This window comes from Pezoporus occidentalis, unplaced genomic scaffold (assembly GCF_034315485.1).
Source record: "Pezoporus occidentalis ecotype Australia unplaced genomic scaffold, CSIRO_AGI_Poc_V1 ctg79, whole genome shotgun sequence".
Classification (NCBI taxonomy): Eukaryota; Metazoa; Chordata; class Aves; order Psittaciformes; family Psittacidae; genus Pezoporus; species Pezoporus occidentalis.
In genome coordinates, this window is record NW_026916147.1 from 667,887 (window position 1) to 736,265 (window position 68,379).

Genomic DNA, 68,379 nt, shown 5'->3' on the forward strand with positions numbered 1-68,379 from the left:
CTGACGATCACATCTCCACCGTGTATGTTTGGACATGCTCCTTAAAGCAGAGCAGAGCAACCTCGGGCTTTCTGGGGGGAGACAGGGAAAAAAGTAACGGGAGCCCCAGCTGCCCAACCTCACAAATGAAAAAAAAAAAAAGAAAAGGGATTAAAATGGACCAAGTGCTGCATTTATGCTGTACCGGTGTAAAGCCAGAGGACCTCCTGTAACTCGATTTGTGGAACTGACAGCAAGATTTCTTCCCTGATATATACCCTATATCCTTATCATAAAGGGAGCAGTTAAGAGGTATATAAAAAAAACCTGTCCGTCCTCATTAGAGTAAAGTTGAGTATAGTCTATTCTTGCTTTAATGCAGTGATCTAATTAACCTTTAGCCAGAATTAAAATGACCTTGAATTGGCCTTGTGACCTCCAACGCTTAATATTGTTAACTTTAAACAAGCTTTTTTTGGGGTGGCAGAGAGCAGCATCTGTTAAAATGGGCAAAAGGTCGAATCCATTTACTTAAATACACCTACTGCATGCAGTGCTGGTGGATGTGCTGGCTACGTTTTTAAAAAGGATAAAAGGTGTAGCTTTGAAGGTAAAGGGCAGGCTGTATTTTAAGAAACCGGCTGAGGAGGATGGAAACCCGCTCTTAAGATGTGTTTTCACCATCTCGTTATACTTTGTCCGCAATAAGCCTCCTGGGGTTTTCATTTCAATTTCTGCTGTGTGTAACATACCGCAGTGTGCAGCATCAAGCCGCTCGGTGGACTTTGTGCCTGGTGGTGTCCTTCCCAGAGGAAGGCGTGGGGCCGGGCGCTGCTCTCCTAGGGGCAGGAGGTGTCCCTCATAGCGGCACCGTCACGATTTGGGCTGAGCTTTATGTTCCACCGGGGTGAGGGGAATGCATTCTCATGTGTAAAAAGCAGCGGATGCCCAGTTGAATTCCTGGATCGCAAGGTCACTGATGGAAATTGCTTAAAAATATACACTGTCAGAACAAAGAATTTCAAAGGCAACATATAAGAGTTTAGACGAAAACAATCTGTTCAGACGTCTCCTCTGATTGATACTAAGGCGCCCGCTTGTTCCGTGCAGAAGTCGTTTTCCCTCTCAACGCCGGGCTGCCGCCTGCGGGTGTCACGCGTGGACGCACCGGCCCCTCTCCTGGGGGGGTTCCGGTCCCTGCGGTGTCCGCGGCCCCTCTGCACCCCTGCACAAGCCGCTCTGGCTGGCTTCCGCCTCTGCCAGCCTGCCCGTGGGTGCCCCGCGGCCCCCGGGCACCGGGCGTGTTACCATCACCGCTACAGCGATGCTGTTGTGGTTAACGGTGCGGGTAGTGCTGTTGTCGCCCCGGTTCCCAAAGCGTTTGTCGAGGCTGCTCCGTCCTTCTTCAGCGCAAAGTCAGACCTTAAATGCCGGCTATTTGCAGTACATTAACATAGTACATTAACATTTGTAACGTGGAGATTATTTTACATAATCGATACCATCAAGTTCCTTTTCTTTGGGACCCTCGTGTTTATTTACACTTGTTCCGCACACGTCAGTTTCCATCAGGAGCAAGCCCAATTTTTCTTGTCCTACACCTGCTCTCGGGACAAAATTCACCGCCCCGGCCACTGTGATCCCGGTGTGCTGATTCCGGTGTGCTGATTCCGGCGTGCTGATGCCGCCCGGACTCCTCCGCCGCCACACTGGCCTTGAGCACAGCGAGATGGGGAGAGGACAGGGCGGCTGAGATATTAATTGTTATTTATTAGTATTTCTTTTTGCGGCAGTTTCTGTTTATGGCGTGATGCATTTGAGCCCAAACACATTAGGTGCATTATTCATTGGGTACATTTGTCAGAACATGCATGTGTATAAAGAACTAATGATCCATATTATATTAATGACGCTATAAAAAAGAAAAATACCCCATACATGCGGTTTATGACGGCAACTCCAGACTTTGATAAACCATAGAAAAGACCTAATCAGATGAAGCATTGAACTGTTCCGTCTCAGAAATTACATTTCTCGAAATGTGCTTGTACACAATGTTGGTTTTATTAAAACAAATTAATTCAGTCATTAAGGAATCATACGGCAAGTGTCTCATAAGTCAGGACCTCCAGTGTAACAAATTGATTAAATGACTGTGTAATAGTCTCTTTAAACAAATCTAGTGTAACAAGTTAATAGATCTGCTCAATTACCATGCTGGGGTGATGAGGATGTGGGCAACTCTCTCATTAAATCCGGGATAGAGGGGGGGTGGGCTGGTAGCGCGGAGGTGCCTGTCGGTGGGGCAGGGCTGCACTCCCGCAGCCCCCGCTGGGAAGGGACCGGGACCAGCTGGAGATGGCTCAAGGCTCAGGCCAGGCCGCCCCACTATCTAACCGACGGGCTCCTCCTGACACCCCAGAGCCGGGGGCGAGGGAGGAAAATCTATTACGCCGCTACCATTTTGTTAAGTGTTTGCTCCCCGTTGTGACCCTGCCACTTTATCTGTTGATTTTTATTTTCTGAGTGCATGTTGCCCATATGTTACTCTAATAGTTGCTATAATTCTTGAGCAATAGGGCTCGTATTTTACCGAGCTGAATTAAAAAGAATGCACTTTAATAAAAAACCCGAGCAATACACTAATGGCTTGACATTGATGTATTTGCATAAAGATGAATTATATGGGCTCGCTTGACACGACTTTTAATAAATGATCGAGGACGTTATTGCAGGGATGCACTTGGGTGTGCGACAGTGGGCTATGGCCGCCGGGCAAGCGCCGGGGGCTTCCCGCAGCCCTCCGCCCCGCAGGGCACCCACCGCCTCCGCTACAGCCGGGCCGATGGGCAGGGGTTAAACCCCCGGGGGCGCGGAGCGGTGCGGTGCTGCCTGCCCGTGTCGTTGGCATAAAAATAACTTTTTTCTCATAAATCATGTCTGCTGGAAAGCGGAGACGCGGGTGCGGTGTTGGTGCGGTGCGGGATGCCCGCAGCTACCTGCGGCATCCCCGCCGCCTGCCTCCCGCTCCCTGGCAGATGTTTGGTCTCTCCCGGAGACTTGTAACCGCTGTTCGAGACAGCTGGTACACGCTGCCAGAAACATGTATCTGGAAAATACCTATCGGCGCAGAAGGTAAAGACGGAGCTGCAATTAGGAGGGAGCAGTTCATCTTATTTTTGAATCTGCGAGCAGCCACGCTGGCTCCGAGCGCGGGATCGCTTTGCAGATGCCTATCCCTTCCCCAGTGGCCTCGATGCGGGAAGGGGAGCTCTGGGAGGGCGGGCCGGGGGTGAGAGCCCACAACCCGCGTTTTAACCCCTGGTTTCTCCGGGGTGCGGGATGACTCGTGTCCCGAGGGAGAGGGTGCCTAAAGCAAAGCCCCGGGGCTGCTGGCACGGGTATAACGAAAGTCTTGCACGCAACGACATCACGGCTTCAGAGAGCGGCAGAGTGTGTGCTTGCTATGGAAAGAGTTACAAATTAGTATCAGTGAGAGAGAAGTGATGAACGATAACGGGATTTCAGGAGTTCATGAAAGGCGAATACGCGTGAGGGGAAGGGTAGGAGACGTCATCCGTTGAAGTGGTCTGGCTGTCCCGAGTGGCTGTCAGTCTGGACATCTCTCTGGCAGGGGCACAGGCATTATTGCTTCCCCTGCTGCATACGCTGCGGGCTCTGGGTGGGAGTGCTGCCGCGATGAAAGAGCCCAAAGGCCTCAGGGTTGTGACAGCGCTGTTGTAGGGCCTGTCGGGGTCTGGGTGACAGCGGCGTAGGGACCGGGACACCCCCCGACACTCCGCACATGCCCTGAAGCGAGTGACCGCTTCTTTTCCCCGCGAGGACGGAGCTTTTCCTTCCTCCCCTGCCGCCGCTCCTGCTAGCCGGTCCCTTCCCGTTGTCCCTCACGTCTCCCTGGGCGAAGCCCGGGCTGCTGCGTCGGGCACCTGCGGCACTGCGGTGTGAATCCTGCCCGCGCCCATATGTCCCGCATCCATATGCTTGTCTCCCGCGGGAAGAAGCTGCCGTCCGGGAGCGGTAAACGGGCAGCGAGGCTGGCCTTCGGCCCCGTTTTCCTTCCCGTGCCTCCCTTCCTTCTCTCTCTTCCCTATGCCTCCAAGCGCCGACGGCTGTTGCAGGGCGTTGGAGCGGGACCTACCCCCCCCCCCCCCCTCCGACCCCGGGCCCTGCCTGAGGGCAAAAGAAGCTTCCTCCTCCCGGAGTGCTGCTCCTTGGGCTGGAGAGGGACCGCGAAGTTGCTCGGCAAAGCAGCGGCATTTGGAAAAGCAGGGAGGATGCTTTCGGTACCCTGTGGTTGAACAGCCAGGAATTTCTCCCGCACTATCTCCTGCGCCCCAAGGAAAGCACATGGCAGGGACTGAGGCAGAGCAAACCCAGAAACAGTCCTTTTATTTCCTCTGAGCGGGGAAATCCCGCATATGTATGCGGTTTAAAACCAAGGGCTCTCTTACAGAGAGAAAGGAAAACCAAGAGCTGTTTGCTAAGGGAGATGTGGGGACCAGCCTGCTGTGGTCTCTCGCCACTCAGCCAAGGACCACTTGAGCCGCTGCTTACTCCCCTCGGAGCTTTCGACCCGGCCCACGGTGCGGGGTGCTCCGGGAGAGGCTCTGCTGGCCCGCCTGCCGCTAGAGATGGGGTCGTGCCGCACTTTTTTAATGTCGTTATCCCTGAGTTTATATCATCACACAGCAAACTCCTGAGTGTTTGAAAGAATGAGCTGAAACTGCGGCTGATCTCTGCCAGGCCCCACGCACGGGGGGGCTTCACTCCCCGTGAAGCCCGCTGACATTTTGTCTCCTAATTGTTCACCGCGATGTCCATGGCAGCGATCCCGAGGCTAGTTATTGGATCGCCTCCTGGAAAGTCCTCTCCCGGATGAGAGGGAGGCTGCGCCTCTCCGCCAAACCCGTTTTGACTTCCAAAACCTGCCCCGAAGGGGGAAAGAGGGGGTGAGCTCGTGTGAATAACCTGCTCTTTTCTCCAGCGCCCCAGACAAAAAACAGCCCAACCAAGCGAGCAGAGCTGGGCTTCCCCCTCCCCCCTCGATTCCACTTTGCCGGTACCAATTCAACTGGTGGCCAGCTGGGTCTCCGTGCAGAAGTAAATTAACTGGAAAGCCTCAGTCCCTGCTCCAGTCAGCTGGAAGGGGACGGTGCTCACGGCAGCCCGGGACACGCGGGAGGGCGCTGGTACCGGAGGGAAACCGGTGCTCGCCCAGCAGGGAGCCGGGAGTGGTGGAGCGGCCGCCGGGGAAAGTCGCTGCGGGAGCACTGATGGCCCCAGCCCGGCGGAAACCCAAGGCCGCAGAGGCTTCGGGCTGGGCTCCGCTAGAACACGGGCAGGAATCAAGCCGTCAGCGGCCGGACCCCGCCCCGGCGGAGCGGGCCCCGCTGTATTTTCATTTCTTTCCCATAGCTCCGCAAAACTGGCGTGGAAATCGCAACGGCGAGAGCCGGCAGGATCCAGTCGGCATTCTGGACACCGCCTGGCCTTTCCCTTCCTGCCTTTACTACGCATCGGGAAAGACTTGGAGGGGTCGGTGTGCGATTGGCATCCCCCGGCATCCAGGCCCGGCAGAGCCCGAGCAGCCGCGCCTAGGCGCCCGCACCGGGCAGGGCCTCGGTCCTCCCTCCCGGTTCCTGCACTACGCCGAAAGCGGAATAAAACTCCGCTCCGCTTTTTTTTATATTTTTTATGTATTGTCATTCCCCCCCCCCTTTTTTTTTCTTTTGCCCATGTATAAAACGATTCACAATTTTAAGGAACAATACAAATTTATTTTTTTCCTTCAGAAGAGCTGTCCCTTTTCTCTCTCATGTCAGCGCTTCTGTTTGCTCTGCTGCTGCCGTGGATAAAGGCGATTGTTTGTGGTCTGCTTAGATATGGAAATGATCGCTTCGAGATAATGAGTTTCAGTTTAAACCAGCCCCTTAGCCAGGCTCTTACTTTATTCACCGTTTTCTTCTCGGAAAGCAGTTTCTTTCCCATAATAACGGTAGCGCTTCTGCCCTAATACTTTGCGTCGCCCGCCTCTTAAAAAGTTAATCCAGCCTAATTTGGGTTGAGACCAACCCTCCGGGCGCTGGATGGAAGCTCTGCCTGGACGCTCAGGGAGGGAATAGACCGGGCAGCCAGCACCGGCCCCAGACAATCCGCTGTTTATTTTTATTTGCATCCTTCTTCAACTCCCACAACAAAGTGGACAACTTCCATCGCTAGAAAAAAACAAAACAACAACCCCCCCCAACACACAAAAACCCCAACTCCAAAACCCTACTACCGAGATTGAACAAGAGAGCCTGAAAATTCTCTCTTCCTTTTTTTTCTCCTTCAGTACCGTGGTCTCATTTAATCTCTGATGAGATCAGATTATCTGTATCCTTTAGTGAAGGCAGCAGAAGTCTTTAAACTGGTTTAATTGATTTATCGGTTTGTTTTGTTTTTTTTTTTTTTCTTTTTAACAGAAAGTGCATTACATTTGACTGGTCTTGCAAAGGGCTTTTCTTCTCTTTACAAACCGAATTATTTTTAATATAAATTAATAAATGTTAAGATGCTATATCACGATATACCATCGTTATTAGCTTAAAAAGGGGGGGGAGAAACCAATTTACATTCTATAGTATTCAGTATGATACAAAAGAAAACACACTTTAAATTCAATTACAGCAACTAAACGAATTTTATATTTTGACTGAAAGTGGTTGTGATAATTCCCACCAGCTACTTTTTCAACACGCGGTTGATTGGAAACGGTGAAAGCAAAACTCTGTCCCCTCCTGTCACTTACTTTCTGCAAGTGAAAGCAAACTGTCCCCTCGCCCTCTCCCCGCCCTCACCCCCCGCCCCTGCACGACGACCGCAACAGAAAGTGTTTAAAAAATACTAATAAATAGCGCTCAGGGCCGCTGCAGTTCCGGCTCGAAGGAGGGGCCCGCTGCAGCCACAGCGCGGTTTTGCTCGGCGGCCCCACTGCCGCCCTTATCGGGGCTCCGGGGGTTGCCCCCTGTGCCGCCCGGCGGCGGGGAGCGCAGGACGGGCAATGCTGGGGGGGACGGGGGGGACGGGGGGGAAGGGAGGAGAGGAGGCGCCCCGGGCCTCCGCTGTACAAAAAAAAAGAAGGTATTTTACATTTTAAATATTCACAGTAAGGAACGCCTATGGTCGCGGGGACTCACAGTTTATTTACAAAGAGCCGCAACAGGCGGCCGCCGCACTGCCATCACCGGGAGCGGGAGTGGGACTGGGAGCGGGGCAACCCCGCAGCTCCCCGAGACCCTACAACACGCGGTGCCGGGGTCCTGCTCCGCCGCAGTCCTCTCTGCTGCCCCTCCGGCTTCTCTTCCTCCTCCTCCTCCTCCCGGGCGCGTTGAGTCTATAAAAATAGATCTGTACATTTCCGAAAGCGGCGGCGGGAGGAGCGGGCTAGGCGGAGGCCTCCCCTTCGGGGGGGTGCAGCAGCAGCCCGCCGCCCCCCGGCTTGTGTTTCTTCAGCAGCTGCGTGATCTTCTCGTCGTCCGAGTTGGGGTCCAGGGGCTTGTTGTAGTCGTCGTCCTCCTCCTCGTTCTCCGAGGCTCCTTTCAGCCTCTCCGTCTCCGAGTCCTGCTTCTTCTTCGCTGTCGCCATCTCCGCCGCGTGCTTCTTCCGCCACTTGGTCCGCCGGTTCTGGAACCAGACCTGACCCAGCCGCCACCATCACCATCAGCGGCTGCATCACCGACCCCTCCGACCCGCGCTTTCCCGGCCCCAGCCTGCTGTTGTGACTCCCGCTTCGCCAGCGATCGCACCATTTCCCCCTCAACGAAAAGCAGTCCCGTCGCACAGCGCTTCCCGCAGCCGGGGACACCCGGTCCGTGTCCCTCCCAGGGCGGACGAATCGCAGCCCCCAGAACCCCCCTAGTTTGCGGCAGGCTTGGGGCCCTCACTGCCCTCCTGCCCCGAGGGCAGGGGTATTGTAGTAACATGTAGTAAGACACATTTCGGGCTGAATCCTTCTCCAGCCGCCCCTGCTCCTCCAGATGTATTTATCCTCCGTCAGGGCGCTTCCAGCGGAGGAGATCTTTTCACTGTAGAGGCTGCAGTAATTTATTCGCAGCCATCGGGACGTATTTGCAGTGACAAAGGAGGGTCTCTACATCAGTCTGAAAGCGTGAGCACCGCCGAGAGGCCGTCTCCGTCGGAGCCCGCCTCGTGTCCCTCGGAGGGCTCAGTGCAGTCCCACAACTCATGGCACCTCCACTTTGCCACAACTTCGGTTTTCACTAAACCGGAGAGTTTTGGGCGGGACAGTGCGAGCGGGGTGAGAAGTCCCTGTCCGACAGCCGGGGCAGCTGTGAGGGGCCCAGGCGGTTTTGTGTGGGATATGGGCCAGAACTCCTGCTCCCTTACATCCCAACCCCAACTCGCGCATTCCCAGCAGGGCGGCCAGCCCCATGGCGTTCAGGCTGAACGCACCAGTCTTGCTTGGGGTTTGTTCTTTTTCTAGATAAGATACGCTTTAAAATACCCTTCTCAGTCCCGCCAGTAAGGTAACGAAGCCCTTCAGCCTGCAGCAGCTCCTGCCGCCCGGGGAGACCCTGTTCCGCGGTCGGGCCTGTCTGTTCCCCTGGTTACCGCGCCCCCAGCCCTGCTCCGCTGCGAGCCCTCACCTTGACTTGACTCTCCGTCATCCCCAGTGAATAGGCCAACCGGGCTCGCTCCGGGCCCGCCAGGTATTTCGTCTGCTCAAAAGTCTTTTCCAGGGCGAAAATCTGCTGGCCAGAAAAAGTGGGTCTGGTATGTTTTCTCTTCCCGTCCTTATCCAGCAAAATTGAGCCTTGATCTGGCGGTGGGGGGAGAGAAAGGGAAGGCACGGACAGACACATTAATCTGCGGGTTTGGGAATGCGTTTCGTTATCGAGCGGCCCCGGGGGACAGGGGTTCCTCTCCCCGGGGGGGGGGGGGGTGGGGGTGGGGTGGGGGGGACGACGACGGTGACAAAGCTCCGGTTTCCCTGCTCCCCCTATTTTTCCTTCAAGGATCGAAACTCTGAGCGGACAAACGATATTGTTTTCTAGGAAAGCTGCAGCCAGTGCAAACCGGCTGTAACGGGAAGTCCTGCTTGGGAAAGTTTGTGCGTGCCCCTGAAATCAGCCCCCGGATCCCCACGAGTCCCCGGCGGGAAAGGTGAAAGCGGCGGCAGAGCGGCCGCCCTCCCCTGAAGAGGGCTTCTCTGTTGGCCGCGATAACAGACGTTTTACGGGGCTTCGTGCTGACCGAGAGGGAGGGAGAAAGGAAAGCAAACTTCAGAAACAAAAGCAAAAGAGTGAGGCAAAGCCAGCCTCTCCAGACACGGCCGGGCCCGGGGATGTGGGACAAGGGATGGTCTAGCCGTGATGCAGGAGCGTCCGGGCTCCCCAGTACCGGCAGTGAACTCCCGGCGGTACTACCCGTGGCCGCTCCCCTCACTACCCCGCGGCGCTGGGTACTCACGGGGAGCGCAGGCGAGGCGGGCGTCCCTCCAGGGCGGGCTCTGCATCACCCCCGGCCAGAAGATGGGCGTCCGGCCGGGCAGCTCGGCCAGCGGTTTGGGGTAGCGCCCGGCGGCCACGGCGGCGGCTGCGGCAGCGGCCCCGGGGCTAAAGTAGAGTGCGGGCGGCGGAGGCGGCGGGGGACTGAGGCTGCCGAAGCGGGGCAGCCCGGCCAGAAGCCCGGCGGGCGCCGCCGAGGAGGCGGAGGGTGAGGCGGAGGCGAGCGCGGAAGCCGGCAGGGGCATGGAGGGCCTGCTGAGGATGTCGTTGATGCCGTGCGGAGTGGCGGCCGAGAGCTGCGGCGGGGCCGAGCCCAGCGCCGAGAGTCCGCCCGCGGCGGCGGAGGCGGCCGGCGCCTTGAGGCCGGGGGAGCCGAGCGGCGGCGAGGGCGAGGCAGAGGCGGGCGAGGCGGAGGCAGAGGAGGAGGAGGCGGGCCCGGCGGGCAGGGGGTACGCGGGGTACAGCGGCGCCTTCATCTCGGCCATGCTATGCAGGGCGGCCAGCGGCGGGCTGCCTAGCAGGAAGGCGCCCTGCCGGGGCGCGCCGTCCATCTGCCCCAGCGCCAGCATCCCCGCGCCGCCGGGCCGGGCCGGGGGGCCCCGGGGGCCCCTAGAGCCGCGGGGCCCCGGCGGCGGGCCCGGGGGTGCCTCCCGCACCGGCGCCTCGCATTCGGCCCGCGGGGGCCGCCGCCTTTAGCGGGGAGCTGCGCGCCCGAGCGGCGGCCCCGCCGACCCGCCGGGCATCGGGGCGGCCGCTCCCGAATTGAAGAAGAGCGGAGCTGCTGCCGGCGGGTGTGTGTATGCGTGTATGTGCGCAGCGCCCGCGCTTACACACGTACACACCGCCTCTCTGCGCGCCCGCGAGGAACCGGGGCTCACAGCGGCGCGGGGCCCGCACTCGCAGCTCTTGCCGCCGCCCCGGCGCTCTGCATCCCTCCCGGCGTGTCCCCGCTGGCTGGCTGCCGGCGCGGCTCTCGGGGCTGCGGGCGAGGCTCGGGGCGCACTGCCGCGCCGCCCCGCTCCCTGCCTCCTTTAGCGGGGGCACGGCCGGCAGCGGGCGCGGCGGCGGCAGCGGCGGGCGGGGGCGGGGCGGCGGCCGGCCCTGCCCACCCGCACCGCGCCCGCCTCGTCGCCAACTTAGGGTTCCCGGCCCGCTCCCCTCTTCTCTCCATGGCACTTCTTCTATTTACCCCTCTGCTCCGCTGCTTTTTTCCGTTTCCTTTCCTTTTCCTCTCCCTTTTCCTCTAATTTTCCCTCTCCTTTTCCCCTTAACTTCCCTTTTTCCTTTCTCTTTTTTTTCCTCCTGTTTCTTTCTCTTTTTTTCTCTCCCTTTTCCTTTCCCTTTTTCTTCTCCCTTTTCCTCTCCTTTTTCTTTTCATTTTTTTCCCCGTTACACCCCCTTTTTCCTTCTTTTGCCTTTTCCCTTGCTATTGGATTTTCCTTTCCCTTTCCCCCTTGTTTTCAGGTGCTCTTTTTCGTTTTCTTTTTTTTTTTTTTTTAATATTTCTTAATTTTATTTTCTTTTTCTCTCTAGTTTCCTTTTTATTTTCCCTTTCCCATTCGCTATCTCTTATATTATTTTTCACTCTCCTTTCCTCTTTTTTTCCTGTTACTCCCCCTTCTTTCTCTCACTGTCTATTCACATCATTCCCTCCATTTATTCTTTCTCTCTTTCCCTCCTCCTCTCTTTCTTTCTTTCTCTCTTTACCTTTTTCTTTCTTTTTTATTATTTTTTTCTCTCTTTTTTGCTTTCTCCCTCTCCCTCCCTCTGTCTCTGTGCCCGGGAAAAATGACTCCAAGAAGCAAAGCTACTCCAGTCCCGGCCTGGCCGACCCTCCCGCACGCCCCTGGACCTCCGTGGGTGCTTGCTGCACCCGCTTCACGTTAGAAGAGCGTGTTCGTCCCAGCAGGTCCCTGCTCCCTCCTGCCCTGTCCCGGCCGGTGCTACACACCCGAGGCAGCCCCTCGACCCTTGTCCCCAGCACCCGCGGCTGCTCGGGGTTCTTCCTGTTGCCCGGTGTTGGAAGAGACAAAATCCCGTGTGGTCCCTACAGACTGTCCCACGGGGAGACGAGCGGTGCAGAATCACTCTGAGCACTTTTCCCCCTGTGCTGTCTGTGCCCAAGAGTGTGTGCCTATGAGGAACTCTATTTCCTCGAGCGTGGAAAAGGGGCTGATGTGGAATTTCAATTTTTTTTTAATTACAGGTCTCATTTAAAGCGGAAACATGTTGATCCTCAGCCTGCGGCGGTGTTCCCTTCCATTCCATCTATTTCTAAATGCAGCTTGTTGCTCGGAATTGTTTTAGTTTAATTTACAACGCCGCGTAAAAACTCTCGGAGTAAGGGCGCACAGAGCAGGACCTTTCCTCGCCTGAACTTCTGCACAGCCACGCAAACTGCCTCTCGCGTACAATTCTTGAGTTTATGATTATTTTCTTTTTCGTCCTTAGGTCACTTTTCAGCTATTCGGAAAACGAAACAACAAAAAGAAAGTCCTTTCCAGGTCGGTGTCAGCGGAGCCAGCGGGCGCTCGCCCCCGCAGCTCCGGGGCTCGGCTGGGTCTCAGGCATCCAGAGTGTGGACCTTGCCTCTCAGGGAGACCGATTTGCATTTTAATTGAGGGGAGAAAAATTAAACCGGGTTTGGCAGCCTAGAGGCAGGCGCGGGACGGCCCCGCTGTATGGCCCGCAACGGGGGGAGCTGCTTTGCCCCGCCTGCAGAGGACACGGTGCGGTGCCCGGGATGGACAAAGGCTCCCCAGCTCCGCCGCCTCCCTGCTCCTCGGAGCGCCCCGGGGGAGCTTTCCCAGGGCCGGCCACAGCCAGAGGCTGTAGCTTCTGGTCCGCGGGGGAAGCAGAGGCCTTAGCCTGCAGGGACTGCTTCTGCAGGGCGGCCCTGCGTGGCCAGCGCAGGGCTCGGGCCGCCCCGCCGGCCGGTGACAGGCGACCGCACCGTGTACTCGTTGGCCCCGCGCCTCCCTCCCGGCCTAAGAAGGCATGAAGCACCCAATGCCTACGGGCTTCCTTACAAAGCAAAACCCAGCCATCCCTCTCGCGCGAACCGCTTCTCCTTCCCTCCCCCTGCAATGAACCTGTGGCACCCTGAAAACGAGCGTTTCTTTGGGGGCCGCCTCGAGCGACTTCTTTCCTAAAAACAGCATCACAGGTGACACGGCGCCAAAAGGGCCGACCCGTGCTTGAGAAACAGTTCGGATTCAAAAGCAGGCGTCAACATTACCCCATTTCTGCATCTTTAATACCTATCACACAGAAATACTTGACGATATTGATACTCAGTTCTCTTTCCAGTCTCTGTTTTTGTTTCCCTGAAACACAGCCGCAGGCGGGAGCAGACGGAGCTGCGCGGTGCCACTCAGCAGCGGATGGGGGGGCACCGTGAGCACGCCTCGCCTCGGTACTGCGGGGGTAACTGCAGTGAACGAACCGCAACCCGAAAACGCCGCAGCCAAACTACTTCTTGAGGGGAGTGGATGGGTCCGCAGCTGGTTTCCCCAGCTAGGGAAACCCAACCGTCTGCGTTTCCCCAACTTCCCGAGGTCTCGTCACAAACGCTTCACCGCCCTGGCGCGGATAAGTCAACGACCACGTTAAATAAGAGAAGCCGCGGAACGGGGTGGTGGGGCGGAAAGAGTGGAGCGGAGGGAGAGCAGCGGGCTGCGGGGAGGGGGAAGACGACAACGAAGGACGGGGGCGAGCAGTTACCCGGAGGAGGCAAAGCCGCCCCACAAGCTCCAGCGGAAACCTCGCAGGGCCCCGGAAGGAGCTCGAGAAGTCCTCGAAGGCGCTGGGGCAGCCGGTGCGGGGGGGGGGGAAGAGCGCAGTGAGAATTGGGGGGTGGGCAGCGGGGCACAAAGGCTGAAGGAGGTGCTACGGAGACCCCGGTCACACAGACCGAAGATGAAGGAGAGATTGAAATTAAGAGGCACACAGAAGGAGTGTTGTCAGAAAATGCTGTAGTTTGCTCGTTCGAGGGGGTAAGAAGTACGAGCGCTGGAGCAGCTGTACCTCCGAAATTCGTGTTTCAGCTGGAATGGTCCCAGCACATCTGAAAGGAAAAAAAAAACTAAAACAAAACCCAGACACATAAGAACAACTAAAATTAGAAGGCCCAAAGTGCTTTGACATAGCAGAGTCAGATATTCTTCAAGCTGACGAGGTGGGGACCCGAACTGCAGCTTGCTTCACCGCGCCAGCTGCGGTGTCCAGCTGTGTCCAGGCTGCTGCTCCCAAGGGAGCTTTGGCCGGGCCCTGCCCAGAGCTTCGCCTGCCCCCAGCAGAGGGGACAGGCGCCAGGGACCCCAGCTTTTGCGCCGGGAAGGCATTGTGACCGGGAGAGGGGTCTGTCTGAACTAGATCGAGTGATCGCTTTATTTAGCAAATGAACTGCTTTGCCATCACCGTATGTTCTTCATTGCAAACAAGCAGTCGGTTACTTTCCTAAAGTGATGGATAGGTATTTAGACACCTTTTCGTTGTAACAGCAATGTAAAGCCACTGAATCATTTGTTGCCTGCCCTACATGGTGGAAAGGAACTGAGCCAGGAAAGCCTAATGTTCTTCTGGGTGCTAATTCCAACTCTTAATCAAGATCTGATTACCAAAAAGGAAGACAGAGCATAAAAATGCTATAAAGATTTACATTTTGTCTATCTTGCCCATAATTCACGCCGCGAATGTGTCCATTATGGAATTCACTCCAGTAGGAAAATTGTGATGTTGCTGCAAGATTCCCTGCAGCAGAGCTCCTGCCAATGATGATGAATAATCTCGGTCCATATGCTAGCTCTATACAGCTCTATAGTACCAGTGTGCTCTCATTCTCTTTCTGCTTCCTCAAAAAAAGTGGAATATCTGAAGAACAGTAAAAGCTAATTAAAAATAGTTAATAGGTTAATCACACCCGGTCTTATATTTATCTAATGCAGAGCACTGATTCTTTAGTGATGTAGCTTTGAGGCATTACCACGAGCCAAGAAAATGAATCAGACATTTAATGGAGATGTGGAAACGGAAATTTCTTGTAAGACTACAAAATAGCAAGCCAATAATGCACTAAAATATAATAAATTTATTATTAAAATTCCACGCATGGAATCCCGTCCTCTGTGTCCTCTCACTAGGCGACAAATCGAGGCCAAGCCGGAGAGAGAATTTCTCAGGAGCCAGGCCTTTGGGTGCACCTCACCTGCTTTTTAGCATTCTTGTCCCAGAGCGTCTGCCTGCAGATCTCGGCTGACAACCAAAGGCAAGAGGCATCACTTCGTAGGGCACCCCACTGCTGAGCCCCTGGTTTGCTCCTCAGAGTGCCAAGGGCTATGAAACGCTGCCAGATCTAGCTGGAGATGTCAACTTCGGATATTGCTGTGTAGTACTTATCTGGGCTGACAACAGCATGGTTTCTGTAACAGGTTCACTTCCCGGGCAGCAGTTGATGCTGGGAGCTATGCCTTCCCCGGGGGCTGCCAGCCACTTGTGAGGACAAACTCATGTCACTTTGCTGCTCTAACTCTGTGGTCCCCACATCCTGGCCAGATTTCTGCTTCTGTTTACACCGAAGTGTATCTGGAATAACCGGGAATGGAGGCTGAGACTGTATGGAAACAGGACCTGTTTATTGCCTTTTTAAAACAGCTGCAAGGAAAACGAGGGTGTTGCAGGCTGCTTACAGTTAACTCCCTTGCCATTTCAGCATTTCTCTTGCTTGTCTTAAATGAGATGATCAAGTATTTTCTGTATCTTCAAGTAAGGCAAAATGTTTTTCGCCTTTCTGGAGTATCGAAAACATTTGATGCTGGAGCTGAGTAATTGCTTTTAGTTTTGATTTGTGATCGTTGGTCCAGCCTGACCCCTGCTGGGGAAAAGCCAGAGGAGAGGATTACAAGCGCAGAGGGGGTGTCCGTCTGTCCGGGATCCAGAGGTTCATCAGGGAGCATTCCTGGCTCAGTCCTGCTCCCAACTCTTCCCCGGCCCTGCTCTTGCTACACGCTCCCCTCTCACAGTACAAGCTTTACCTGAAGTTTGCCCAGCTTCCATTTCCAAAGGCTCCCACCACTCTGCTACACTGCAGTGTGAAAGCAGCATGTATCTATTTAATGCGGCTGCAGGGTCTGCTGTAGGTGCATCCAGCACTCTGCTGGCATCCTGACTCCGAAGCCCTGCTAGCTATAGCCGTGCAGCAGTTCTGTTTACCAGCACTCCATTTATCCTAACTAATTAGTGCACAACAGATTTCTTAACACTGCCATGAATGTCTATTCTTGTGTGGTGTTACTGAGAGCTGTAGCGAGTACAGATGTGCCCATGATGCAATGTGGAATTCATAAAAGGTTGCATGCTGGGGAAGGACTGCCATCCTTGCAGTAGGAATGGCTCTTCTTTCCAGTGGCCATGGGAGCAGCAGTGCCAGAGACTGCTGCTGCCTCTGCCCACCTCTGTCTGCAGCATAATTGGTTCTGGGATGGCCTGCTCCATTTCCCAGGTGGGCTTGAGGAAGGAACCCTGTGAGGGCTGTGCATGTGTGGCTGATCAGACATTGTCAAGGAAACTATTTTAACCTGCTATTAACAGTCAGCTGAGATGTACATGTAACAGGCTGGATGTGTAACAGCAGGGAAAAGGGGCACTGGTGTTCCATCTCCCTCATTTAGCTTTTCTGAAGGGCTGTGAAGGTGTCACCCTTCCAAAGTTACCTTCCTTTTCCTTTCCACTGTGGGTTGCTGCACATGTGTATGTGCACATGAAGTGTGGACAAAGATACCAATTTAGACCTAGCAGTCTCCTAGTGGAGCCACCTGAGCAAGGCAGTGAGTGTCCCCATGGCTGTAGTTGGTGGGTGCAGGTCCAGGCAGTACCTGGCTTTCATGTGAGCACTTTTTTAATGTGGATAACCAGGCTAAAAGTAATGGCTGGCTTTACTTCGGTTTTACATTAACAGCAAAAATGTATGGAAATTTAACTGCCATAGCTGGAGCTTTTATATAGTTTCTTTCACTCTGTGAGACAAATATATGTATGGCAAGCCGTCGCTGGTGATCGATCTTTAAGCAGCCCCCTGTGGAAATCAGCAGAGAGAGCTTTGCTAAGAAATTGTTGGCGCAGGGTGGTCCAGCGTCAGGGAACTGGAAATCGTTAAATTGATGATCTAAATAGGGATGGGAGGGAGAAAGCGGCGGCAGTAGCTAACACGTGCATATTTTTATGATTTTTAGAAAATCGTATTTCAGCATTTTCCATCACATCAAAAGCTGACATGGCTGCATTGATTAGCGAAGTGGTAGAGAAGATTACTGACAGCGGTACACTTTGTAACACGACTTGGTTTAAGAAAAGATCTTGCTGGTTCCGTTTCAGTTGCCGTGTGACCGCAGGCCGAGGGGCAGCGGCGGTGTTTAGGCGCAGGGCTGGAACGCGGCGTGCATCCCTCGGTAAGCTCCAGGTGCTTCGGCAGGAGCCGGAAGGTTCCCATTCAGCTGCCGGTGGCTGGTGCTCGCTCCGGCAGCTCCACCTAGCGAGGAGTTATCTCCCCAGCTGCCGGTCCCGGCTCTCTGCCGGCTGTCCAGGGCTGGAAACCAGAAGGGAAAGGCAGGTACCCCCCTTTCTTCCCCATCCTCCCCAGCTCTGGTCCCACGAGCGACGAGGAACACCTGAAACACCTACCCGGCTCTCCTGTTTGAGCCATCAGAATAGCAAGGCTGGAAAAGAGAAGCCCTTCTCAGGGAAGGGCATAAGGAATGAAGTGGAAGCTTAATGCTTTCAGCCTCTCTCTTACAACCTGCTGAAAAAACACACCTTACGTTGTCTACAGGGGTTTTATCTCAATAACGAACTTCATCTGAGCTGCCACCCCTAAGCTCTTTGCTTGTGAATCACTGTAACTCAGGTCACACTGAGCTTCCCTTGTTCCAAACCCTTTGCTTTGCTTCTTCTCTGATCCTGGGCAGGCTCAGCAAGGTCCTGCTGTCTTGGCCATGCTGGTCCTGGCCTGGCATAAACCAGTGACAGCAGGACAAGCAAACAGTTAATCTCAGTGTGTGGCCAAATACTGAGAGGAGTCACTACGCACTGCCTGGGCCAGTTGCCCTGCCCCAGCAGAACAGCAGAGCAGACCTCATGCTCTTCTTCCCACAACTGTAAAACCTTACCACGTCATGTCCTGTGCAGAGGCTGGCTGCTTGCTTTCTAACTTTATTAGAATATAATAAGGAAAGATATAAATCACTATTTGAATAATTGTGAATGACATGGTGCTTCTGTCTGCCCTGTGTCAGCAGAGACTGCTGTCCCATAACAGCAGGGCAAGAGTATCTTTGTCTGTCTGCGGTCAGGGCCGTAAGCCTGCACCATTGCTTTAAGTGTCCACCATTGCCTTCCTTGGGATTTGCTGGAGCAGAGCAGCCTGGCAGCAGGTTGAACAGCAAGAGGGAGTTACTTCCCTCTCCCCCATCTATGTGCAGTACCATCCAGCCCTGCAAACTCTATGTCACCTTACTAGCCCCAACAACAGCATGGGGGTTTGTTAAAGGTGCTATGAGTGCTATGCCATGAACAGCTGAGCGGCACCTTCAGAGACCTTAGGGGATGTGGTGGCTTCTGCCAGGCTCAAACTCATTCCCTAGGGGAGAGGACAAAGTGCCTTGCACAAAAGAGGCAGGGCTTCTGGGCTGGCCTTGTGGCCATAGGGAAGCAGAGCATGGCTGGACCTGCTCTCCAGAGGTGTAATGGAGAAGGCAGAGAGATTGCTGTGGAGCCTGGGAGCTGACAACGAAAGCAGGAAGTCTGGTGATCAGATTTTTCTGTAATAAGCTGAACCCATAGGAGAGGAGAGTTGTTTCCTGTTTTGTTTTTTTTTTTCTTGTGCTTTCCTCTTTCCAGAGAAGGATAAGATTCCAGATGCAGAGCACTAAAAAGCTTGCAGCCAGAAGGCGCAATTTCCTACTGTGAGGGTTTGAATTCAACTTCGCACCTGATTTTGCAGTGGCATTGCCAGGGACTCATGCAGTAAAGCATGCTGTCATTTCTTTCCCCACAGATGAAACTATCTGTTTTCTGTAAGTTTCTCAGTCATCTCTACCAGTTCCTGCTCATGCTTTCCTTCTCTTCTGTCATAATCACTGATGCCAACAGGAGTCATATTCTGCAGCTTGCATGAACTTCTTTCTAGCGGCACTGGGGACAGGGTAGCAGGGAATGCTTGGCTGCAGTAAGAATCCCAGGTGTTTTGTCTCTTCTACCTCCAGGCATATTCCTGATGGTTTGTTACACTGAAATAATTTATCCCAGCACTATCTTTGGTTAGCTGTTATGGTTGCAGAAAGGATGCTATTCACAAAGCACCTTCTGAGTGTGTTGATATGGTAGCTGGCTGGCAGTGAGTCTTCTTGCATTGGGAAACAGGGAATTCCTTTAGTTTGTAACTGCATTAAAAAAGATGGATCAAAGGGTGAGACTGAAGATATGGTTCTGGGCTTTTTTCTTTTGTTTTGGCTTTGCAGTACAGGGTTCAGGTAAACAGGCAGCTGTCTGGCACAACAGTAGGAAGAGTAGAAAGTCACTTGCTGTGGTTGCTCTCCATTCCCATTTCAGCTCTGGCTCTTCTGGCAGTACCTGACTGAGGACCAGCCAGCCTGGTCACAGCCCAGAGGGAGCTAAAATGCTAAAAGCAGAACTGGTGCCTCTTTCGAGTAATAAATACACAGTCCTCCTGTTGCTACAGGTCCTCCTTCCTTCACTGTGATCTCAGCATGAGGCAGGCAGCCAGGCTTGGGGGATAGGTAATAGGCTGATTGATCACAGATTCCTTGGCCCATTTAGCAGAGAGAGTATGTTTCCAGATAAAGCTGTCAGGTAAGCAAAAGAAGTTGAAGAACTTGCCAACAGCTGCCTGTGTGTGTGCTGGCAACTTAGGGAGGAGAAAAGTGAGATCAGGAACAGGAGTGCCATGAGATGCATCCAGAAGTCACTAGTCAAGATTTGCAATGGGGCTTTCAACCACAACCATGAAAACTTATGAAAGGGAAAGGCCTAGAGTCTCTGTCTTTTGTAGCTCATGTTTTCTTGGCTCTTTTTAAGAGAAAGGAAGATGCTTATCTCAACTTGTATCCTCCTAGTAGAGAGCTCAGGGTCTGATGTAACCCATATCCAGTCCACAGAGTTTGGAGAAAGAAGGCAAAGATACCAAAGGTATGACCAGTTAGTAATTTCTAGAGTACTTTTATGGCTATACCACTAGAAGATAACTCTCAGAGAATTCACTTAAGTGAATACATAGGAATATGTAAAGCACAAGATGTACTTCAATCTGAAGACTATCACAATAAAATGGCAGCAAACCAGGACTTTACAGGGCAATCTTTCCAGATCATGACTATAATACTTGGCTTAATTGCATCCTGCCGACTGCTCTCCACTTATAAAATACACTCGGAGCATGCCATAATGCTCCGCCTGTCCCTTGAGATAAGATAGTAAGATGGTATTGCTGGCAAAACAGAGCGATATTTCATAAACTGCTAAAAATCAATGGCAATATGCCTGCTCATACCTTAGGTGAACTTTTCTTATGAACTGGAAAGTAATAGGGTGAGTAATACTAGAGTTCGATTAGATGAAATGACATGAAACTTATTGAAAGCAGTGCTAAAAGGAGAGGAGCAAATCCAGTGACAGAAGTGCAGCCACAACTCAAGTAAACACTTGTAAACTTCACATGGAAGCACTACTCTGAGCTGAGGATGGTAGAAAATGTTGATGGTAGAAAATGTTGCTGAAACTGCAGAACAACATTTGCCTCAGCATAAGATGGCAAAATACCCACTCATGCATGGGATTTGGGCTTGGCCTTGTATTTGGCATGTGGGGGAGCATAAGTTTGTTGCAACAGGTTGAAATGGTGACTGCTCACAGTGCAGTAGAGAAGCCCCCTCTCTGAGAACCCACCGATCAGAGAGCTTTGTGGTCTCCTCAGTTACATAGAAAGAACCAGAATGACCAGAGACTGAAGAAGGAAAATAAAGTATGGGCACAAGCACAGTCCCTTGGAGATCATGCAGAAGGGATTAGCTTTGCAGAGAAAGGCAGCTAGCTCTTAGATGCAGGCACTTCCAGTGTTAAGGCTGCTAATATATATGTGTGCTAACATAAATGATTTCCACCTCTACTGAAACTGCTGGGAAGTTCACTTGGCACAATGAGTTTACTTGGCCAAGTTTCCCCTGTCAACAAGGTTTTGCCAAACAGAGTAGTGGGGGCTGTATAGGAGGCAATAGGTCTCCTCTTCCTCCCTCCTGCCCTGCCTCCTGCAGGCTGTGCATAGGGTTCCTGACCTTGTTCTAAGAGTGAGCAGGTGTCCCAGCACCCTCTGAGTCTCTGCCAGGCTCGTACCACTCTGAAGGTGCTGGTGAGCTGCTGCACAGCAGCCTCAGATGTGGGGTCACCAAAAGGAGCTATTGTGTATCTAGTGAGTCCTTGCTTTAAAAGCATCTTATAAAAGCATGAAGCATCTTTTAAAACCTTATGGAGAGTGGATTGCTTTTCAGTCCTATGCAAAACACCCAGAGAGTAGACTAATTTCTGCAAATACTTTAGTCTGAATTGAGTAGGGAAGAGCTGATTCTCTTGGTGCTACGTTTAGTGAGACTTATCCAGAACAGAACTAGCTCCTCTTTTCTCTCTGGCAGTCACTTGTGTTTTGACAGAGTGGTGCCATCAGTCACTTTAAGTGATCCAGTGATCACCCTTTCAGCCTTAATCTGCTGGAGTTGCAAGGCTGTAGTTTCTACCCATGTCATCAGTCAGTCTGTTTCCTCATCAGGCTTGTCCCCACCTTTTTCCATGCCCACACACTCCTTGCAAAGGTACTTCTGCCTTTTGAAGTATGTGAAGAGCTGCAAGTTGCAAGCTGATACATTTTGGTGTTCCAAGCAGAGGTTTGTATTAAAATAGAGGATCTGCATGGATAATATAACATACAGTGTATGTGAAATCACAAAGTAAGGGTGTGTTGAAGATTCATGGCATGTTCAGACAGCCAGAACAAGTAAGTTCAAGAATTAATTTCACATCTTCTATGAAAACAGCAGCAGCTTGCCAAACATCGACCACATATGAATCCTTTCTGGGGAAAAACCAAGAGCATCCCAGGGATTATGGCAGGAAGGAAGAATCAAAAATAACTCAGTAGCTGTGCAACTCAGTCTCTTGGACCAAACAGAAAGGGACAGCTGCCTGGGGCAAAGGTTTCTGCAGCCAGAAGTTTCACAGTGGCCACTAGACTATGTTCTTCAGACTTCAGTGCTTAATTTGGGAGTAATGAGGTCAGTTTGATCTGTTTGTTTTGTTTTGTTGTTTTGGTTTGTTTTTTTTTTTTTTCTGGCACACAAGTGGCCTACTTTATAAAGTTCAAATGTGCAAGTAATAAGCAAATAATTCTTCACCACAAATATCATGAACTATGTTGTTTTTATGACAGAATAGAAGATGTAAACAGATTTTATGACATGTTAACTAAACACAAAAGCACAATTCAGTGCTTTCAGTGGATTTACATTACTAAAACATAGGTACATATGCTCTATTCAGGATGCCTTGGCAAAACATTGCTAGCTTTTGACCCATGTTAAACCCAGCAAAACAGTATTAGATCTCATGCTGTATTAATTTAGAGTGGGAAAAGCAGCCTTTTTATTGACTCGTACAACCCTATATTCCAGTGAGTCCTTTTTTTTTTTTTTTTTTAAGCATCTGTGTCTAGTGCTTAGAGCTGGAGGAGGATTCGTCTCAGAGTGCACAGGTTGTGTAACAACAAGCTTCTGACCTGAAATTTCAGCTCTGAGCATATCCCAAACACCTGGACTCCAGCACCCTGCTCCCACGCACCATTTCAAGGCAGCTCCAGGCAGTGTTTTGCAGTTCTCGGTTTTGTCAGGGGAGCATAGGGTATTAATATCCCGCCTTGTGCTTTGTAGAGCACTCAGCATGATGTGAGGCTATTGTATCGCTGTCCTCTGCTTCTTTCTGACTCTCCCTGGTTCATTTATATAATGAATTAGGGATGCAAAAAGATTATAAATTGTTTAAATGTAGCACATTACAACATCATTCATAATATGATATTATCTGAGTGAATAATATGCTGTTGTTTACATCGTTTGACATTGCTGTCTATGCTGACCAGTAAGGATGAATATTTTTCACTTATTTCACTTCTGCACACTAGTATGAATCCACTAAAAAAAACCTCAGAGAAAAAAAACAACCAAAAGCTGCAAACAACTCCTGTTTCCCAGACTGCCAGCAGCAGGGCTCCTCAATGTTACATCTGCAGATGCACTGTTCTTTCTAGCACACATTTTGAGCTGGGTACTTTCTGCTCCTCAGCTCCCAAGCAGACTGGGGATCAGTTCCTTCTATTTGCTTCTGCTGCAGCAGCAACAAAACAGCCCCACTCTGCTTCTCTCCTGCACAGCAACAGAAGAAACAACAGAGCCAACAGCAGCCCCTAGCTGGCTGCCTTTCTATCAGGAGGCTGTGTGCAGCTTGGGTAAGTTCTTGAACGCGGTTTATATAACTGTTTTAATGTCACAGGGCTTTTGCTTTGCGTCTGCCTGTGGAGAACTCCCCCTTCTGTACGTAGGTCGAGGCAAGCAGAGAGTCAGTTCCCAGCTAGGCAGGGAAGGCAGATCTGTCTGCTGTGGATAACTGGAGTGAGCACAGTGGGAGCGTGGTGGTGACTGCTGATGTGTCTTAAATTTGGGCACCTGGGAGAAATGCAGGGATGTGCTTGTTGGGGGCTTTTCTGCGCTACAGAAAAGGTTGGGCCAGGTTGCTGAGGTTTGGGTTGTTTGCTGGCAGCTTTGAGCCACTAAATTCATGTGGGAATACAAGGAGGAGGCAAAGGCAGAACACAGTAACAGAAACCTCCAAGGCCTTACACACCAAGATACTGAACTTTCATACAAGACAGGTGATCCTATTTGCATATCAGAAAAGTCAGCATCTGACATGCTAATACCTTTGTGCGCAGAGAATGTGGAGGTTTCTGCCACACATTCCAGGCAGTGTGCTTATGTGCCTCAAAGGAACCTGAGTAACAGGGTGTCGACTTGGAAAATTCCCATCAGACCAGTCTAACCAGCTGCAGCTCAAGAGACACACTGGGCTCCCATGACTGGATGGGGGACTGCGATCCAGAAGTGGGACAACCATGTTCCCATGTTCTGCTTGCTCTCTAAGCCCCCTGCCCTGCAGCTCTTCTGGGAGGCCCTTGCCTCTTTCCTTTGGGCTGGAGAGGCTTGAAATGTTGTTTCTCTTGCCTTCCTCACATTTCTGAGTACTCCAAGGGTGAAAAGGTGTATGACAGCAGCAGGAGCACCTGGCTTGGAGAGAGAAGGAGCAAAGCTGGGCCTGGGTTCCCACCTGATCCCACCAGAGCCTGGTCCTTGTTTTTAACTCTGCCTCTCCTGATGGCCCTGCCCAGAAGATTGCTCACTCCCTCACCCCACTGTCACCAGTTGTTCATTGAATGCTTTCTTAATCTTGAAATGCAGTGACTCATCTTCTTGCACTAGCTTCTGCTCATTAATATGTTTTGAGTACTTCACCTCTGCCATTATTGTTACTTTCTTCCATCACACCATTTGCTAAACAAATATATCTTCCTCCAAACTTTTCTAGGTGAATTCTTTTCCCCTTCACTGTCTAGGTTAAGGATGGAGCAAAGATGTAGGAGAAATGGAGGCTCTTACTCCTCTCTTGTATGGGATGTAAAGTTCTGCTTAATGATCTTTATGCAGGTGTTGAAGCATTGTTTCTGCCTTGTCAAGCACAGAAGGGCCTTTCTGTGGCAAAAGTATAGCATTTAGTAATTCTCAGCCCTATATTTATTAGGCCAGGTTTATCAGGAAGGTCTGTAACAAAGCATGTACTTCAGCTAGACCCAGCTGCTCCGTGGTGCATGTAGAGCGATTTGTGCCCACCCCACCCTGAACTACTGACCTGCGCGTGGGACCTGTGGGCTCCCCGCACCGCAGCCACCATGGGTAGCACAGCTGTGGAGACTAGACAAACCACTTCCTATTTTCCCTGTGCAGAGAAAACAAGTATTTGTGCTTTCATCTGGGCAGCTAGTCCCATTGCAGGGCCAACCGAATAAACACACATCTTGCACTTGCAGCATGCGAAACCATGCTTTCTTCCAAAAACTTTGCTCGAGAAATACACAAAAGGAAAAATCTCCAAAGTAGAAACCGACTGGAGAAGGAGAGAGCGAAAAGGATACCTTGTTACCCATTGGGGTCCACTCTGTTTCCAGTTCTCCTGTATGGTTTAGGTGTCTTCCCTGCTGGAGAACTGCTTCTCACCCTCACATATTCTAGGAAGGAGAACTCAGTTCTGACTCCATTTCCCCCCATAATATTTCACTTATGGAGAAATAAATTTAAAATTATACTTGGTAAGAGCAGGGTGTTGGAGGATCCAGGCCATATCACTGATTTGCAGTGGGCTGCCGCTGTCACCTTTGTCCATAAAGGACCTGATGGCAGAAGCTCTGTGGCCAGTCTCATCTGGTGTTTTGTCTCTATTTTGCCTTCTGCTGGAGTGGCACTTCTCTTAGCATAACAGGTGCTTTGGGACATTGCAGGCAGAATAGCTCCTGACACTGTCAGCAGTGCAAGGGTAAAACATCTCAGAGACTGCTCTTCCTGAACACTGGAGGGTCCATGTTTTCTGGCAGTGAGGTCAGTTTATCAATGCCATAATCCGTGTCTGCTCACAGCAGCTCGCTCTAACTTCCTGAACTGAGCGTTGTCATTAAAAACATGCCGAGCATGCCTTTGGAGGAACATAATAATAATGTTGTTTATAGAATAAAACTAAATCATGAAATAAAACCAATCAGGTTTGGTGAAATCAGTCACCATGGGGATAATGTAAATTACAGCAGATACAGCTAGATGGTGCCTTGCCAGAGGTGCTGGCGCTGTGTTTGCAGACAAAATAAGCCAGCATGTGAACACTGAGGTGACATCTAGACTAAGTGTCTCTAAGAGAATGCTCTGGGGCAGCCAGCTGTTGCCATGGCCAGACTGTCAGTAGCCATATGAACATTGACAGGCTCTGGCACAGCAGCTGGAGGAATTCAGTGGGCTTTGGCAAGCGACAGTAGTGTCTGTTCTCCTGGTAACCCAACAGCTGAAAGGCGCTCTGACAGTCATCTGAACTGGACCAGAGGACTGGGATGACAGCAAACTGTAGTAAGTCTCAGCAGACAGGGGTGATTTCCAGACAGCTCATGAGGTCAAGGTGTTCAGCAAGATGTTTCCCTTCACAGAGATGAGTCCTGCTTTGCTGCACACAGGCCCACTCCTGATGTCTCCTGCACAGATACAGTTTGGGTGAAGATGGCCCATGCACCCTCTAGACCCTCTCCTGGTGTAAACTGCCTAGGGAACAGTGGCTATTTCAAGAGGAGGGTGGAGCTGACAGTGTAGTTAACTGTTACAGAGCATGTTTAACTGCCCTTCCAGCGCATTTTTCTTGACTGGGAGCTCTTAGGCAGATGTGTTACATTTCTGTACAGGCCGGTGGCACCATGCTCTGCAGGGCATCTGACATGGTGGTGCAGAAACAGGGCAAGCACCAAACTTGCCTTTTTAAATGGACATAGAGCAGGTGGGCACAAGAATCCCAGTGAAAAGCAACTCACTCCACAGCCAGCAGCACCCACGCGGGCTGCAGCACCGGCGTCCACGGGTGTCTACACAGAGCTGGTTCCGGGGCTATGTGGAGATATCTGCCTCGTCTCCCTGCAGGCCCGCAGCGTGCCGGGGCCACTGACACACACAGAGGAAACAGCCTCGTGGCGCACGCCCGTGTTGCGGGGGTTTGTGGGGCGGCACAGGAGGAAGTCTGAGCGTGCGCCGCGGGTGCGAGTCCCCACCGCACCAGCCACCCGGGAGAGCCACAGGCCGAGCCTGGCCGTGCTGGGCCCTGCCTCCGGCCCCGGTACCACCGTGGGGCGCGGCCCCACCCCGCTCCGCCCTTTGCGCCGGCCGGTGGCGGGGCCAATGTCGGAGGGCGGAGCGACCGGCGCACCTGGGCGGCATCGCCCCGCCCTCTCCGCCTCAGCCTCTGCCGCGGGCGCTTCTTCGCTCCCGAGCCGTGGCGGTGGCGTCCGCAGCGCGAGCGCCCCCGACCCCGGTCGGGGTGGGGATAGCGCCGGGCTCCTCAGAGGAGAAGGCAGCGGCGTCGGCGGCGGCCGGTTTCCTCGGCGCTCTCCCCCTCCCGATCGGCGCGGCCCCGCCTGCAGCCGCTCGCCTCCGGGTGGGCGCTGAGCTCCAGCGGAGCGATGTCGGCGCGGCGGCGGCAGCGTAGGGCGGCCGCCGAGGAGGCGGAGAAGGAAGAAGAGGCTGTGGAGGAGGGCAGTGATAAGGTGAGGGCGCACGGCCGGGGCCGTTGGGGTAGGTGTGCGGGTGGGGGCCGGGAAACGGAACTGCCGTCGCCTTCCCGCTCCTCAACGCACGGCTGGGCCCACCGGGAGCAGGGGCGGGGGACGGCAGCGCCAAGCGGCCTCAGCACCCGGTGCGCAGCGGTGAGGGGCCCACGCGTATACTGCCCCACTGCCACCTTCCCCGAGACTGGAATGGGAGCGTCCGGTGCCGCCGGGCTATGCCCTGCCAGGGCGCGTGTTGTAGTTCACCCCTGGCAGGGGTCGCTGGGTGTCGGCGTTGAACCTCAGCCCGGAACGAAGTACCAGGCAGCTGCCCTATCACCACCAACCCCGAGGCTGGATGGGGAGGAGAGTCGAAAAACAAGGTTAGAAATAATGGGTTGAGATAACACCAGTTTAAAGGAAAATATAGTAATAATAATTGTAATGGAAAGGGAAACAGCAAAAGGGTGAGAGAAATAAAACCCAAGGAAGACGAGTGATGCACAGTACTGTTGCTCACCACCTGCTGACCAACACCCAAACCAAGCAGCCCCTCCTGGCCAGCTCCCCCCAGTTTATACACAGCATGACGTGCTGTGCTATGGAATACCCCTTTGGCTAGTTCAGGTCGGATGTTCTGTCTCTGCTCCCTGTCAGCTTTTTATGCCACTCAGTGGCAGAGCATGACAGACTGAAAAATCCTTGACTTAGTATGAAAACTACTCAGCAAGAACTAAAACTTCAGTGTGTTATCAGTATTATTCTCATACTAAATCTAAAGCACAGCACTGCACCAGCTACTAAGAAGAAAATTAACTCTGTCCCAGCCAAAACCAGGACACTGGGACAGGCAAAGAGTGTGCTTCAGTGTGGTTGGGCCAGTGTGGCCACATGGAAACAAGCAGGGAATAGTGATCTGCTCTGGTTAAAGGGTGTGTCAGCACTGCCCCAGCAACTGATTCTGTTTTATGGCCTTTTAATTGATAGCATTCATCTCTGGCCCAGAAAGGACTTTCAGTATGGCATTTCTGCAAAGGCAGGAAGTTTTCAAAATGCTAAGTCTATGCATCAGGTTCATTACAGTGGCAAAACAGCCACAGTGCTGTTCTTTTGTTTGTGTGGAGTTCAGGCTTATCCCTACAAAAGCTAAGAACATCACAGTTGCTAATCGTCTGAATAAAATGAAAGAGATGCTCGCATTTGGCAACTGGAATTAAAAAGGAAAAAAAGCCAACAAGCTTTTTGATTGCTAAATTGAGTTTGCAATACATGGTGGAGGGCTCCTGAATCTGTGATCGTTTAAACCTGCATGGATGCTGAAATTGCAGAGTGTGTAGTCTGCCTTGGGCTTTGTGACAAGGAACTGGAAAGTGAAACTCAATAGTCAGGTTCTATTCCGCACTTTGGTTGCATGAACTCAAGGCTAATGAACTTGAAAATTTGTAGTACTACTCTGCGTTGAGGGCTGCCATCACAAAAGGTAACGTTTAGGCTGTAGCTGTGCAGAGAGTGTTTCTCTGTAGATGAGAATTAACTTTTAAACTTGTTTTCTTGTTGCGGTGTGCTCAAAATTCTGGTTTTCTGTGGAGTTGTTCAGATTTGCTTTATTGTATAGCCTGAGTTAATTTCTGAGGTGCACAGTGAGCTGCCTTCAAAGAATCCTTCCCATCTAAAGCCTCTGCTCTCCAGATCTCAGAAGGGTGGGCCTAAAACTTGCTAATACTATTTGTTTATCTGCATGATTTCCAAAGAGAAAAACTCTGTGCCCACTGTGCTTTTACTTTAGCTGCTTGACAGCCTAGTGTTTCACCCAGTTTCAGATGATGTTGAATGGAACGGACGCTGCTGCTGTGCTAGGATGTTGATTACTGATGTATGTCAATATGTATACATTTGTGATGATCGCTTGAACTGATAGATATGGAAACCCTTTTCCACATCACAGAAGACTTTTCAATGGATTATTTGGGGAACTTTACTTGTTCCCATTACAGTCCAACTTATCTGTGATGTGCACAGCACTGGTAAGCCTTGTTACTGCTCACAAGCAACAATAAGGATTGTTTTCCCATATTAAGCTGTCCTTAGTGCCTTAGGTGACTGTAAAAATAAACAGCATTTTGTACTGAATTTTCAATAGGTGGGTCACAATAGTTTGGGTCTCTGTTTTGAATATGAGTACGCAGGTAATGTCTGCTGTAGGTGATCTGATGAGAAGCATCTGGTTATCTGGATTCACAGATGCCACATTATAGGCCTTCCTAGATGGTTATCTTTCTGCTCTACTTCTTGCCTGACCTTCACAACAAGTGGATAGTTTATTGTCCACTGGTGTAGTAACTGCATATTTAGAGCCCAAACTTGTTATTTCGTTCATAACTTCTCAGGATAGCCACGGTGCAGTGGGTTTCCAGTGCTTCCTAGTACACAGCTCAGGAACATCTCCCTCTCACTCTGCTTGTAATGAAGGAGAAAACATGTTTGTCTCCTTTCATATGGTAATTGCTTTGTGCTGCTTCTGCTGTTGTTGACCCTATTAATACAGTCTTCCAGATACGTAAAGGTGATGTGCTTTAGAGCACCTTGTTTGGCAAACTGGAGGAGTGCTCTGTGTTTGCTGAAGAAATTCATGAATACTAAATGTTTGCAGGGGTTTATCTTCTGTACTTTTAGTCCTGTTTTCAGTATGTAATCTGATACTCTTCATGTTATGCTTACTATGTCTATAGATGCTCATTTCCTACTGACTTTAAGTAAGGCTGGGTTTTGGGGTTTTTTCTCATCTGCAGGTGGTTTTTTTTTTACCACTAACTGGAACCAATTGATAGCCATTTCTATGTGCATATGATTTCAAATAAAAGTTAACTTCATTGGGTTTATATGAAGGAATATCGCATGCTCTTAATGAAGCTTCTCCCTGAAGTTTCCAGGCTCTGCAAGTCTGGATGCTGAACAAGTCTGGCTCAAAAAGCTAGTGAGCAACTGACTTTTTTGTGAAGTTCCCATGAACATGCCTTTGCCCTGTATGGTCTCACAGTTCCATGAGTCTGTTGTTTCTGTGGCATACAGAAGTGATTTTATTTTTTTTTTTTTTGGTTGCCCCTTTCTTACTTGCCGCTGCTTGCCCTGGACCCTTCCAGTATCTGAAGGGGGGCTATAGGGATGCTGGGAAGGGACTCTTCATTAGGGACTGTAGTGACAGGACAAGGGGTAACGGGTTAAAACTTAAACAGGGGAAGTTTAGATTGGATATAAGACAGAAGTTCTTTCCTGTTAGGGTGGTGAGGCACTGGAATGGGTTGCCCAGGGAGGTTGTGAATGCTCCATCCCTGTCAGTGTTCAAGGCCAGGTTGGATGAGGCCTTGGGTGATATGATTTAGCGTAAGGTGTCCCCGCCCACGGCAGGGGGTTTGGAACTAGATGATCTTAAGGTCCTTTCCAACCCTAACGATTCTATGACACTGTTTTCCTAAGAATGTCTTGTCAGTGCCTCCATACACACTCTGCGGCCCTTGGGAGCAAGACAAATGATTTGGCATTCAAATACTTAATATGTATAAGTCAGTTAAAATTTTACAGATTGATCTCTCTGTGTTCACACTTCTTTTAAAGTTCCAATTGTTTGCATTCTTTACTAAATACAAATGGCACTGTTTTCAGATACCGTCATGGTTTTTTTTTTAAGTATCCTGGAAGTAATCACACGGTTATTAGCCTTTGTGCTGTGCAGAGTTGTCAGAGTAGGATGGGAAGGGGGCAGTGGAATCGTGTTGCATTGCTGGTCATGGGAACAAGGGACTGTGTGCCTAAGGTCATTGTTAATTATTTGTAACTTAAAAAAGCCTGGAATTCCTGACCACTGTTTTTCCTTTGCTATTGAAAAAGCTGCTTCTGTTCCATGAGACAGCCCTTCCAGGGAATCAATTGCTAGATAAGTCACTCAGACCTGTGAAACTGGATTTGGGACTTGAGTCTTTGATGCCTGAAACCTCCCAGACCTGCTTGGAGGTAAATGGCAGTATGGGTTATGGTGGAACAATGGAGTCTATCATGGATCACTTAGTTACTTCATTTGACTTCCTTCTTTTGGAATACCCAGAAAATGGACATACTTAATTTTCACAGAGAAGTCTGACCTCTAATCTATCTGCTGCAAGCATGGTAATAATGAGAGCTGAGTATTTCCAAGCCTCTGTTTTCGTGGAAGTGATGGTGAATGTGGTGGAAGTGGTAGGTTTCAGTCTTGGATTCGGTGTGTGCAGTTCTCTTATTTGTGTTTCTGCATATGTCAGGCTTTAACAGATCGGAAAAAAAGTTTTCATTATTCAGTATCTTCTGACACTTTGATATCTTGACTTTAGAGGAAGGTATCAAGGTACATCTAATTAGGTATGCTGTGATGTGGTCTAAACTATTGACTTCATTGTAAAGCTTATGAGAGATACTGTGGAAAGGTCAAAGCTGGAGGCGAAAACTTACTTTAAGTAACACTTGCACAGGTCAAATGACAATAATTCTTTTGCTTGCTAACTTTTTTTCCTATTATTCTTTCTTACAAGCTATTGGAAAATGTCTTTGTTTTCTCATTTGCTTTTCATGTAGATGGTGTATTTTCCAGGAAAAACATATTTGCTGTCTACTTGGGAATTCCTTAGTGTGTCCTGGAAAAAATGCAGTACATGCAAAACATTGCAAGTGCTTTTGTAACTATAGTAATTCTGTGTGTGGTTCAATTGGCACGTGTTAATTGTAGTGGAGAGCATGTGGTACAAAACAGCAATTCAGATGCGTATATCCTTTTAGGTGATGAATGATGAATGATTGACCTGTATATTTTTTTTCTACATGACACAGGGCTATATTCTGGTAGGTGTTATAAAGTAGCCAGCAAGCAGAAATCCACATAGAAGCTTAATTTGTGGCAAGATGTCACATCTTGAACTCCTGTTAGGGAGGCTCAAGCTTCTGACTGTTTGAGTTTCTCCTTTGTATGGCCGAGTATTTATGGTCTTACACAGAATATTTAGCTTAGGGATGAAAGTTTAAAGAATACCAAAATTAAAACAGAACCGTATAACTAAATAAACCTTTGTCTTGGGGTACTTTGGAAGTGATGAAAACTGCTGAGCATAGTAGTGTTTCAGATAGATGTTTTTACCCTGTGCTGAGCTGATTGTAACGTGTGAATTACTGTCATGTTTGCTTTTTAGGCCTGCATCACCTCACCCTTGTTGGACTTGTATTATATGAAGTGATCAAATAGGTTCTCTGTTCATGTCCCTTCAAATGAAGGGAAGAAAGCAATGACCTTATTGCAAAATCTGTCCATTGTAGACACTTGGGATATGAATCAAGGAGACAAGAGTAGCACACCTTCTGCGTGTAAAAGGCTCTGTCACCTGCAGTTTGTGAACGCTAGAACAAAATGGAAACACCTTGGACCAAATATTCAATTTGGAGTTGGGGTTGAAAAATGTCTTATTTGCTTATGACAGTACAACTTCTGCTGTTTTCAATTAACCTTTGAAAACCTTATGAATACCTGCTCATGGTATGAGACCCATGGCATTTCAGTTAATACACCTCACAGGCCCTTGTTGTTACTGTGTGTTCAGCTTGGCCAAATCCCAGACCTGAAGAGAAGGAGAAGGAAGGGCCACTTGGTTTTATACTGAACTCCAAAGCTGCTTCTACCCCAGGGTAAGCTGAAGTAGCAAGACTCTTGACTTTTCTATTTTCTGAGGGCTTTGATAATGATTAACTTAGTATTTCCTCTCAAAATGATTTTCATTATTTGTGGGTATAAACTGGAATGTTTATAATCAATCATATAAAATAAGTAAGGCAATAATCAGCAAGAAAAACTTGCCCCCCAGTGATGGGATTCGCTAAGCACTTCATGATGCAGTAGACAAATAACTAGCTGTTAGTGAGCAACTTCCTCTGTGGCTTCTGCCTTTGCAAATTAGATGCCTTATTCAGGAAATGGTTGTTGCCATTATAGCAATTAAATGGAAAATGAAGTGTTCAAGGTCATTTTTGAGTTATGTTACAAAGGGAAATTGAAGATAGTTGGGGGGCTGTCTCCCACAGGTTGTTGTAATGATGCAAAGCTAAAAAATTTGCAAATGCAAGTTCTATGCAACTTGCAGTTTGCACCAGCCAAGCTCCCAGTATCAGCAGTATGAAGCATGAGCTACTGAAAAACACACTGGATAAATAGCAACCCTTTTTCAAGGTGTTCAAATAGTCTGAAAAATGCCATATGCCCCTGTGAATTCAGATGTTGAAAGTGCAGATCTGCAATACTACTTCTAATGAAATGCATAAGTAACAGTTGTGTCTTAAATATCAGAGGAATATGCATTCAGATATTAATTTTTAATTTCTATTTTTTTTCTTGTGTTTTTTTTTGGGGGGGGGGGTGTGTGTTTGTTTGTTTGTTTTTCTTGTTTAAACACTTTTTGAGCATGGAAACATGTTCTGCAATACCAAAATGCCTAAAATGGAACAAAAAGGTTCGGGGGTGTTCTTAGTTACAAGTGCTTAAACGAGAGGACATCTCTGCCATGTGCAAGCAGGGATTAATATTAAAGAAGCTAAAGCATGATCTTAGGGCCAGGATTAATGCCCATAATCTGCACAATGAGTAGTATCTTCTATAACTGTACAGGGTTTGCTGTACTCCAGTGTAGGTCACAGTCACTGGAATATGGCTTTGGAAGAGATCTGTGATCCCCACCCCCATTGTATCAACAGTTGACTTCCTAAGCTGTGGTACAACACTATGAGAAATATCTCTGAATAGCAACATTGCAAGCACAGTAATTTTTAATTTATTTTTGTGCTTTTTCAGATATTCTACAGACTTTCTGAAGTCTGGACCACAGTTAGCATATCTGCATTTTTTGACTTGTGTCCTGGTTTTGGCTTAGACAGAGTTATTTTTCTTCACAGTAGCTGGCACAGTGCTGTGTTTTCAATTTAGTTTGAGAATAATATCGATAACTGAATAATATCGATAACACTGAAATTTTAGTTCTTGCTGAGTAGTGTTTATATTAAGTCAAGGACTTTTCAGTCTCTCATACTCTGCCATTGAGGAGGGGCACAAGATGCTGGGAGGGAGCAGAGACCGGTCACCTGACCTGAACTAGTCAGAGAGGTATTCCATACCACAGCACATTATGCCCAGTATATAAACTGGGGGAAGTTACCTGGGACTGATTGCTGCCTGGGTTGGGCTGGGTATTGGTCAGCAGGTAATGAGCAAATTTATTATGCACTGCGCTTGTTTATTGGTTCTTTTTTCCTTTCTCCTTAGTTTTATATTTCCCTCCTTGTTATTTCCCTCATCACTATTATTATTAGTAGTATTATATTGTACTTCATTTTAGTTATTAAACTGTTCCTATCTCAGCCCAAGGGTTTTACTTGCTTTTGATTTTCCTCCCCATCCCACCTGGGGAGAGGAAAAGGGGCATGGCATGGGTGAGCAAGTGGCTAAGTGATACTGAGTTGCCATCTGGGTTTAAACCATGACAACTTGTATTAATTGTAGACAATATCTGTCTAATAATTATTCAGCTGTGGGGTTCCAAGGAATGGGGAAAGTATTGACCATGTTTTTCAAAGAAGCAAGTGATGTAAAACCCATGCAAGAATATAATTTTGGGCATGTGTGTGATATATAAAGTGAATGAGAAAAACACAGGTCTAACATTAAAAAATATAATTGCTCTTCTTTTGCTCCCTGTTTCACTTGTGCATGTGTATAGTGCCAGCTCACGATCTCGGGTTCTAACAAGAGAAAAACACCTTTAAAATAAAAGGGATGTTGTTTTCCCTCGGACTAGGGCCCCTGGAAAGAGCGCCGGTGTGTGTGGAGTCTGGGGTGCAGCCCTGCGCAGCGGGGAGGGCTCTCCTGCAGCACCCTGGTCAGCTCCTGGTCGTCCAGGGCAGCTCGGGACCCCCGTCTTCCCCATGACCGCGACAGAGCTGCACCTGTCATATAGGCTTAGACCTTGACTTTGGACATTGAGGTTTGCACAGCCTTATCTTCTCCACCTGTGTTCTTTACAAAGGTCAGTCACTGAGAACACTGGAGTGTAACTCCCTGGCAAAGACCAACAGATGAAGAGGAAAAGGTGATAGCCTATAAAGAGAGTAATATGGAGTGGTTGGGATTGTAGGCCACCTTAATTCTGTCATGCCTTATGGATGGGGCAAGAAGGAGGACATACCTCTGCTGTCTTCCAAAATGCCAAAGATACTCAGAAAAAAAGAAAAAAATAATATTGTTGAGGAAAAGTAGGAAAGAAAAGCAGTCATATTTGTGGAAATAGATTAAGGACAAAAACCCCTGAGATCTGTGATAAGAAAGTTGAAAAGAGTGGGAAACTGAGAAATAGCAGTATAGGGGTGGTGAAAAAAGTTCTCAAGCACAGTCAGAGTTCCCAGAGCTGTTGAGAACTGGTGAACCTGAGGTAGCAGGGCAGGCTTGAAGCTGTTTGGGACTGTAAGGAGGTGAGATAGGTCAGGGAGGTCAGGAGGAAGTTCAGGTCTCGAGAGAGCCGGACACTGAGCTAGAGGCAGCTCTCTTCCTTATTGCTGCACCAGGGCAGAGTGCAGCCTTCTGACTCTCTGGAGTTGGGGTGTTTGTAACATTAGACCAAGTGAAGTAAATTTTGTGAAATCATCAGCACCTTTAGTGTTGGCTTTAAGTGAGGGGGAAAATAGTCTTGACAGTCTACTCTGATGGTGGCAGTTTGTTATTGTCACCAAAAAATGTGCTGCCTATTTTCCATTTGAGTTAGATACACAGTCTGTATAGATTATGTCTTCCTGAGTGGTCATTAGTGAATACGGGAGAAATAGCTGCAGTGTTGGTGTCGTACAAGAAATTATTCTGAGTAAGACTCTGTAGGACACTTGGTCACTTCACAGTTTGGTTTTGGGTTATTCTTTTTGAGCTGGAGGGTTCAAGTCCTCATGTGTGTTTGTATGTATGAGATTGTGCCAGCAATCCCTTTTCATTGTACAAAGGGACTATTTTTCAAGCATTCCATGTAATTTTTTTTTGTTTCTTAATGTAACATTAAACCACCAAGAAACCCTTCTCCTTATTCCATAAAAGGTTAGTTTGAGATGTAAGTGACAGAATGTTTTGGAGAGATGGAGATTTCTGTTAAACTCATGTGTTCTGTGTCAGCTGTAACATTTCTGGAAAAATATATCCTCATGCTTTCTCTATGTGGGCTGTAAAAGTGCCAAGAATGTGAAGGTTCTTGAGCACAGTAGGTAATGTCACAACATCTGAGTCCTGGTCTTCTTATAAATATTTATTGGGATATACTTGTCTCCTAAAACATCTGCAGTTTCACTAGTATACCACTGCTCTCTTTTTAAAAGGTAATGTAAATATTACTGGTTCCTAAAGCAATGTTTTTGACTCTGAGTAATGTTTCCTGACATAATAATTGATGACCTTGGGTGTTTGCCTTTTTTCTTTCCTTCATAGGAAGAGGATTTGGAAAAAAGGCTTTGTGAGTTGGATCTTAGAAGTGATTTAGATGTTCCCGATATTCCTCCACCAACAGACAGCACTCCAGAAATCTTCAAAAGGGCTTTGTCAGGCTTGTCTGCCAGGTATAGTGAAACCAACAGCTCTCAAATTTAATAGTCCTGGCTAAAATTCTTACAGATTATGTTGCAGTTTTAATTTTTACAGGTTGTTCTGCAGTTTTAAATTTCATATGATGTGCATATAAATTCAAGATTACATTTTTACTGAATATATCATTGATTCATTTATGCTTTGACAGTTCCTTCAGTGTAGTATTTTTTGCCTATACCAGAAGACTGTTCACTGCGTACATTTCTAAGTACGCTGCTGCAATGTTTAGCTACAGTTTACATAAAGATTTGTTGGTACTCAGTCTAAGCATTGCAATAAAATGGGCTAAAGAATAATATTTGTTTTTGATATCCAGAGTAACTAATTCTGGGGGTTATAATAAACTGATTTCCTATATTCAAGGTTAAGGGTGGTGGCATTTGTGTATGAATGAAAAGGAAAGAAGTGTAAATTCTCTGGGTGAGCTTTACTAGCTTTTTCTGGCAGCATTTACACTTCTGAATATTTTTTATTTATAGGTAAGTATGACATAGCTTTTATTTTCATACCTTTTGAAACAATTTTTTTTTTTCCTACCATCTCTTTCCAAACCTAGGTTTCTGCCTTCAAGCCCTGTTCAAAGGAGCTTAAGGGCTAGCAAATGCAGGGGAAGGTGTATGTGCATAGATAGATAGATAATTGTGGGGATCTGCTTATTCACAGAGGAATAATAAAGTTCCTAGTATAATTTTTTTATGCAGTCCCTTTTACAACATTTGATCAGTCAAACCATTTGGAGGTGGCAATTCACATCACATTTTTTCAGTAATGCAATGTAAGTTGTAAGGAGCCAAGCAATATCAAATATATATTTTAGATGCGCTTTAGATATTGCAAGAGTTGGAAGAAGGGCCTCTAATCCAGACTGTGATTAAAAACTTCCAAGACCTTACATAAAACCTGATCTCCAGGAAGTATCTCCAATAGCAGTGTGAAACTACTTTTTTTTCACTTGCTCCTTTTCTAATCCATTGTCTGCTTGTGTTGTGATGTCTGGGACCTGTAAACAAATTTATTGTTCCCAGGTTTCAAAAAGCATATTTCTAAATTGCACCAGCTGTAGGCAGAATATGGCATTCTCTACCACCATCATGGTGCAAGGAGTGTCTAATTCCTGTCACTTTCAGACTTCACCTGCCATGTTAAATGCTGCGGAAGTCTTAGGTCTCCAAATCAGACTTGTTCCAAAAGGCGCTTGCATGGTCGTACCCCAAAGCAAGCAACAAACAAAACCTTTCTTGTTTCACATGCTTGAAATTCTTTATTGGAGTGTTTGCAGAAAGGTGCACAAAAGTTTGAGTGCAAAATTAAATTCTTGGTGCTTCATGAATGCTAGATTCAAAATTACATGCTAATTTAGTTGTGAAATAATGGCCTTCAGAGGAATCTATACCTTTCCAGCAGAGAGTTAGGATACATCTTGTCAGGTGGCTTCCTACATTGTGGAGCCTGTCAACATCTTCAAGATACTATATGATATTTTAAAGTTATTCATAAGGGAAGTTAAATTCCCTTAAGGGACCCTTGCTTATTATAGATATGCCACTAGGAGCTAGCTGCTACTTTATAGCCCACGCCATAGAGGAATGTAAAGCATCTGTTGAAATAAAGCCTGTTGTGCCTTTCTTCTGATACTTAAGACAAATCCAGTTAGTGGGTTTAGCCACCATTAACCTGCCAGTGAATAACATCTTTGAAAATCAAATTAATATAGTTGAAGTTTACATTAAAACTGGAGTATGATGCAGAACTAAGAGTGTCCCATGAATCACCTGATGCAGCAATGAAACACAAGGCTACTAGAAAGCAAAATATTAGAAAGTATTTCTTTAAGTGGTAGTAGGGTTTCATGTTTAGAAGTAACTTGTGATTAGATGGTTCAGTGTAACTTTAGAGGCAAAATTCTTGAAGGGAAAAACAGGCAAAAGAGGAGAATACTGAAAAAGGAGTAGGAACAATAAAATACATACTATTGCTGACGAGAAACATTTTCATGGCAGAGTGGAGCATATGATGAGGGTTTTAATTAATATTTTTATTTAACTGGGTTCTTGATTTTTCCTGGTAGAGGCCTTTGGGGGCAGGGGGTAGAGCTGTGGTGGTTTGGAAAATAACATTTTGGTTACTCTAGAAATTGCACCAAAAAAAACCAACAAAACAACCAAAAGCCCAACATCATCATCAAAGACTTCCCAGTTGTTTGGGTTTTGTTTGTCCTTTTTTTAAAGGAACATTTACTTTTGCAAAGAAGGCATTCTGCACCTCAAATAATGCTGTTCAGTTTTGGGCCTCTCTCTACAAAAAAGACAATAAGGTGCTGGAGTCTGTCCAAAGAGCAATGAAACTGGTGAACAGTGTCTAGAAAGCTGCCTGGTGGAAAAGGACCTTGGGGTGTTGGTTGACAGAGAGCTGAATATGGGCCAGCAGTATGCCCAGGTGGCCAAGAAGGCCAAGAGCATCCTGTCCTGTATCAGAACTAGTGTGGCCAGCAGGACTAGGGTAGTCATCATCTCCCTGTTCTCAGCACTGGTGAGGCCACAGTTTTGAGACCCTCACTACAAGAAAGGCCTTGAGGTGCTGAAGTCTGTCCAAAGAAGAGCAATAAAGCTGGTGAAGGGTCTAGGGTACAAGTCCCGTGAGGAATGGCTGAGGGAACTGGGTTGTTTAGCCTGGAGAAAAGGAGGTTCACGGGAGACCTTATCGCTCTCTATAGCTACCTAAAAAGTGGTTGTAGTGAGGTGGGTGTTGGTCTTTTCTCCCAAGTAATAAGCAATAGGACAAGAGGAAATGGCCTCAAGCTGCACCAGGGGAGTTTTAGATTGGATATTAGCAAAAATTTCTTCTCAGAAAGGATTGACAAGCCCTGGAACAGGCTGCCCAGGGAAGTGGCCGAGTAACCATCCCTGGAGGTATGTAAAAGACGTGTAGCTGTGGCATTTAGGGACATGGTTTAGTGGTGGACCTGTCAGTGCTGGAATAATGGTTGGGCTTGATGTTGATCTTAAAGATCTTTTCCAACCTAAATGATTCTGTGATTTTATGGCAACAGGGATTTCTATTCCGCTTTCCTTAGGTAAACTTTTGCAGCTGCAAGTGGCTATGAGAGCAAAGATGTACAGCTACTTTGATCCATCGCCCCTTATTGTCACATGTTTTTCTGTGCTGGTTCCAGCACTCACAAGAGCACAGGACTGCTTTCAAAAGATAACCCTCTACCTGGAAAAATAGCTACTTTGCTGCTACGGAAAGTTGGTGATTGCCTGTTTGGTTTCTGTTGGAATTTTGTTGTGTTTTTGTTTGTTTTTTTTTTTTTTTTTTGTTATTACTCTCGGAATTGTGTCCTTTTTACCTGCAGCCTTTCTTTCACATGTAAGCTTTTACATGACTGGGCCCTTATCAATCTTGCTGATTATGTGTTGCTTCTTGAGGGTCATGATGTGTTTTTATAGCAGCTTCAGCATGGGGTTGATCCATTTAATTGCAAGTGACATTTTGGGGGGAAGCATGGAGGAAGAAGAAAGGTGGCTAACTTGAATTTCTTTTACTGTGTATTCTGGCTAGTTGGATAGTTGGTTGATTCTGTGTTTCCTGTTTTATTAAACACTGTCTAATAATACACTGTATATTAGAAACAGAAACGCTGTTTCTAATACAACTTAATCTTCAGTGAGTAAAGGAAATGGCATTTATTTTTATTTATAACTGCTTGCTTTTTATTACCCTTTTTTTTTTTTTTTCATAGATGGAAAAATTGGTGGATTCGTGGAATTCTCAGTCTAGCTATGATTTCTGGTTTTTTTCTGGTCATATACCTGGGATCGTTTATGCTGATGCTTCTGGTAAGTTTGTTTAAATACATTCTGCCATGCAAGTGTTACTTGGTTTCTTATACATTGTGCGTAACAGAACTGGAAGCAAACCACACAGGTAATTCAAAGCATTTGTCTCTTACTTGTGTAAATGTAAATACTTCTTAAAAACACTGGACATATTCACAACTGGGTGTTGTTGATAAAGCATTTCTTATATACTGTAATTCATTTGGCTTTTTTAAGTAGGAATTAAAGTAACTTTAAGAAGTTGAGTGATTGTTGCCTTAAAGTTTAACAAACTGCTGTAATCCAGTTCCTTGTGCAGTTCACATCACCTACTGTTATATTCTTTGAGGTTTGTTTTAAGAAAGTAATCCCCCCACACACACCAAAAACAAGCAAAAAATCAAAACCAAAACAAAATAAAAATCGAAACAAAAATCAAAACAAAACTCAAAAAAACAAAACCACAAGAATTTCATTTCTGAAGCTGAGGAAAGGGGGCAGCTCTGGTCTGCTGTCTGTGACCAGCACTGAATGCCTTTGCACGGGCATGCAATTGAGCCCCCCTCAATTCTTTATGGGGCTGCCTTGTGGCTTTTGGTTTATCTGTAGAATGGAGGTAGGTCCTTTTCCAAGGCACACAGATAAAGTGAATTTTTAGGTGATGAAGTTAAATAATAATACCTATGCATATCTGGTCAGCATTTACTAATTCTTTCCATCATTGCTGATGTTTTTATTGCATAATGGCTTTACTATCTTTGCCAGTCATGGCAAGTAAAAGGCAGGAAATGTGGCTTCTAAAACACTGAAATTGGTACTTCTGGGTAACTACTTTGATTTTTGAGTCTAAATTTGTTAGCTGTCAAAATGTGGTTTTGCTTTTTTCATGGCCTCCTGTGAAACACCTTTTGGATTGTATTCATAGAATCATTTCCATCAAGGTTGAAAAAGACCTTTAAGATCATCAAGTCCAACTCTAAACCCAGCACTGCCAAGTCTGCCACTAAACCATGTCCCTAAGTGCCACATCTGCATGTCTTTTACATATCTCCAGGGATGGTGACTCAGCCACTTCCCTGGGCAGCCTGTTCCAATGTTTGCAACCCTTTTTGAGAAGCAGTTGTTCCTAATAGCTAATCTAAACCTCCCCTGGCATAGCTTAACGCCATTTCCTCTTGTCCTATTGCTTGTTTCTTGGGAAAAGAGACATAAATCCACCTTGCTGCAACCACCTTTCAGCTAGCTGTAGAGAGAGATATGGTCTCAGGTGAATGATGTAACAAGCTAGTAATTCATTGTTTTATTGGTGGTGGATTTTCTTTATTGTATGTGAAGAAACAACAAAAAAAGCCTCTTTAAAATGTAGGTGGTTGTAGAGAGGTATTTTTTTCCTTCCTTTCATAATCTGTTACACTTCAGAATGATGATAAATAACAAAAGGGAACTAATCAATTTGCAGTGTAATTCATTGTATTAGTGGTATACCCTTGAGACTGCAATCATGAGCAAAGTTACCAAGCGATGAATCAGAAAGTAATTAAAGTTACTATAGAGTAACTGGAATAGAGTTCTTCCTCTGTTGTAACGTAAAATGAAAGCTGTCTTCTTAATATAATGAACTGTTCATAGAGTTGACATTTGATACTATGTCTCGAAGAATGGAGGGGAAAAAACAGTTTTGTTAATTATTTCATTTCACTAGAATCAAATAGTTTGCATTTAAACAAAAGTTTATCCAAATATTGAGACAGAAAATACCCAGAAATTTGTAGGAAGGGTAATCCAGTGAAGTTTGGAGAACAAGCCCTGAGATTGCTCTGAGAAGTTGAGGCATGTTTTATGTTTGCCAGCTGTTAAGGTAACAGGCACAAGCTTCCATGTCATTGAACCCTAATGTCTTTTACCACTGTAAGATGCAGTCTTTTAATGTTGTTCTTGCATATAGCATTGAGGTTTTCTAAGGTAGGGTAAGCAAAAACAAAAGAGCACAAGACGGGGGGGAGCTTCAAAATTAACTCACTGAGGTGGCGTAAGACTCTCTTAAACTGTGCTCACGTGTTGAGCAAGATGAAATTTATTCATGAATGGAGGTGGTAAGAGAATACTGCAAAGCCTAGCATGCTGACTTGTGCAGTCAGCATGGGTAGGTACTTAACTCCTGCCTCTGCATGGGATTAGTGATGACCTATGTTTGGCAATACTCAATATCTGGAAAGGCCGATCTGCTTGGAGTCTGTGGATGAGGCAAAACCGGCAGAGAGTCTTTTGGTCACCATAGACTGACAGGACCTACTATGAGACTTGTATGAGCAAGCACTGAAGTACTGACATCAGCAGAACAAAATTAAGGCTATGGAGGGTGTGATATTAAAACCTGGATTAGATGAGCTTTGTTTTCAATCAGCAAGGCTAATTGCCCTTAATGAGATGCTTGCAGCCGGAAGACCTGGGTGTCCAAGTTGTGTTGTACAGCTAGTTTTTTTCCACTGGGTCTAGAAAATATTTCTTAAATTTAAAGATAAAACCTAGCCAAAAGAAATAGAAGAGCCTTATTTACAGCAAGTACCTTTGACCTGCTGCTGCCAAACTGTTTTAATGAAGAAAAGTCAGAAGTTTTCCTTTGTTTCATGAAGAGTATTCTTGCAGCTAGCCCAATGTGGGTTTTCTTCTCAGCATGTCTAGGGGTTATGAGGGCTTTTTTGGGGGGGGGTAAAATGGAGCTATAGTTTTCCTTGGGCTTGTGTTAAAGCTGTCTGTTTTCTGTGTGGAATCTGAATTCAGAATAGAATCTCCCCTTAATGAAGGTTGCAGTACTACTTGCTTTAAGAAACAACTGCAACATACCTACATGTTTTTTTATTTCTCTTATTTTAGGTCTTAAGCATCCAAGTGAAGTGTTACCATGAAATCATTACTATAGGTTACAGAGTCTACCACTCGTATGATTTACCATGGTTTAGATCTCTCAGCTGGTGAGTAGCAAGCAAGAACATCAATACGCAAGGATGTAACACTTAAATCTTCATGTCCTGTCATGGTGGAATAATAGTTTTGTAGGTCACGTGCTGTCATAAAACTTGACATCTGGCCCTAATACAGGATTCTGTAGTTGTCTTCCACCTGTGAACTTGAACAAGTCAGTAGGCCTTTTACTACTTTTTCTTTTTTCCTTGTTATAAATATGTATATATGTACATGTATATATATATGCATGCATATATGCTTTAAGTCAGAACTAAGCATGTGTAAGCTATCTAAAAATATGCATAGTTAAATAATCACCTGATATGTACTATGCGAGCTGCTTTAGTTTTGGTTTTGTTCCTTTATTTTTTTGCCTGTTAACACTGCATAAGAAGTAAATAGAACAGGTACCTTAAAAGCTCCTCTTTACACATGCAGAGAATAAAAATAATAGCATACACGTTTTAAATCCTTTCCAATTTTGCACTTATGGGAAAGTGTTGGAAACATATAGTCTCTGAGGCGGTTAAGGATATAATTCTTCAGACATGACCTATGTTGTGTTGTTTTGGTTTTGTGTTGGGTTTGTTTTTTAAGGAAGTTGAAATATCTAGGTCATTGCCTATCTCTTGTCACATTGCTTCCTCACTTCTAGAAGCAACTTTACTGTATAATGTGGTGGATTCCTGTTTTTGACTCTCCTGTAAATACTAATCTGTTCCCCTCTGGTCACTGCTGGGTTATCCTGGGGACTGATCTATTGTCTGCTTTATTCTGTAGCTTCTGGAATTACACCTAGAGCAGACTCATACATGAATGATTCTGTGGTCTTGCCAAGATTTATAGAAAAGGAGATGTGCACTCTACCGCTTATTCTACTTTGGTAGTTGACCACCATTATTTTAGTATGTGGAGCTCAAAATCAACTCCTCTGTATTGTCACACTAGTTAATGTCAAAGATCCTTTCAGTCCAATATCTTGCCACTGAGACTAAATATTAAGACATTTTAGTATGAAGAAAGAGTCCTTTTAGTAGTCTGAACATCAACTATTTGGCTTATTTAGAGATGTGAAGCCTTGCAAAGTGAGTGTTAGCATCTGCTGGGGAGAAGAGAATGAGTACTGATCACTCTCAGACATTCAGAGATCCAGTCTTGAATAATAAGGTTTTATCTTCTGTGATTGACAGAAGTATGTTGCCTAGAGAAGTGCATCTCTTAGTGGTTTTGTATTTGCTATTTATTTTTTTTTACTGTGTGCCGCCTTGGTGTTTGAGGATTCCAACTTGAACCTAGAAAGCTGAGTTACTTGAACTTACATGAAAAAGGTGACAGAATTAATTGTGAACTGACTGTCTTGAATGAAAGGGGAAGAGCCTTCAGAAAGAGATGGCTGAAGGTGACTTTTCACCTCAGTTGAACTTTGGGTGTGGACATACTCTCACAAAACTGTTTTGCAAAAGTTGTAGAAGTAGCTGCATTTACTGGTTAGCTGGTGGATTTAACCCTGTAAGAGCACTACTCGGTCAAGAAAGCTAAAAGACAAAGGGTATGGTAGAGTGGAGCAGGAGATGCTTCAGTAACTCTTTCAGATGAGAATCTTCAGGCCAGATGGCGAAAGTACTGTTATGTTCAAGTCTTCAAGCCCTGTGTCAGATTCACTGTCCTATAACCTCAGAGGATTTGTTATGGAAGTAACTTTTTTCCTGTTTGTAAGTCAGAAATCAGAAGCTACCCTTATTAGGATACAGGAAAAGGATGTACAGAATTGCTTGTGTCAGTAGTGGTGATAGCCAATCAATGTTCTGTACTTACAGAATATCTGAAAAGGACTTGCATAGGTGTAGAGTATTCAACACTAGTTAAGGATTAGGTGAATTTTCCAACTGTATCCAGCAAAATGTGTTTGTTTTTCTAGTATGGTTGCTTTAGAAGAAATGAATTATGAAAATTGCCTTGTCACAGGAGACATGAGGAGTATAAAACTGGGTTTATACCTGAATTTTATTTTCGTCACTACTCTTGTCTACCCTTCTGGGTTTTCTTTTGTCTTGTGCTTTATGTTGTGGTTTTTTTGTTTATGTTTTTAAGAATTACACTTAAATACATATTATCTTGTTAAAATAACTGCTAGCTCTTACATGTTGTAGGTATTTTTTGCTGTGTGTGAACTACTTCTTTTATGGAGAGACTGTAGCCGATTACTTTGCTACATTTGTTCAGAGAAGAGAGCAGCTTCAATTCCTAATTCGCTACCACAGGTTTATATCTTTTGCACTTTATTTAACAGGTAAGTGTAGGAAATTGCAAAAAGGAAAGAACTTTGTGCTGCATTTGTTTCTGTGCTTATTTCACAAAGAAAAGAATTTGCTCCCCAGCTTTATGCACTTTCAGTTTCTTCTCCCACTTGATGTTTGAGGGAATCAGGTGTTTGCAGTTCTATTTTTCATGTGAAAAGATGAATACAAAATTTTTCATTCACTGAGAAGAAAGCAGCCTAAACAAGTAGATGATCTTGAGGAAGCTGAGCTAATAGCGCTCAAGAGAAGTTGGTGTGAAGTAATTTTGATTGCTGAAGAGTTGCAGCTCAGTACCTGAATGTGTGAATGCTATTTTGGCAGTCTGTGGAGATGACTTGTGTATGTAATTGCTGTGCTGGGTTAATGCTTTATTGTGCAAGTGTTTTGCTAGGTCTACAGCAATAAGATTTACTAATATATTTTAAAATGATTATTCAAAATGCCTGAGGCTTTATTTTCTCTGCAAGATATTCAGATGCTTGTTTCATGAATAGATTTTCCTCCCTATCCAAGGAAAGACTTTTTAAAAGCCTTTTCTGTAGGAAGAAGAGACAAGCTGGAATTCCTGTGGGGTATTGTTTTGTGAACGTGTAAATACAGCCCATGGTGTTTTCAGCAATGCAGTTAATGTTATGTTAGCCTAAAATTAAATCAATTGAAGACTCAGATTAGCCTAAGGGTCAGGAGATTGCTATGCTACAATTACATTAACAAATGTGATCTTCATGATGAACTGTTAATCTGTCTACTGTTCTTTTTTCTTTTTTTTTTTTTTTAAACAGATAAAAACTTTACTAGGTGCTTCTATTGCAAACCTGAAACCAGCTTTGCAAGACTTGCCCTTTTCCAGCTGGCTTTGGCTTGAGGACACTAACTTAACTGATGCTTCCTGGCTGCTGAAGGGCAACGAAGGGGGTGATGAGACAGCCCAGTCATGGGCAAAAGCAGGAGGCAGAGCATAGCAGAGCCCATTGGCAGCTGTCCCATTGGGATTGTGGGGTCACTGCAGGGCTGTCTTCAGGGTTCTTTTGAGTGTGTCTGACCCTGCTAGCACAGGAAGTTGCCCTAGGGGAGAACAGGTGCTCTGTTAGCCACCCAGAATGTTTCTTTCAGTCCATTGAGTTCTTCAGTGCCTGCACTTCACACTTTTGTTGCATGCAGCTTTATGCCTGTCTGGGGGAAAGGAGCAAGCTGGTCTTTTCCTTTCAATCATTTCTGTTAATTATTCAAAACCAGCTTGTTGACCTGTTTTTTGAGTGTTTTTTAAAGGTAATGGTCTCCCCTAAAACTGATGCCTATGATGAGAACTTGTAAGTAAGGATATAGATGCTCTTTACTGATGTTAACTAAATTTTGTGCTCTAATAGGAATATTTCTATATGTACATTTAACTGAATACAAGCAAATGCTTCTAGCCACAGAGGGATTAAAAGTTGTTTCAAAGGAAGAGACTTACTGATATATCACAGTTCAGTATAATTAAATATAAGATGGTACAAACTACAATTGCTTTGTTTTACAGGCTTCTGCATGTTTGTTTTGAGTTTAGTGAAGAAACATTATCGTCTGCAATTTTACATGGTGTGTATTACCCACTTTGCTGTGGTCACTCATTTTATGAATGTCACTAGAAACAGTCATGTCCCTGTGTTCCTAAAACAGCTTGGAAGAGGTGGTGTGGAAAATCTGCTTAAACTAACAGTAACATGAAATTCCAAGGTGAAGTTGGATGGGGCTTTGAGCAACCTGGTCTAGTGGAAGGTGTCCCTGTCCATGGCAGGGGATTGGAACTAGAGGGGCTTTAAGGTCCCTTTCCACCCGATCCATTCTGTGATTCTATAAAATCAAGTGGATTTGGGCTGTAGGAATCTGTACATCTTGCACCTTATTATATCACAGAATGTGGCCTTTCAGTCAATAAAAGCTGTCATTGGTGAAGCCTTGTGCATATATACAAAGTGATACATTTCCCTCAGTGATAGTCTAATAGGAAGGGGATTCCTGGCTGTGCATCTCCCTTCCAGGTCTGAAGCCAAGCCATTCAGCATAGTGCGGGAAGTGGTTCTTGTGACTCAAGTGTTACTTTGTAGACGCCCTGCTGAAGAGCTCTGAAGGGAACTTGAACTTAACCTGTATGTGGAAGATTTATTGTGTGACACTTAACAGCAGTTCTAGTTGTCTGCGTTGCTGTGCTTCTAGATCAATAATCTGTTAAAAGAAGCCAGTGTTCTCATCTTTTGTGTTTGCCCACCTAATGAACAGCATAGTAGCTTATCAAGAGCATGAACCTTTTTGTTATGTGCATCTTATAGGTCAAAAACTAATTTTGTAACATCACAGGTAAAACAAACAACAAAACAAGAAAAAATAACCACCAAACAAAAATCTCACCCCAAACCAATAAAAAAACCCAATTACTGAACAACTCCACTTCTACATAGGAATGATTAGAAGCAATAATAAAGCAGTAATGCAGTACCGCTTCTGCCTTTAAAGAACTGGAGCAGTCAGGGCATTGTGCAACCTTAAAGACTTCCTAAAGCTCCTGATATTAACCCCTCTGTTTCTACAGTGCTTTAGGTAGCACCTAGAATTGAGGATCCCTGATCCTAGACTAGGACTTAGTTGAGTCCTGTATGAGTATGTAAAAAAAAAAAAAAAAAAAATGTCTTTTACTCAAAAAAATTCACCCTGTTTGTGGAGAACTTGCATGACAGGGAGCTTTTCTAGGGGAGGTAGTCTTTATCTTCTTATCTGACCCCCCTGTCCTCCCCAAGTCCTCATCTTCAGGTAGGCATAGTGCAAATGTATAAATTTTCCATGGCTTTTTTTTGTCTTTTTTTTTTTCGCCTTAGAAAAAGAGTCAGAAAAAAGGGGTGTCAGCCATATGACTTAGTGCCTGCCCAAAAACCATGAAGGTCTGAGAATTGCAGTAAAACAGAGTGAAGCTGTGTATCCACTGTGTGGCAACACTGTGTTTGGACAGATAAAGAGAGTCGCCATTTGGGTTTAGGTGGTGTTTCAGTATCACTGTACAAATACTAAAAATTTTGCTGCTTTAATAATCCAGCAGGGAATATTTTCAGAAACCTTTAGTGAGGTCTTGCGCCCTTCCTTTTCAACCTTCTTGCTGGCTGCCATAGGAAAGCATATGATAAGAGAATGAAAGTAGGACATTGAGTGTTAAATCACCCAGACATTTAGAGTGCTTAAATCTGGTGTTTCATGGAAAAACTACCAGTTCTTGCTTTACAAGTTTTGGAAAATAAAATCTATTGTAGAATCTTTACTGGTAAGCTCTTTGGAAACCACTTTGTTGTACCCTGGTGCTATAGAAAAAACACCAAGTGCATACAGTAATACTGGGGGAAATGACTGTTTAAATGACCATGCACATAAAAATTGACACTTTGGTTTTGCTAATCCTGAGAATGTTCATGTTTCATAAGAGGACTGGTATTCTGTTATGAGAGAGATCCACATCTGTGTACCATGACTCTTTCATGAGTAGCTCATTGCCATTTTATTGTTAAACTTCTAACACGTCTGTTGTATGTATATACAGAATATCACATTGCTTACATTTCTTTGCTGCTTTTATGCTGAAGGTGTACGTCTTATTAAATTAGATGTTAAACTGCATGTTAAAAAAATTCTAGGTGGAGGTAAGTGACAGGGAAACCTGTTAAAGTTTCAGTACTTGCTTCAGAAAGCTAGCTAACTTGTGATATACTGTATGCACAACATCTCTTGCATTATCACTAGAACTGGTCTTTCCTGTGAGCTCTTAAGTAGCTTCTCTAGCTGACACACCAGTATTATCAAGGTGTACAGGATCAATGTTTTCACTAACTGTTGTGTTGTTGCATTGTTAACAGTTCGCATGGACTCATGTCACTTTGCTGATCACTGTAACTCAATCTCATCTTGTCATCCAAAATCTCTTTGAAGGCATGATCTGGTAAGGGGACAGTAATAAACTGATTTGTAACTATTGCATTGAAAGGTTGGTTGTTTTACATAGATCTGGTTAGGGAATAATCGCAGGAACAGTTAAAGCAGCACAAATGAAAGAAGCAATAATCTCTAGTTGGAAGGGGAGTTGGAGAAATTGAAACAGAAACCCCTTAAACTAGGTTGGCAGCCACAGGTATGATAGTTTTGAACTACTTCATTTACTTGCAAGGAATAAGATGCTTGCATGCTTGGTAAAATAGTTTCCATAGCATTTTGCTGAATGGATGAATATCCGCAATTCTTTCTCAATTACTCAGAAGCTTCAAGTTGCTCGGAGCTATTGAAGTTGGACCATTTAATTTGAAATCCCCAATCTGGCCACCTTCCCCGTTCAGATCAATTCAGATTACTTAAAGTATTTTAAGAGTTTAAATCTTGGATATTGTTGGGTCATCTTTCTGCCCCATTTCCAGCAATATATTAAATTCTGATGGTGCAGTTAAACTTAAAGCCACTTCTCCAAGAGAATGTGTGTTTTTGAACCCCACACGTCTTTAGGGACAGTGTAAACTGCAAGTTGAGAAAGAAGGAAGAGGCACATATGGAAGATGGTTTGTATTCTTCCAAGGACATAATACTGCATGTTCTCCTTTTTCTTTTCCTGATATATGTACAACTGGGGGGATTAGTGCAGAAAAGATGTGCTCATAGTTAGAAAGAAAACCTAAAGGCTTTCACAAAGTTTGTATAAGCAGATTCTTTTCATAGTGATCATGTTCATGTGCCAAAACCTGAACCTTGCTGCCTTACTAACATATTGTTTCATATTTCCACTGGTCACAAAATCTGACTTTTGGCATATTAACACATCCTTGTTTTGAAAAGGGGGAAAAAAGAGGTTAACAGGCTTGAGTAACAAATTCAGATGCTGCCTTCATGCAAAGAACACTAAGAAAACTAACACGGGCTGCTCCAAACTGACAAAAGAAGGAGAAAGAAACTTCTAATTTAGATGCCCTTAAACTTTACAAGGAATTTGCTTGCCTTGATGTTACTAAAAACATCGACATGCTTATATCTGTTGATTTCTTCTTAACTGTTGTACCAGTCTTCAAGCCTCATAGAAAAAAGTCAGCCTGTTCACATATTAAGCTCATGCACCAAAATCATAGTTTAACTTGAACTAACATAGACGTGTAGTGGTCTTGATTGGTTGAAGACTAAGACCAGTATAGCTAAATATGCTGCTTATGGGGGAACTAGGTGAGCACATTATGAAACGTAATTCCTTCTAAATACTACAGAAAAAAATTCCAGAAAGAAATGCTGCTGTTTTAGTTTATGCCCTGTGTTTAGGTTTGGGCAAGTTTTCTTTTTCTTTATGAAACTTTTAATGTCTTTCTCCAGGTTTCTGGTTCCAATTTCAAGTGTTATCTGCAATGATATTGCCGCCTACATTTTTGGATTCTTCTTTGGCAAAACTCCATTAATTAAGGTATGTACTAAAGCACTTCCTCACTAACAAGCTTTTGCAATTTACAGTATTTTTGATACTTGTTCAAAAACATGTTTATGGAGAAAATACTTTCCAGTGTACTGCATGGTACACATCTTCGCCAAAAAACCAAACTGACTTTCCTGTTTCTGAAAACTTGTAAGTGGAAACTGGGATTAATGTGAATGTAATATTAGCATTACAGTATAATACAGTTTGAGCCTATTATGTCATAATTTATAGTTAGTTCTCTTTGGATTTCATGTGCAGGTTTAACTGCATATTTATTGTAGACACTGTAATTTGAAATAAACTGCTATATCTTATAAGCCTATTTCTTCTTTGGTCTTGTTGACATAGCACTGAGAAGCAGTAATCTTCCTATTCTGACAGTATATGCAAGACCCTACAGAAAGCCATGAATATTTTCATGGTGTTGCCATGTGTTAACTTTGGGGTATTTAGTTGGTTCTGATTTTCAACTGCTCCTAAATTGAAAACATGATAGAATTTGATGAAGAAAATAGCTTGCTACACTGGTGTCTCTATGCCTACAGTTATTGGCTGTATTAGTTTGCCAGTCTGTACATAGGAAGCTAGTGTCTCCTGAGAAGTGTCCCCAGCATTAACTATCATCCAGGCTTCTGTCACTATCTGAACGTGCCCTTGCTAGCAGGGGTCTCAACAGAGCCATAGCACTTGTGCATGTTTCCAAGTCTTTTGATTGGAGGAGCCCACCTGTTTAATCAGGGTCCTCTGTGGCCAGAGGCAGGCAGCAACCTCCACACAGCAGCAGCAGATGGGAAGGGAGATCTCAGTTCCATCAAGCTGCCTAGTGACACCAAACTGTGGCACTTTCTCTCCTTGTCTGGGACAGGCCCTAGCTATATTCCTCTATTTATCCATGTTCTGTGCTGCAGTAACTGACATTCTCTATTTCACCTTTCTAAAATCAAGTAGGAGCTTTAATGTTCACAATCAAGATCCAGAAATAGAGTAGAAAAGGGTTCAGTAGTGCAACTGATGAGGCTAACTCTTATCTCTTTTGTGCCTAGCTGTCTCCCAAGAAGACCTGGGAAGGGTTCATTGGAGGCTTCTTTTCCACAGTTGTATTTGGATTTGTTGTAAGTAACCAGAGGACTTTTATTATATAGGTTCAGTCTTCAACTTCGTATTTTTCTTGAAGCAAAATTACTGACAAATCTGGTCATCTGAAACTGCTGAAAGCTCAAGAGTTTGGGGGAATGGGGGGTTTGGATAGAGAATTCTGCCAATTCTTAACTAGCTAGGCAAGGGTTACACCTCCTGAATGGGTTATATTGACCCTTTTTGCCATTACTATTACTGTATCTGGAATAGTTTTTAGTTGTAGCCCTATTTTGAAACTGAAGTTTATTGATAGCATTATTTATGATTTGTAAAGTAGTACTTTTGTATTATGTACTTTATAATCACATTTCTCCTAAGAAGTAGTTTACACTGATGTAGAGCTACACGTGAACTACTATAGAAGGTTGTAACAGCGTACAGGAACTGTTTGGATGAGGAATTTATCACCAAGGTCAGCAGAACTTGTGACTGCCAAATTTGGTAGAAGCAGTAGTGTGAGTTTTAATGGAGAAATGAACTGCAAAGAAATTATAAGTGGCTAACATTTGGGGATTTTATAATGCAGAAATGCCCAGTAGGTATGAATCTGAGAAATACGAGAAGGAAAACAAGTTGGGAAATCATCACTAAGCATCTGGAACATCCATATTTGTCTGCCTTGTTGAGGCATTCTGCAACTTAGGCTAACAAGACCATTCTGCGTCTTGTTATTAGAAAGATTTTCAGTTTCCTCAGCTTGTGATGACAAAGCCATCCATTACTGTATGATTTTTAACTGTAACAACAAATGCCTATTTCAAGAATCCTTGTTTTGCTTTTCAGTTTTCCTATTTTCTGGCTCAACATCAGTACTTTGTCTGCCCCGTGGAATATAACAGTGAAACCAACAGATTTGTGACAGAGTGTGAACCTTCAGAGCTCTTTCAGATTAAGAAGTACCCTTTGCCACCATTGTTTCAGGCTGTGTTGGGATGGGTAAGGAAAAATAAAACAAGGCTTTGGTTAAAATTGAAAGTATACTTGGCAGCTTGAACAGTTCTCTAAACCCTTCTGCAAAAGCATAAGGATGCTGGTAAGACTTGAAAGGTAAGAACTGGATTGGTAGCATAAGCGTCTCTGTTGCTCAGGCAGGGCAGGTGGTCACCCAAGCAGAATTGAAATGCATTGGTGGAGTCACCTGAGCAAACTGTCCTGTGTTCTTGTGGCCTGTATCCCATTTGTGCTGGAAATGGATGTCACTTAGGCATTTTGCAGACAAGCCTATTTTTGAAGAGCAACCTTTAAATTTTTGTGGTGTTGTTACTTCTGTGCTGAATGAAGAATGAGTACCAGTAATTGTTCCATGTGATATAGTCACCAGCCCTTTTCCTCACACCCAGCTTGCAAATTGTTTTAAGTGAGGTGTTGTATCTTTGCCTGTCAGGAAACAAGTCATCAGTTATCTTACCCTACAAAGCAGTGCTTCTGAACATACAGGCTCCAGAAGCACTCAAACAGGAACAGAATACCAAATAGAAACAGAGCAGTCTGTCATTATCTTTCCTTTAGGGCAAAGAGGAGGTAACTGCAATAAATGCTGAACAAGTGGGTTTGTAGCACTCCCCTTGCCTGTGAATTGCCTCAGGGTGAAGTGAGTGCCCAGCACTAGGGAAGGCAGTGGACTTTACTTGTGGTTACATAGGTGTAACACTGAAGGAGAAAGTTGATGTGGTTACAAGACGAAAGCACAAACTGGAAACTGTAGCAACCAAGCCTAAGACTAAAAGCAATTAATAACTACAGTTGGTACCCAGAAAAGCAAGGCTACATCTAGAAGGAGCTCTGGTATTTTCATACCAAGTGAATGTGCTGTTGCTTCAGGGACTGTGGGGTTGATTGCAAATTTAATAAGGATTTTTCTGCACAAAACCATTATGTGGACTGAGCAGAAAGAAATGTGTCCAGTAAACGTCAAGGAGATAGCAATGTCCAGCTCTGTGACAATGTAATAGAGAGTTATCAACCTTAAAAAAGAGATACTAGTTCCACGTGCACTTCTAGAGTCCTTTTGTCAGGCTCTAGCAAGCCTTTTGAGGAGAGAATTTGTATTAGCGCTCTTTAAAGAGTCAAATCAAATCTACTTTTTTGGGGGCTACATCCTGTTCTTTGGTTTTCCCTCTGTTACTCAGTTCCTGATGTTCTCTCTCAGGAATATGACCAGATGTTATGTTTGGAAGACATTTTGCTTGGTGTCAAAAGATGTCAAGCCTTGTGTTCTCCCAGCAAAATTGACTTAATTCCAACTCATAAACTTTTCTATTTGACCAACTTAATTTAGCCGAAAGGAAAGGTGTCTTAAGATAACCGCACAAAGTAGTCAAGAAGCTAATTGGTGTTCACCAGCTGTGATTCAAATTGGAAACACAAGGAACAGGGTTTTTTAGCCACAGATGGTGTTTATCAAGACCCAGCCAGCAGAGATGTGTTCTGCTCTCAGGGATGTAGCCAACATAGTGTTGACTCAGAGGCTAGAGCTGCTACCATTGACTTGAAAATGCTTAAACCAAAAGACCCTTTTTTCTGATCTGTGTCAGGAAGGCAGACAGGTACCTGTTTCCAGTGAAGTCTCTCATATCTGTAAGAACTTGAACAGATCCAAACAAATTTTAAGTCTGTGACCAGGGTGAGGGGAACAATATCTGTTTAAATGCAAACCGTAAAGTATTAATGGGGGTATATCATCTCCCAGTATTTCTGTATGTACACAAAGGTATGTATGTACAGTGGACAGTGCAAAATTCGTATCTATCTTGAAAGAATTGCATGAGGGTGGAGAGCACCAGACCCCTTACTAGAGCAATACTAGGAATTAGTGGAAAGCTCCATGGTTTACAGGAAATAGAGTTGGAAAAGAGCCAGGAAAGACTAGAGTAGCATCATTTGTTAAGGAATTATATTCCTTATGATCAACTAAGGGATTGGGTGAAAACCGCATTGTTTATGAAAGTTGACTGCTGTAGCAACCCTGAATACTTTATCCTGTTCACATGCGCAGACCTTTTAGCAACTTTCTACAGTGTGTCTACTTTTCCTTTCTTTACAGTATTACTTTGTGTCAGCAAAACTGGAGCTTTGTGGAAATTTGTTCTGTAAGAGCCCCATTTAAAAATATTTAAGCTTAAAATGCTTATGGCCAAACATACTGAAATACAGTGCTATTTACTTTACTTGCAGGAAACGGTGAATATGTACCCATTTCAGTTGCACAGCATCGCACTGTCGACATTTGCCTCCTTAATTGGACCGTTTGGAGGATTCTTTGCCAGTGGATTTAAAAGAGCTTTCAAAATCAAGGTGTGTAATGAATCCTGTAAGCCAGTCTTATTTTGTTTGTTTTTTTCTAATTTGAATTAGATAAATTAGTGGGTTGGGTTTGGGTTCTTTTAATCATTCGTTGTAGTACCTAGTGTTTCTACTAAGGTGTAATGACGTTTGAGCTGGTTTTTAGCATCAGCAGTAGTACTTTGTTTTATTAGATATATGTATGTGTCATGTTGATTATACACAGTTTTAGGAATGTGACTTTAGTGTTGGAAATCTGACAGTAATTTGGTTTTATATTTTGGTTGATAATTACTCTTCCAAGTTATGTTGCAGAAGGGGTTTAGACAAGCAAGATGTGAGACATTACACTTGACATGAAAGGCAATCTGTAGATGCCCAAGAGGCACCAACAAAAGTTTTACCTTTCAGATTGGGGCAGGCTGTGTTTTACCAACAGTATTTGCGTTGTACGCAGATGCTGATGAGTCAGATTCACCAAAGCATGAGATGTTTGGCTGCCTTTGCCAATACCGTGCTGCCTTGTAACAAGAGTGTGTATTGGCAAATGGTATGATGTGCTAACCTCTGTTTATTGCAAGGTGTGCGCTGTCGCTTGTGGCAGTGTTGTCCCTGGCTGATATTAAGTGGCAGCAGGAGTATGGGAAGAGGGCAGCCCCAGATTTTCTCCTGACCTTCTTTATGTCTTGGTAGGACTGCTGTAATTCTCATCCTGTTGCTTATTGTTGTTCTTGTTGTTTTTCCCTATGTCAGCCAGTTTTGGCATGTGCTTTGCACAGACACATATCAACCTCTCTGTTTGTGCTGAACTCCCATACATGTGCTTGTACTTATCCCTCTTTCTTATACTGGTCCAAGAAACTTGTCTGGCACTGTCTGGCTAGCTACAGCCTTGTGTGCTGTCATACCTGTGTATGTCCAGGTAGCAAAAGACTGTGTGAAGAAGGGCTTCTGAGGGGGAAAAATGCTTCTGGAAAGCAACACTTAAAGTAGAATATAAAAAAGTAGATATTCATTTTTTTAATATATATATATTTCTGAGCCCCAACGTGGTGACCAGGGGACTGCTGGGAAGACAGGGATGTTGTGGAATTTTTACTGATGGCAGCATGTAGGCTAGATTGGACACTTCAAGCTTGCCCAGCATTAGGGGGCTGGAATGGCAGTGGCACAGGACTGGTTTAACTTGCTGGCAGTTGCCCTATATGTCTACGGTCAGGCTTTTCACCCAGAAAGTTCACAAGTGTGAATGATAAAAAGGATATATAAGAGAAGTTTGATAAAGCCATTCTACGGACAAGATGGGGTAACACAAAGGTACTGTATTGAGATTTGTTTGCATGAGAAATATTTTGAAGTAGTGGCAATTTTTTCTCTACAGGGGTTTTTGATTGTGTTAAATGTATTTACATAGTTTTTAACTATGGTTACCAAGAACCCAGTGAGACAAACAGCATGTGAATGGGCAGTACAACTTGCAAAGAGTCCTCAGGTTAATGCTTCTCTTGTAGCAAGTACATGTTAACATCATTAGTGTGTTTCATTTTAATCGCTGACCATCACTTTTATCTTAATTTTTCCCCTCTCCGTCCTTCACACCCAAAAGGATTTCGCAGACACAATCCCTGGTCATGGTGGGATAATGGATCGCTTTGATTGTCAGTACTTGATGGCCACTTTTGTTCATGTCTATATCACCAGTTTCATAAGGTAAGGGCTTTTTACAATATTAACTCCTTAATCTTGCATAGAAGCTGTACCATAGCTGTTCCTTACAAGTTATGTTCTGCGCTGTTAGCGTAGCGGAGATTGCAGGTTTATAGATCCAATTTATGCAATGTCTTAAAATACAGAACTATTAAGAAAATGCATGTAGCTGCCTAGGATTTATGTCAAGTTCAAGCTATGCCTTGATGTTCCTGTGACTACTGTTAAAGGTAACCTGTGTACCCTAAATACCAGAAAGTTTTGTGCAGCAGCCTCTTAGAAGATAAACTAAAAAAGATCTCTTGATGAAAAATGTTGATTACAGTGTTTAAGGATGAATCAGTGTATCTTATTTGTCATAAGCCTTCTTAATCTCCATTTGGCAGCAAATACAAGAAATGCCTTTTAGTTTCTGTTAGGAGGATGCTCTACCAGTAACGCTCATGCATCCTGATGAGAAGAATGGGAGAAATCCCTAATTTGGTGTCCCCCAAAATAGGAAGGCATTGCTTGTGCAGCAAGAGGAAAATGGAAAGCTGTTGAGAAGTTTCTTTAGAGTGGCTGCTTAAAAAAAATACTTTTTTTTTTTTTAATTGACAGGGGTCCAAATCCCAGCAAATTACTGAAGCAGCTGTTGATACTTCAGCCTGAGCAACAACTAAGTGTGTATAAAACCCTGAAATCTCACCTCATTGAAAAAGGGATCCTGCAGCCATCTCTGAGAGTGCAGTTTGTCAAAACAGAGGACTAGAAGAAACCTCCATTTACAAGAAGCCTGTGGAAAAGCATTGCAAATACAAACATAGATAACAGCTAAAGGGAGAATAGTTTGTGGTCTGGAAGAGGTGAATGTTTCCTGAAATAAATGTGAACACTATGACTTCCTATTAGGACACGGAGGATCTCTTAGTCCTAATAAAATGCTTGCAAAGTAACAGTTCACATGATGCATATTTTAGTTCCTGAAGAGGATGGCAGCAGCCTTCCTTCAGCACCCAGCCCAACAGACTTTGTATTTAAAAAAAAGAAAATTCACTGTTAGTTTTTAGTGAGTTATTTAATATTGTATATCTTAGCAATACTTTCCTTGGTTTCCTGTGGCTACTGAAACATAAACAGATGAGGCCTGTGGTCACTTTAATGTAGCTCAGTGCTAAATGACAATTGGCCAGAAAATACTTGTTAGCCTGGTCAAAGAGGTAGTTACAGCCTGCTGTGTCAGACTCCCTGTATTTACTAAATCGCTGGGAAAGTTAAACTTAGCCCTGTTTTTAATTAAACACCTTCTTACAAAACTATTTCATGCTTAAGAACCTTTGCTGAATTATAGGTGGGCTGTTTGGGGTGTGGAGCTGCTGGGTTTTATGTTAATGTTATGGATTATAAACAAGCATCTGCATCCAAGAGTGGAGATTACCTGAGAAAATGGGATTCTCCAACCCAGGAAACAGATTGGAGAGCATCTAGAGCTTAAACCCTTGGTTTCCATGGCCTGGTCAGTGTCTGAAGACAGTAGTCCAAGCCTTATTCCTTGTGCCTCTTAACTACCATGTAGAATGGGGGTATTTCCTTCTTTTTAAAAGCACTTGGAGGTCCTGAGTAAGTGAAGTTTAAGTGCTGTTTTATTAACATGTTACTCAGTGAAGGCCGAAGCTTTCATGAATGTGCACAGTGCAAGACAGGATACATGGTTCTTATGCTGTGTGTTGTTATTTATTAAGAAGATCCTCAAGCAAGCTTGGGTAACCATATAGATGTTTGAATGGAGAATTTCATAGAAAGCAGCTATTCTGTAGACATATGAGAAAAGCTGATGGTCTGTAATTCTCAATGCTAGCTGTTTTCTAAATTTTTTCATTGTGCGACATGTCTTGATGCAAATAAAAATATACACTTTTTTTAAATGACAGAAATTACTCCTGTACAAAGAGAAAGCACAAATGCCAATTTTGTTTTGGTATACTGTAACTTGATAAAACTTAATTTTTCCAATTAATTGTAAATAAGTTTTTCTCCTGCAGTTAACGTACCGATGCCACATATGTCTCTGTGTGTACATATATGTTAAAAATATTAAAAGATGTATGTATAGGTAGAAAAGATGAAATTTTTAAACGGTTGGTGCTACTTGAGGATAAAACCATGGAGAAAATCACTAGGGTGTGTGAAGAGATGCATCTGTAAAACACAGGCTGCTTTTTTTGAACACCATGCGTCTGGGACCACTGTGCACTCTGTTCTGTGTTTAGGCCATGGTAGGCACCTCCTTGTCCATCAGTGGCTGTATGGCTTGGCTTATTAATTGGAGGGGACTGAATTTCAGTCCTTCCAGCAGAAGGGCAGCATAGCCTGAGATTAAAAGGTAGCACAGCCTTTCTGGGTGTGGGATATATGGAAAGGTGCTTTAAAAAGAAGGGAAAAGAAAATGAGAGGGCAACTGTAGTAGCATATCTGGAAAGCTAACTTTTAGATGAAACTTTGGTTATTAATGGGACTTTAGTAGGTGCTTATGAAAAACCACAGCCATACTGGAGTTGGTATATCAAGTTGGTATATCTTTATCCTGGGTATTTGAAAAGAAATAAAAATTTAAAAAGTTATATAGAGAATATATATATAAAGGTAATTGTTACTTTGGAAACTTGACATTTTTAGTGTCATTTTATAGCATGTATAATAAGGAAGTTAAATTATATTTTAGCATTTAATACAACAGAGCATTTGAAATTAATTGCTATGTATTTGCACAAGAGAAAGTTCAACACTGCGATTCTGCTGTTCAGTGTTCAAATGAAGAAGGAATCACTTGTGAACTCACTCATTAATTCTCTGGGTAGAACAATAGCTTCCTGCCAGCTGAGGCTTGGTGTAAATAAACCTCAGCAGAACTTGTCACTATATAGTGACAATTATGCTTGCTTACTAAGAAGTGCATTTACCACACTTGTTACTTCTGTTAGTTCAAGCACTGCAATATGAGCAACAGAAAAGTTTAACTTTTTACACCGGTGTCTCTTTCCATTTGCAGTCTTGTTCCAAGTTGCTATAATTACCCATTGAGCAGAAAAACAAATAAATATGTATATTATGTAAATACTGTAAATGGTATGAGCATATAATGTCTGGTTTGGTTTGACTGTTTCAATCTTTCATTGAAGCAGGTGTTGTAATAAAAATAAAGCTGGGACAGAAATCCCCCTGTCCAATATTTCCTACAGCATGTACAGTGGGTGGAGATTTCTTAACAAGAATTCATATTCCTTTATGTCACTCCTTAAGGCTATGTTCTTAAGCAAAAAGCCTGCTGTTAATTCCCTACTTTTTGTCCCTCAAGACTTTAGGTGACCCCTGACTGTTCATTCCCTTTTAAGTCTTGGATTCAAGGCCATTCACATCCTGCAACCTCAAACAAGCTGGGTAACAAGTGCACCTCATTTCTGTATTACAGCAAAGACTGCAACATCTGTTAAACACTCACCATCAGCAAATCACGTCTGTGGTGTACACCTCCTCAGGCTTTAGAAAACTACAGAAGGCACAGAGGGAGCTTTCCTGTAGCCTGCTTTCTGATGCTTTTCTGAGGAAAGGAAATGCAACGTTACTGGTGAGTTTTCTCCTGCTCGACAGGTAAAGTTTTGGACTGTTTCTTGCACAGAAGCAGGAGATTTTTACCTTCATCAGACAAAACCTTTTCAAAGTGTGTTTGCTGAGGCAATTGGAAGGAGCTGCTTTCAGGGATACTGGCACAGCAGCCGAAGTAATCCTTGTTTGTGCAGTTGCAACAGAGGGAATTTGTGACTTTTTAAAGTTGACTTTAGTTATTGTACATAACTCTTAAACCACACTGCACAGAGCCCCTTTGTCCAGCTTGTACCAGAACCTGCACGTAGCAAAAGGTACAATTGCTCTTTCTCTTATAAATAGTTTCTCAATTAGAAAATGGACATTCAATTCCATGGTTTAGCAATTTCAAATTGCATAAACTTCAACTTGAGTCCTGCATCTGACAGCATTCCAGAAACAGGCAGTAATGTGTCACCCATAAACACAGAATCACAAAATCATTTAGGCTGGAAAAGACCCTTGAGATCATGGAGTCCAACCGTTAGCCTAGCACCGAGTCTACCACTGATGTACTGCTGAATACTACAGACACTATGATTTATTCATTGCATACATATTACACCCTGACTCCTCAATACTGATGCTTGCTCTTGAAATTTTATTTTGATCTCCAGAGAAACAGGTGAGGAAACCCTGGTATTATTAGGATTTAATTAGCACAGACATAGCCTTTGCAAGCGAGTATGAAAAGGCAACATATTCTCATAGGGAAATGAAGATACAAAGCCTTAGCCCCATTTAGGTGCTACCTTTTCACTTGCACTTGACTATGTCAAGGTGCACTAGCAGCAGTTTTCTTCCTTAAGTGGTTGCTGTTCTCATACAAAGCTACCAGGCCAGCTGCCCTCGGCTCAGTGGGACTCAAGTTTTAAGTTAGTCCCACATGCAGCAAGAGGATAGGTTTTCACTTCTGCTGTTAGGAGCCTGCCCTTTGAGTGCAGGAAATGAGGTACTTGTGCTATCTGGCAAGAATAGTGCACACCTCTAAATAAAACATAGTAAGAGCTCTAATTGCCCAATAGTGCCTTATATTAACTAACTGTGGCTAATCATTGGGGTTTGTATGTACTTAAAGGGTGTGTGTGTAGCTCTTCGTACTTTGACCTTGTTTCTGGTGTGACAAGTTATTGTACCTGTCAAATGTATGCTATCCTGAGACAGTGGGAAGCAAGCACTGCCAGACTTTGTGCTGTCCGGCTGCACTAAAACAAGTTTCTGACTAAAACTTCAGGTGGAAGTGCTGTGAAAGTACAGGCCAGGTCCCTTCTTCCTGCAGCAATTCTGGGCAGTTGGCTCTTCTGTTTTGAAGAAGAAAATCAATGTGAAAAATGACATGTCTGCATTTAATCTAATTGTGCCTGCTTGGTTGTGCACAACCTCTCATTGGGCAGTGTCCTTCAGGGTAACTTTTGACCGCTGCACAACTGGCACTAGTGATGCTTTGAAGTGTCACACCTACCACATTGCAATCCACCTGAATTATACCTGAGCCCAGCAGAGAGTGTCCTGCCTGCTGCCTGGTTTTCTCAAGACACCTGCCTCAGAACATTTAAGGCCTGGCAGGGGAGTCCTGATCCCTCTCACTGCCTGTTTTGTAGAAGCCTTGTGTCAACGTGGGGCTGGTTGTGAGCTGCCCGTCTGTGCTGGGTCACTGGAGAAGTTAGGGCTTTCCCCTGGTACACGGCTTCCTAAGCCCCCACCGGGGTACGTGACCAGGCTCTAACCTTGGCTGGACTAAGGCTTCTAGTCGAGGAGCAGAAACTGCTTCTTTTTCTGGAACTGCTACACGTGGGAGCTCGTAGCATACACCAGGCAAATTAACTTGGGTTTCATGTACTGTTTATCTTGAACTCAGCCAGAGAGAGACTTTGAAAACCTCCCTGGAAGAATTTTAAGAGGCAGTTACATTGCTTGGCTTCCTAAGCAATGAGGTAGTCCTTCTGCATTCAAATTTAAGGCAGGCTAACTCCACCACAAGGGTGCAATGATAAGGCAGGCTCTGCTGTAAGCGGCAGAAAGCTTTAATTCTCTGTTCTGAGGGGTTAGATGATGATCTTTACATCAGTACACCAAAGGAAATAATTTAAACATAATTAACTTGAGCTAACACTGAAACTCTTGGGAACTGATGGTGTTCAGTGCTAAGGGGGCGGGGGGTTAACTTTATCAGGGATGTGATATTACTCTTTGAATTAAGACAAGTCTTAATTAAACTTGACCTAAGTGAAAATACAGTGGGGTTAATAATATTACCTTTGCTTCTACTGTAGTTCTGGGATACTTTTAGAGGGGAGAAGGATGAAACTATTGCTTTACTGAGGATTAACAGTGCAACTTATTTTCAGAAATGCTATGCAACTTCTCCATTGCTTATGCCTGGTTTTCACATTCTTGCTTCAGTAACTGGTATTTGGGAAAGCACATTATAAATCAATCTTATCAACATTAGGCTTTGTTCTTTATCTAACAATTAGTAAATGGGGAATTTTATACTGGTATGCCTTTTCAGATAGGCTATAAAGACAGCTGTCTGTTTTTTCCACGTTTTTTTAATGATTTTTATTTAAAACACACAAAACACTGCAGCAAAAATCCCTACAGCAAGACTTTCAAGAGACAAGCTGAGGAGAAGCTTGGAAATGGAAGCACATTCATATGGCTCCTGAGAGACTGACAGCTGAATGCAGTATTTTAGAAACCAGTACTTTTGCCTGGGAGCAAGAAATTTGAATATATTTTGGTAGCACAAATGAAGCCCATCTCATTTTTTACTAAGAAGACCAATCTAGATGGTCCTCACAATGTCTCCAGAGAATGGCCCTCCATTCCACAAAACTCAGGTTAGCTTTCTTGAATGCTGCCTGATTTTTCAAGTCCAAGAAGAGAGGAGGGAGTTTGGTTGTGTACCTGCCTCCAGAAGAAGCCTCTTGCAGCTTCAGAGCCAATACAGATTCCCTCCTCCTACATGTGATCAGCTCCCCCCTTGCAAACAGTCTGCAGCCCTGCTGCAGGATCCCCCTGTTCTGTTGCGAAACACAGATCGTGCCAGGCACCTCCTCTGCAAGGCGTTGTAAATAAAAATGCCTCAAAGTGGAGCCAGTAGTCTGACACTGCTTTATCTGGGTTTTTTTGTTGGGATGCTAGGTGCTGGAGGGGTCACTCTCAAGTTCCAGCCACCCTGAAGGCAAACCTGCAGCCCGCTGCACAGAGACCTTGCAGAGTGCACCCAGCTGGTGGTCCCACAGAGCCATGAGCACCTTATTCAACACCCACCCATTTAAGAGATGGAAGTGTGATGCCTAAATTAGCTGTACTCACAGACCAAAAACCTGAAGGAAAGATGATACTTTCCCAGAATTAGCTACTTAAAACACCAAGTAAATTTATAACATTATTCATCTAGGTGCAACAACTTGGAAATCAAGTAATCTATCCAGGCACCACATCTTTTTCATGATCGCATGCAAATGTCTCCTACGATTTTGGGCAGACCATCTTTCTGAATTGGCCAGTTCTGCTGCTCACCTGCTCATTGAGGCGAAAACAAAGTATCCTTTTGTGTACTGTGGGAAGGAGGTAAGGGAAGAAGTACATGAACTTTTTTTTGTATATACGGAATGAAATCAAAGCAGTTGTGCAAATCAGCCCACTTAGAGATCTGTTCCCCTCACACATACCAGCGTCCTGTGTCTAGCCCTGGGAAGGAACACACAGCATTTCCCAAAGGAAGCTGGCTAGCCCAGTGGGACCTATTCAAGCACGCAAATGATACTCCAGGCCATCTCCATTTTTTTCTCAACTTATAAAACACTTCCCTCCCCAAAAAAACTCTGTCCCTTCCCTGCCCTTAGCTCTTTCAAGCAGTTCTCTCCCCTTGCAGCCTACTTCCAAAAAAATCCCCTCTGTAGCCCGTTAGACACCATTCGTTTTTCTCCAAATCACTGCTCCTGTGCAGAAAAAAACCCCCAAGCTGGAGTGCTGGTGCAGCACTCCCACCCCTATGGCACCTACAGGAGGACAACTGGGGAAGGTGTCTCCAGCTATGGTGTGTGTGATTGCCTGCTGCTGCCAGAGGGCAGGGCAGACTCAGCTCTGAAAATCCTCATAGGGTACCAGGAAAGTCTGAATTTGCCAAATGGACTGGTAAAAAGCAGAAAAGCAGGATATGACTGTAAATCAGAAACCAAGCAGCTAAAGCAAGGTGAGTCTGGCCTTGCTTTAGCTTTCTGGCTGGTGGTGAGAAGGTGCTGAGATGCTGCCAAGGCTGGACATGGTGTTTGAATGTGCTAGGGCTACAAAATGACCATGTTGGCATTGCCCTGGAAACAGCAAGAAAGCCATGCTCTGAAAGCTGCTTTACAAATGGCTGCCAATGGCAATAGGACATCTGGAAACCACATGAAAGCTGCAGATGGTGGAAATGTGTTACGTGGGAAGTATGTGAATTGCTCAGTAAGCCTCTAGGAACTGTGATGGAAACTCCTACATGGTAGAGATCTTCTTTGGGTGTCTCAGGAAAGATTCTATCATCACAGTGCAAGCTAGAGCTTACACTCATGCAAAAATACCAGTGTTATTCTGGATAGGGAGATTGAGTCACCTTTCAATTTTAGGTAAATCTCATGGGCAGTTTGTGTGACAGAGAAACAGGAATAGAATGGCATATGTAAGTCATGTAATACAATCCCCTACAGCAGGTATAGCTGTACCATCAAGTCCTGCTGACAAAGCAATCTTAACCTTGAATTTAGAAGCTATTTTACCACTGAAGAACTGTCACAGAAATGTGGATATTTTCTCAGAGTACTAAGAGGTATATGAGCCAACATAATTTGAGTTTTTTATCTTATCTTCTCCCAGTCTTTAGACAGTCATGGAGGAAAAGACAAATCCTGTAACTTAAAATTATATTGATTTATTTTCCCATTTAATATTTTCTGCTTAAGGTTGCATCATTTATAAAGGTTAAAGTCCTTCAAATTAATCCAATACAGCCAGTCTACCGCAAATTCAGTTCCTAATATGAATTGTACTGTGAACTCAGGATGTTCTATGCTTTAGTCCTAAATTTGCTTCATTTTTCGTCTGCACTAGTTGTTCTAGTAGAATCTGGACTGAAGACTACTTCCATAAGAGTCTTAACCTCAAAGTTGAAATAGGTATGTTTGAGAACTAGCTGTGATTCCCAGGTGAGGGGAATGAGAAGATAAACATCTGTAACTGATGAGTCTGTATCACAGAGGCTGAAGTTCAGCATGTTTTCACCTGCAGTCCTTATTTTGACCAAAGTTGAGTGATTTTGGTAATCACAGAAAAGGCTAGATCCATCATTATGACGGATAACTGAGGTTTCAGTGGCCAAAAAATTGGCACCTCTCAAAGATGTCGGAGAATGGAATTACTGCAGCAACTGTTCCTGCAAGCATTGCCACTTACCTCCTTGGTTTTGACAAGAAGAGCTAAGCAAGGCTGCCCCCTTCCCCTAAAAAGATGGTTTGTGTCTTTGCTTCAAGCAGGGAAGAAAAATCTCCTTGTGTGATCTCTCATTATGTGATGAAGGAACAGCTGAAGTGTTCTCTGCACAGATCCACCTCTGAAAAGTTTAGAAGCAATTGAATATGATGTTCATGATTTTCCTTACAGATCGCACTCCTTTTCCTTGATTTAATTCCTGTAGCATCTGCTGGAAAACAGAATGGTTTGGGCACATGTATTCCTATTAACTAGCTAAGAGAGGTTTTCAAGCTCTGTTGGCCACTTCTCAGTTCCCAGAACACAGGATTTGCAGGAACTGCTCTGTCTTTGCTCCGTTGTTATAAGTCAGCATTTTCTGCTGACAACTTGACAATAGCATATCCTCATGCCTTTCTGATTGGTGCCTGAAAGCAGAAATCAGTTGCAGGGTTTGCTGTTTGTCTCTTCAGAAGGGACAAGAGGAAATGATGAGGAGAGAAAGCTGATCGGTTGAGAGGAAAGATTTTACGCTCCCTATGAGGGAACACCACCAGGAGGAGTTTGTGGGCAGGAACTGTTTTCCAGAAGCCTTCATTGGATGTTTTGGATATTTTGGCTCATGCAGTAACAGCACGTGTGTCATAACAGTCAGGACTGCCTTCTGTCAGAGGCCCATCAAATTCCAGAGAGTCCTGCGCTTAGTTTCTTACTGCTGATGCTGTATGGTGTTTTCAGGAAGAAAGGGTCATGTGATGGAGAAGAGGGAGGCAGGGGAATAGAGGAGTGGATCAAAATAAATATGCAAGTTAGTTTGTGTGCTTTTTGATCAGTTGATTTAAGGGGGGAGTAGGGTGGAGAAAGCTTAAAATCACGCAGGGAAACTGTTGCCTTTGGTACTGTCCTGGGTTCAGCAGTAGCAGTCATTTTCCTCCTTCTTAGTATCTGGTAAAGTGCTGTGTTTTTGACTTCCAGCTTGGAAACAGCACAGATAACACCGATGTTTTTAGTTGCTGCTCAGTAATGTTTAGTCTGACCAAAGACTTTCTGAGCCTCATGTTCTGCCAGGGAGGAGGGGAAGCCAGGAGGAAGCAGAGGCAGGACACCTGACCCAAACTGACCAAAGAGGTATTCCATACCACAGCACGTCATGCCCAGGATGTAAAAAATGAGGGCAGTTACCAGGAAGGGCTAGATCACTGCTCGGTCAGGCTGGGTATTATTCTTTCGGTGGGTGGTGACCGGTTGTATTCTCTTCCCTTGTTATTTCCCTTATCATTATTAATTAGTGGTAGCAGCAGTTGTTTGTGTTATACCTTAGTTACTGGACTGTTCTTATGTCAATCCATGGGAGTTACATTCTTTCAGTTCTCCTCCCCATCCCTCTGGGACTGGGAGGAGGAAAGCTGGGGGGGAATGAGCGAAGACTGCGTGGCTGATTTACGGCTGAGCTTAAACCACGACACATACCCATGTCTTATTTTCAGACATGTTATCCATTAGCAATAGAATAAATCCACATGCCAACTACAAACATTTTTGGGGTGAATGCACATCTGGCAAGGTAGTGTTCAAACCCTGTCCTGCCTGACTGACCTGTGTGGCTGGCTTGAACTTCAGAAGTGGATTATATCTAAACCATGACCACTTCTGCATCAGGAGATATAGATCTGTGGATGTGGCTCTGTTTCCTTTTAAGAAGTCTACATTTTGCATCTGAGAGTGGCAATTGGGTGTTGAGAGAAAAACCTGTAGTTTTGCCATGGTACATGCGCACACGGCTTCCTCCAGAGCTTTTGGTGAAGCATTCATTTTGCCTATCAGAAAAACTTTTTGTCAAAAGTTGGTTGGCCAAAATGATGAAACAATACAAAGCCAGGAGTTGCTTCCTTCCTCGTGTGACTCAATGTAAAGTGTCATTTTTACATGTTTAAAATACATACGCTAATATACAGATGGACAATGTTGCTGACAGATTTGATTTATGTTGATTTATGC

General features: G+C 45.0%; 2 protein-coding genes and 1 long non-coding RNA gene across 4 annotated transcripts; 1 reads left to right on the top strand and 2 right to left on the bottom strand.

Moving 5' to 3' along the window:
* Positions 1 to 7,059: 7,059 nt before the first annotated feature.
* On the bottom strand, positions 7,060 to 10,085 carry NKX6-1 (NK6 homeobox 1). Its single transcript, XM_062602864.1, has 3 exons — positions 9,472 to 10,085; positions 8,649 to 8,821; positions 7,060 to 7,677 (listed from the first exon to the last, which is right to left on the bottom strand). The coding sequence occupies exons 1-3, from the start codon at positions 10,076 to 10,078 to the stop codon at positions 7,426 to 7,428; spliced, it is 1,032 nt and encodes a 343-aa protein (XP_062458848.1). The 5' UTR covers positions 10,079 to 10,085; the 3' UTR covers positions 7,060 to 7,425.
* Positions 10,086 to 14,147: 4,062 nt separating this feature from the next.
* LOC134155528 (uncharacterized) lies at positions 14,148 to 14,882 on the bottom strand. The gene is made up of 2 exons (XR_009961602.1): positions 14,716 to 14,882; positions 14,148 to 14,362 (listed from the first exon to the last, which is right to left on the bottom strand). It is a non-coding gene; the product is annotated as an uncharacterized LOC134155528 (long non-coding RNA).
* Positions 14,883 to 26,797: 11,915 nt separating this feature from the next.
* On the top strand, positions 26,798 to 60,521 carry CDS1 (CDP-diacylglycerol synthase 1). Of its 2 annotated transcripts, none has more exons than XR_009961587.1 (13): positions 26,798 to 26,958; positions 36,479 to 36,606; positions 40,377 to 40,473; positions 43,327 to 43,424; positions 45,567 to 45,706; positions 47,239 to 47,297; positions 49,595 to 49,677; positions 51,081 to 51,168; positions 52,224 to 52,292; positions 53,101 to 53,253; positions 55,492 to 55,611; positions 56,181 to 56,288; positions 57,206 to 57,309. XR_009961587.1 is itself a non-coding variant. In XM_062602774.1 (13 exons), the coding sequence occupies exons 1-13, from the start codon at positions 26,875 to 26,877 to the stop codon at positions 58,055 to 58,057; spliced, it is 1,374 nt and encodes a 457-aa protein (XP_062458758.1). In that variant the 5' UTR covers positions 26,798 to 26,874; the 3' UTR covers positions 58,058 to 60,521. The 2 variants fall into 2 exon arrangements, 1 of the variants encoding a protein (XP_062458758.1); XM_062602774.1 differs by lacking the exon at positions 56,181 to 56,288 and adding an exon at positions 57,907 to 60,521.
* The last annotated feature ends 7,858 nt before the right edge of the window (positions 60,522 to 68,379 follow it).

Coding starts and splice junctions, on each gene's coding strand:
- CDS1 (XM_062602774.1), top strand. CDS start 26,875: ATGTCGGCGCGGCGGCGGCAGCGTAGGGCGGCCGCCGAGGAGGCGGAG. Junction 40,474..43,326: donor CGTTTATGCTGATGCTTCTG/GTAAGTTTGTTT, acceptor CTCTTATTTTAG/GTCTTAAGCATCCAAGTGAA. Junction 45,707..47,238: donor TTTTGCACTTTATTTAACAG/GTAAGTGTAGGA, acceptor TTTGTTTTACAG/GCTTCTGCATGTTTGTTTTG.
- NKX6-1 (XM_062602864.1), bottom strand. CDS start 10,078: ATGCTGGCGCTGGGGCAGATGGACGGCGCGCCCCGGCAGGGCGCCTTC. Junction 8,822..9,471: donor CCGCCTCGCCTGCGCTCCCC/GTGAGTACCCAG, acceptor CCCCACCGCCAG/ATCAAGGCTCAATTTTGCTG. Junction 7,678..8,648: donor TGACGGAGAGTCAAGTCAAG/GTGAGGGCTCGC, acceptor CGGCTGGGTCAG/GTCTGGTTCCAGAACCGGCG.